General features: G+C 43.0%; 1 protein-coding gene across 1 annotated transcript; it reads left to right on the top strand.

Annotated features, from left to right (window-relative positions):
- The first annotated feature begins 4,947 nt into the window (after positions 1–4,947).
- LOC124117431 (bifunctional D-cysteine desulfhydrase/1-aminocyclopropane-1-carboxylate deaminase, mitochondrial-like) lies at positions 4,948–53,349 on the top strand. The gene is made up of 9 exons (XM_046479331.2): positions 4,948–5,381; positions 33,726–33,839; positions 45,226–45,384; positions 47,053–47,189; positions 47,931–48,030; positions 48,618–48,718; positions 50,528–50,691; positions 51,821–51,961; positions 52,374–53,349. The coding sequence occupies exons 1-9, from the start codon at positions 4,995–4,997 to the stop codon at positions 52,493–52,495; spliced, it is 1,425 nt and encodes a 474-aa protein (XP_046335287.1). The 5' UTR covers positions 4,948–4,994; the 3' UTR covers positions 52,496–53,349.
- Positions 53,350–56,046: the final 2,697 nt, after the last annotated feature.

The following is a 56,046-nucleotide window of genomic DNA, read 5'->3' as shown; positions in this document are numbered from 1 at the left end:
TGGATTGTCTGGTCCAGACTCGATTGTTAACAAACCGCCGTCATAAAGATGGAATATTGCTGAGTGCGGCGTTAAACATCAAACAAACAAACAACTTTATTGTCTCAAAAATCACAGAGAATATCACAGAGAAACCTGTTAGGATATTCCCAAAACAATAAAACAATTAGGGGATATGCAACGAAAGCACGAAATATTAACTTGCCTCTGGATCTTGAATTCATTTGGCACAATGATTACCCCTATGTAACGTATGGTTTGGGGATTTGAAAATAAAAGTCTTAGTGACGACAACTGAGACTGTGTTCTTGAAATGACAAACGCTGATGGACCACTTCCACAGTCCTCTGGAAACCCCTGGGAATTCCCTCGCACGAATGAATACTAATCATTTAGACCCTGGAACTCAGTGTTTTAGCATACACTGAGAAACGTCAAACTGCATGATCGTTCACGAATATCCTCGCTACGACTCATCCTAGTGAGCAAATTGTAGACATGCTCATCCGCTGTCATAGTAGCCACTCGATCCGTGTCTCGACCCACAATTTGTCTACATCAATCTATGTACAATTTGACGCATCTTTATAATCACCTTTCAATGAGTGAGTGAGTGGGTTGAAACGCATCGGCATTATTTCAGCCATAAAGCGACGAGACCAAGTTAATATGTTTACCATTTATGCAAAGTTATATTTAAAAACATATTTGAGCATTACAATATCATGTATTCATTTTTAAAACACGGACTATAGGCCACCAGTAACGAAAGCTAGGCCACCTCGGCTTCCTGCGTGATACCCAAGCAGGATTTACGTCATCACTTTAGCTTCTGGTGGTTGTGAATAATACTAGCCAATGTTAAAAAACATGCTCAGCAATGAGTTGGCTTAAAAACACTGGTTGATGATAGTTACATCGATTATGATAGGATTACGATAATCGGGCAAGTGTTTCAGGAGCTGATAGTGGATGTTGTCTGCTCCCGCTGCAGTGTCATGAGATTGTCCTTGAGCAGTATATCATTCATGGAGCGAAAATGTTTCGTTATTGTCCTCACCATTATCAGAGTTAAAATTGACTTTTTTCTTTTCCTGCTGTTTTTTAAACCGCTGGAATTGAAGGTTATAAGTTTGTTGGCAGTTTCAGATTTGGTGTTTAATAATGTATTCCCATCTTTGAGATGGTAAACTCCAGATTTAGATCCTTTGCCATTAAGCTTTTGAATCATGCTCCACACCTTGGACATGGGTGTGCGGGAACTGATTTTGGATACATAGTTCCTCCATGATTGACGTTTATTCTGTTTAAAAGTACGTCTAGCTTTGGCGCCCGTGATTTTAACGTTATTCAAGTTGTGGACAGTGGAATTTCTCAGCTTTCCTATTTTTTCTGGCTTGTTTACAATTATTATAAACCATGGTTTACGTATATGAGGGTTTGCAGAGGACTTAGGAATGCTTTCGTCTCCAATAGCATTTAAAATATCTGAAAAAAGTCCTGAAACTGTCGGGTTTTAGTTTTTCAGAACAGAGTGTTTGGAATAAAAACCAATTGGCCTTTGTTAAGTTCCACCTTGTTGACGGTGGTTCGTCAGACGGATTAATAGTTGTAAGTATTGTTGGAAATGGTCACTTCCACAAAGGTCATCATGGACCAACCATTCGAATTCAATTAAAATAACTGAATCTGTCAGTGAAAGATCTAGGGCAGATTATGTGCCAGTGGCAGGATGCAGATATTTGTTATTACCATCATTGAAGATGCATAAATCATTGTTTGAGATAAAATCTTCAAGGACCTTTCCCTTATTATTTGTATCAGTTCTCCCCAAAAGGGGATTATGGCCGTTTAAATCGCTCATGGTGATACAGGGCTTCGGAGCTGATCGTACAAAGTCTGAAGATCTGATTGACGGATAGTTGAGGAAGGTGGAAGAAACAGTGAACACAGTGTAAACACCATGTTCAAAGTAGCACGGACAGCAACAGCTTGAAGAGAAGTGTTGAGTCGAACAGGGCTATGGATTATGCTCTGCTTCACCAGGATAGAAGAACCTCCTGTAGCTTTATCACCAGGAGGGGAAAACGAGTGGTAAGAACTGTACTGACGGATATCAAATAGATCTGTGTGTTTTAGATATGTTTCTTGGAGACTAAAAGCTGACGGTTTAAAATCTTGGATTAAAAGTTGTATTTCATTAACATTCTTCTTAAGACCGCTGCAATTCCATTGTATAATGTGTATTGGATTCATGGTGGTGCTTCCACAGGTGAATTATCACGCGAACGTGAGGAAGACTCTGTAGTACTCCTATCGGTTTCATGTGGAGATGGAGTTACCGCCATGTCCAGAGGAACAAAGGAGTTATGGGCCTCTACTTGGACCTCTAAGGGAGAGGTGACCTTTGGTGTTTACAGCTGTTCTTTTTGCTGCTTCTTTTTCCCAAAAAATCTTTCCTTGTTTGTAAGTGTGACAATTTCTGGTTCTGGTTCTGGTTCTGGTGTTTAGAAGTCTGAGACTCAACAATTTTTACAGTTTTGCGTTTGGGAGGAGTCACAGACGAGGGTGTCACAGCTGGTTTATGGAGTGAAGGAGGAGGAAGTGGCTGAACAGACTTGACCCATGTGAGATCAGTCTGGCAGTCGATAGAGGAAGTAGTGACAGGAGGACGAGAGACAGCAGCAGAGTAGGTGAAAGTAGAAGTGGTTGTGGTAAGATCCACAACCCTCTTCTTAGCTTCGTGGTACGAGAGATTTTGTTCAGTTTTGATTTTTATCATTTGTGATTCGCGTTTCCACACAGGGCAGGATTTTGAAGAAGCCATATGGTTTTCACCGCAGTTTGCGACTCAACATTGTTGACGGTTTTTGGTTTTGGGGTTGTCACAGCTGGTTTTCCGAGTGAAGCAGTTGGAATTGGCTGCACAGACTTGACCCATGTCAGGTCAGTCTGGCAGTCGATAGAGGCAGTGGTGACTGGAGGACGAGAGACAGCAGCAGAGCAAGATATAGAAGAAGTGGTTGCAGTAGAACCCTTTTCTTAGCTTCATAGTAGGAGAGGTTTTGTTCGGTCTTGATTTTCATTATCTGTAATTCATGTTGCCAGACAGGGCAGGATTTGGAAGATGCCATATGGTTCCCATCACAGTTTGAACACTTCACATCCTTCCTGCAGTCAGTGGCCTCGTGTTTGTCACCACAGCGGTTACAGACAGCAGAGGCACGGCAGGACTTGGATCCATGTCCAAACGCTTGGCAGGTGTAGCACCGGAACGGATTGAGGATATACACCTCCACTTCGATGTTACAATAACCAGCTTTGGTTATTGTAACCACACAACCCTTCTTTAAAGTAAACCGTCTGACAGCTGTGACCGACTGTTGTTCAAGTTCCTTGGCTATATCGTCTTCGGACATGCCGGACGGGCAATGAGCTCTGTCACGGACAATGCCCTTACACAAGTTCAGTGTCTTGTGCACTGAGACAACAACCTTGATATTGACAGACTCTTTTAATTTGAAACCTATGATACCTTTGGAGATCGCAAATGGATTCAATTTCATTGGTTGTTTGTCTAAAGCTTCTATAACCAAGAAACGTGGCCAATAGTCGGATCGATTGGCTGTTCTCTCGTTAGATGAGGTATTGTCAGTATTTATGTATCGTCTTTTTGAACCAGGGTGTTGGGAAGCCATGTCGAAAGGAAAGTAATTCTGCACCCCTTTTCCCCTCCGACCATGGAGTGTCAACAAGATCAGTCTTATGCTGCAGCGGATCTCCAAGCTGCAAAGACCGGGGATAAAGGGGTGGTATACTGCAGCACATTTGACACGAAGAGCTATAGCATTCTACCAAATTAAAGGTCAGGCTGGATCGGCCCATGGTAATCAGTTGGAGACGTACAGAATTCGGAGGTCAGCATCACCAGATTGGCCCATGAGCCACCGCCTTCTGGGCATAGGACTTTCAGCAAGTTTTTTATAGATTAAAATATTAACTGTAAACCATAACCAGTCATATGAAGGGGGCACGGGTGGCCCAGTCGTCCAAGGCGCCGCGATTCGCTGTGCATAGTTGCGTCCTTTGGACACGCCAGAAACCTATGATTGTGGGTTCGAATCCCGGTTCGCCCCAATTATGTTTCTAGGTTTGTCAGCACCATACCCGTGCTCGTGGGTTTCACCGAAGTGGTAAACGTCTGTGACCTGCATCACTCCTGGCTTTCCTCCCACATTAAGCTAGCACGCCGTGATATGACTGGAATAATGTCAAAAGCGGCGTTAAACCCAACTCACTCACTCGCTCCAGTCATATGAGGTGACGCGAAATGGGGTTGAGCGTCGCGTTCAAGATTATTGCACTTATTATAGTGTCGCGCATGCGTGTGTGCGTGCGTGCGTGCACGTGTGTTTGCGTCTGTGTGTCTGTGTCTGTGTCTCCAGCTGCCTGTACTGTACTGTACTGTCTGGTCTAGAACCGCTTTTATAGTGCTAGCCGACTGCGATACCATATCGCAGTTTAACATTCTGACACAGTATACTGACGCCGAGCCGACCAGTCCTTGTTTAAACCCCTCAACGCCGAGTGCCAGGCAGGGTAACAACAAGTATCTTTTAACGCCTTTTGGTGTGACGCGGCCGGAGATCGAACACCGACCTTCCGCGCTCCGGACAAATACTCTAGACCACGGAGGCGGTCTTCAATCAAATGCACACGTGTCCGCCTCACAGGACAACAGAGAACAAGATCTTGTTCACGCGTATGTTATTACAGGCATGGCGAGGACTGTCGTATTATGTTCAAGGTTGAAGTTTGAGCGATCCATTCCAGGTACTTCACCCATTGTTCCTTGGGAAGCTCAGGTTATAAACCCCGGCTGACAGAGCTGCCATAACCCCTGATGAATTAGTTTGATCATGAATGTTCTACTGGGAGTGGCTGAAACCCATCACCAACAAGTACAAATGTACCAGTGAACGGGAGTGCTGTTCATGAACACACGGACGACCTTTCGTACAAATATTATATTTTGCATCATGACATCACAAAACTGTGTGGTTGTCTCACGACATATATACGTGGCTAACTATGACGACTATTGCCCCACTCATACCAGTCAACCATGTTGCATGTTTCAATGCTCGCCAGTCCCGACGCACCTCGTCCTCAGCTGTAGACCAACCAGTCGTCCAACCATAACGCGAGCAGACGACAAGCGTCCGCTTCATTCAGCTGAAGGCGAATCGCGCGCGCCTGCTTGCATGGTCCTCATTGCAAAACGAGCCTACAGTTTATTCCCAATGGCTAAATATCTCGTGGATTACCAGGCACCTGCATGGGCACAGAAGCTAAAAAATGTCCCAAAACATAAAGTGGAGGTAAGTGAAGAATTTCTGTCCTTTTGATAGAATCTAGTGTGAGAAAATTTTCTCTAAGATATGCGAGACTGTGTGGGATGATCGATCGATATTAAAAGCCAGCCTTCAACCGAGCCCTGCTACTAAACAGTGCAGACATCGCCTCGTGTGTTCTATCAATACCACAGCGTCTTCAGATGATAATCAAACAAGCCATATTCTTTGATAATCTTCCATCTTGACAGAATGTATCTAAATGGTTTTATTCAGTATTATCGCAGACAGCTCAGTTTTACAGAGATATCTCGGCTGGGATTCAAGGGCCTAGGTGGTCACACCCACCTTTTTCTTTTCGTAGGACTTGACCAAATCTTGTTTGTTTGTCTGTTTAACGCCACATTCAGCAATATCCCAGCTATATGACGGCAGTCTGTAAACAATCGAGTCTGGACCAGACAATCCAATAATAGATATCATGACCATCGGTCCACGCAATTTGGACACGATGACATGCATCAACCAAGTTAGCGAGCCTGACCACCCGATCCCGTTAGTCGCCTCTCTCTGCGGAAGACCACTTCTAACCCGGATCTTCACGGGTCAGTTAATTAAATGGTCTTTCGATGTCCATCAGACGGATTATGGGTCACGGTGCCCTGGTGGAGATGACCGTTCGCTCAGGCTATCAGCCACTGGTTTATCGGCATAGTTCAGACCCTTTAACAAAGAGGATGTCACTACAGTAAAGCAACGCTCTTAATCACCTATCATAACAAAGTTGCACAAAGCGAAAAAGGTCAATATGTCCGACAATCTAATATTGAAATATCTGTTCTTGACCATGATGGAAATCAGGTAACCTCGGTACTCTGGGCACCCACTTAGGGAGACCTTTCTCATTACAAAACTGGTGTGGCATATGTATATACTCTTCAAAAAAATGAAACGCAAAGCAAGATTTGTGTGAGGTGGGAAAATACATTCATACGAAGAACCGTACAAGGTAATGAGCCAAAATGTTGTGGAGAGAACCCTTGATGATTGTTGTCATCTCAGATATCGGTACATGGGAAAAGTCTAAAGTGAATGTCATCTACCATCAATAACGCGTATGTCCCCCGTTTGAAGCGATAGCGGCCTGACATCTCCTGCCCATGGAAGAGACGAATATGCGAATCACATCCCAGGGAATGGAAGTCAACTCGGTCTGCAACGCAAAAGCCAACTGCATCAACGTCTGGGATTGTGGTTGACGTCGGCGTAGCCGTCTATCCAATTCATCCCACAGGTGCTCTATCGGGTTCAAATCCGGGTATCTGGAGGGCCAGGGAAGAACATCAACGTTGTTGTTGTGTAGACAGGCTCTTGTGATCCAAGTTGTCCTGCTGGAATACACCATTGCCGTTGGCTGCAATTGGGAGGACGTGTGGTAGGAGAATTTCGTGAATGTATCATTGAGCCGTATGATTGCCTTGGATATGGACCAAACCTATCCTGCCATGATGAGAGATATCCGCCCACATCATAACGCTACCCTCGCCAAACCTGTCCACTTCCTGTACGCAGTTTCCGGTGAAACGTTCTCCCCGACGTCTGTAGACCCGTGCTCTTCCATCCCCTCGACGGAGGAGAAATCTTGATTCGGCAGTTCAGGCCATACCCTGTGTTGACGACACCAATGCAGTCGTTGTTGACGATGTTGTCGACTCAATATGACGCGTCGAACAGGACGTCTTGCTCGTAGACCTGCTGCTCTTAAACGGTTTCGTACGGTCTGATCGGAGATTCTGCGCAGTCCAGGTATTTGGGAAGCGGTTGAGGTGGCTGTGATCGTCCTTTCACGTAGATGGCGCGGTCGGATGTAGCGATCTTGGGCGGGGGTGGTTACTCTTGGTCGTCCCGACCTTGGCCGATCACGTGTTAACTCATGTTGTTGAAACCGATCCCATAGCCTTGTGATGGTGCTGAGTGCTACATTGAAAACCCTGGCTACAGCTAATCGGGACCCCACTGCCTGCAAGCGACCTTTGACGTTGTTTCGTTGCACTTCTGTTAATTTTGGCATGTTGTTGAACAGTCACTGTTCGATTAACGCAGATGCCTGGCATTTATAAACCCTGCACTTTAATGCCGTTCATAGTGCTTCTGCACGTGCAGTCCGTGCAGCTCCATGGCCTTGTGCTAATGCACTGGGTGCGTTTATTTCCGAATCGTACGTGTTTCCCGACTAATGTGTTGCATGTCCTAGTTTCGGTCATCTGGATCCGATAAATCACTATATACACTATAACACATTAAACCTCTTCATTTTGCACCTCTTGGTCCGCTAATTTTGCTTTTATGGCCAAAAACAACCGTTTTTCGTTTCCTTATTTTTGAAGAGTATATTATGGTATTATGCAAATAAAACGTGTTTGGTATTAATATTAATTAAAAAAAGAAATAATGATGTGTGTCAAGAGAATGTATTAATTTATGACTGCAACCCGACACAGCTATCGTAAACGATTCAAGCGGAAATAACAACTTAACATTTTCCGGCGTGCACATGTACACAGACACCGGTACACATGTACACAGACACCGGTACACAGTCCACGCATAGCCACTGGAATGTTTGCCAGACGACTAAGCTCTCATAGATATATTGTCGTGTCGTGTCGTGTCGTGTCGTGTCGTGTAATGTTTAGTAATATTAATATATGCTTAATATATATTGTGTAAAGGGCTAAATACCTGTGAAAATTATGTGAATGGACAAGTGAAAATCGGTAGCAATACCAGCATATTGGTCATATTACCCTTTATAGAAAAGTTTCTAGCAATCTAAGGTCATGCAAGATATTCCGGTAAAACGTGGTCATGCTACAAAAACATTATTACATAATGACTAAAATGCAGTCGTGCGCGTGTGTGTCTGTGCGTGCGTGCGTGCGTGTGCGTGTGTGTGTGTGAGCCTCTGTGTGAGCAATCTAAGGTCATGCAAGATATTCCGGTAAAACGTGGTCATGCTACAAAAACATTATTACATAATGACTAAAATGCAGTCGTGCGCGTGTGTGTCTGTGCGTGCGCGCATGCGTGTGCGTGTGTGTGTGAGCCTCTGGGTGGGGTGGGGGGTGGGGTGGGTTGCAGTACTTTTCGCTCGTCACATTCCCCACATGGGTAGTGTGTGAAGTCCAACTCTGGGATATTACCGGAATATTGCTGACGACGCAGCGTTAACATCCGATGGCTACCTGTGTACGTTAAATGTTTCTTTATTTTCATTGCATATAAACTGTTTGCGGAAGTATCAAACCATTCTAGACTTGCCCATTTTAATTGTACCACTTGCTAAGGGAACAACAATTAATATATTCAGCACTTGTAGGACAGAATGTAACAAATTCGCCTGTAGCTCGCCATATGTAAAGTCCCGTTAATCAGGATGGCACTGTTCCCATGGATACCATCTGGGATATTCGATATCTACTCAGCGCACTCAATGAAGCGTCACCAATATGGATATGTATAGAGTACTCAAGCCGCCTTGTTCAAAACAAGAAATGACAATAAACAAAGCCCTAGTCGTCGAAGTCCGCATGATGGTCAACTGTTTGACGTTATTAATGGGACCACTCTGCGAACAAGGTTCAATAATACAGGAGCTGGTGACTACTGAGCACATTATCACACATTTAATTATGGCGTTCATGGCCTTAGGAACATAATACCCGAACACAACCAATTGTCATCTGACGTCGAGGCATGGGCACATTGTTTCTGACCTCAATAACAGAAGTGAGTGGGTATGGTTTTACGTCGCGTTTAGCAATATTCCAACGATATCCCGGGGGACACCAGAAAAGGGCTTCACATATTCTACCCATGTGGGGAATCGAACCCGGGCTTTTGGCGTGACGAGCGGACACTCTAACCACTAGGCTACCCCACCGCCCCTTAATGACCAGGAGCAGACAACTATTGACACGGGAAACAATGTGTCGATTTCTGATTATTGCAAATCGAGCAAGATATAAAGTAAACTACGGTTATAACGAACACGCTTATAACGATCTGACGGATATAACGAACTACTTTTTTGGTCCCGACTATTTGCTGTAGTTATGCTGTATATATGCTTATAACGAACTACGGTTAAAACGAACTAAAAGTAGTAGTCCCTTTGAGTTCGTTATAACCGTAGTTTACTGTATTGCTTTTAGTGGTTGGCAGTCAACGTCAGGTGGCAACACGTTTTGACGTCACTCAGAGTTATATTTCATAACTGTGGCAGCCGCACAAACAAATATTTTCATGGTTACCGCTACCATAGTGGAAACATCTTCAATAGGTTTCTTCAAAACTTCATTTATCTTAATACCTAATGTTTCAATATGTTTCAAAAGTGAACCGAAGTACGCTTTGCCTGTTACATATATTCAGCAACCATTTGGCGTCTCCGCTCTAACCGTATCCTCCCCAAACCCCAAATCCCATAGCCTTTCAGCTTATAACAACAAAGGTCACAGTTGAGCGCTCAGATCCCCTGTAGTACCTTCTTGATGAAATGGGTTAACCCACAAAGAACAACGTCATGTGGAGATAATCATCATGACCAAAACAATACACATTGTATTTATCATTCGATCACGCACAAGTATCAGCACGCACAAACACAGGCGTCCAGTAAGGTCTGATGTCATGTGAGATATACCACCAGGGCGGTGTTTGAGTTGTTTGCGGACCCGTGAAGATTCCGGGGTAGAATAGGTCTTCAGCAACCCATGCTTGGCGTAAGAGGCGACTAACGGGATCGAGTGGTCAGCTCGCTGACTTGGTTGATGCTTGTCATCGATCCCAGTTGCGTGGATCGATGCTCATGATACCAATCACTAGATTGTCTGGTCCAGACTCGATTATTAACAGACCGCTGTCATATAGCTCGAATATTGCTGAGTGCGGCGTTAAACAACAAACAAACAAAACAAAAAATGTTCGTGTTTTCAATAAAATTTTCATTGAAATACCCTGGTCCAGGTTTCATTTTCCCTGCTATTATGAATCTTTTGAATGGTATTAGCATATGTAAAGTTGTAAACATGCTACATTTCCAAGAGAAAACCTCACAAGAACTTCAATATGCTCTCCTTTGTCAAGGCAAATAATTGCGGTGTCATCACCGGGCGTGGGACACGAATTACTGAAAATCAAATCGGCTCTAACTACCTTCTGCGTTTCAAAGGGTAGAGATTTTATGATTGAAATGCGATTTGCATTTGACAGTGGTGTCTTTTCAATTACACTGGAAATGGTTCGTGCTATGTGAATAGCTGCTAAATTTTATCGTATGGCTAAAATCCACCTACCAGTAAGACGCACATCGAAATACCTGAACTTCATCTACATTCACTGAGAAATTCTCCCCCTCATAGACTAAATACTTTCAACAGTTCGGTGTCTGTTAAAGATCATTGCACAAGTACTTTCGATAGTTCGGTGTCTGTTGAAGATCATTTCACAAGTACTTTCAACAGTTCGGTGTCTGTTGAAGATCATTGCACAAGTACTTTCGACAGTTCGGTGTCTGTTGAAGATCATTGCACAAGTACTTTCGATAGTTCGGTGTCTGTTGAAGATCATTGCACAAGTTCTTTCAACAGTTCGGTGTCTGTTAAAGATCATTGCACAAGTACTTTCGACAGTTCGGTGTCTGTTGAAGATCATTGCACAAGTACTTTCGACAGTTCGGTGTCTGTTGAAGATCATTGCACAAGTACTTTCGATAGTTCGGTGTCTGTTGAAGATCATTGCACAAGTACTTTCAACAGTTCGGTGTCTGTTGAAGATCATTGCACAAGTACTTTCGACAGTTCGGTGTCTGTTTAAGATCATTGCACAAGTACTTTCAACAGTTCGGTGTCTGTTAAAGATCATTGCACAAGTACTTTCGATAGTTAGGTGTCTGTTTAAGATCATTGCACAAGTACTTTCAACAGTTCGGTGTCTGTTAAAGATCATTGCATAAGTACTTTCGACAGTTCCGTGTCTGTTAAATATCATTGCACAAGTACTTTCAATAGTTAGGTGTCTGTTTAAGATCATTGCACAAGTACTTTCAACAGTTCGGTGTCTGTTAAAGATCATTGCACAAGTACTTTCGATAGTTAGGTGTCTGTTTAAGATAATTGCACAAGTACTTTCAACAGTTCGGTGTCTGTTAAAGATCATTGCACAAGTACTTTCGATAGTTAGGTGTCTGTTTAAGATCATTGCACAAGTACTTTCAACAGTTCAGTGTCTGTTGAAGATCATTGCACAAGTACTTTCGACAGTTCGGTGTCTGTTAAAGATCATTGCACAAGTACTTTCGATAGTTAGGTGTCTGTTTAAGATCATTGCACAAGTACTTTCAACAGTTCGGTGTCTGTTAAAGATCATTGCACAAGTACTTTCGACAGTTCCGTGTCTGTTAAATATCATTGCACAAGTACTTTCAATAGTTAGGTGTCTGTTTAAGATCATTGCACAAGTTCTTTCAACAGTTCGGTGTCTGTTAAAGATCATTGCACAAGTACTTTCGATAGTTCGGTGTCTGTTGAAGATCATTTCACAAGTACTTTCAACAGTTCGGTGTCTGTTGAAGATCATTGCACAAGTACTTTCGACAGTTCGGTGTCTGTTGAAGATCATTGCACAAGTACTTTCGATAGTTCGGTGTCTGTTGAAGATCATTGCACAAGTTCTTTCAACAGTTCGGTGTCTGTTAAAGATCATTGCACAAGTACTTTCGACAGTTCGGTGTCTGTTGAAGATCATTGCACAAGTACTTTCGACAGTTCGGTGTCTGTTGAAGATCATTGCACAAGTACTTTCGATAGTTCGGTGTCTGTTGAAGATCATTGCACAAGTACTTTCAACAGTTCGGTGTCTGTTGAAGATCATTGCACAAGTACTTTCGACAGTTCGGTGTCTGTTTAAGATCATTGCACAAGTACTTTCAACAGTTCGGTGTCTGTTAAAGATCATTGCACAAGTACTTTCGATAGTTAGGTGTCTGTTTAAGATCATTGCACAAGTACTTTCAACAGTTCGGTGTCTGTTAAAGATCATTGCATAAGTACTTTCGACAGTTCCGTGTCTGTTAAATATCATTGCACAAGTACTTTCAATAGTTAGGTGTCTGTTTAAGATCATTGCACAAGTACTTTCAACAGTTCGGTGTCTGTTAAAGATCATTGCACAAGTACTTTCGATAGTTAGGTGTCTGTTTAAGATAATTGCACAAGTACTTTCAACAGTTCGGTGTCTGTTAAAGATCATTGCACAAGTACTTTCGATAGTTAGGTGTCTGTTTAAGATCATTGCACAAGTACTTTCAACAGTTCAGTGTCTGTTGAAGATCATTGCACAAGTACTTTCGACAGTTCGGTGTCTGTTAAAGATCATTGCACAAGTACTTTCGATAGTTAGGTGTCTGTTTAAGATCATTGCACAAGTACTTTCAACAGTTCGGTGTCTGTTAAAGATCATTGCACAAGTACTTTCGACAGTTCCGTGTCTGTTAAATATCATTGCACAAGTACTTTCAATAGTTAGGTGTCTGTTTAAGATCATTGCACAAGTACTTTCAACAGTTCGGTGTCTGTTAAAGATCATTGCACAAGTACTTTCGATAGTTAGGTGTCTGTTTAAGATAATTGCACAAGTACTTTCAACAGTTCGGTGTCTGTTAAAGATCATTGCACAAGTACTTTCGATAGTTAGGTGTCTGTTTAAGATCATTGCACAAGTACTTTCAACAGTTCGGTGTCTGTTGAAGATCATTGCACAAGTACTTTCGACAGTTCGGTGTCTGTTAAAGATCATTGCACAAGTACTTTCGATAGTTAGGTGTCTGTTTAAGATCATTGCACAAGTACTTTCAACAGTTCGGTGTCTGTTAAAGATCATTGCACAAGTACTTTCGATAGTTCCGTGTCTGTTAAAGATCATTGCACAAGTACTTTCGATAGTTAGGTGTCTGTTGAAGATCATTGCACAAGTACTTTCAACAGTTCGGTGTCTGTTAAAGATCATTGCACAAGTACTTTCGATAGTTAGGTGTCTGTTTAAGATCATTGCACAAGTACTTTCAACAGTTCGGTGTCTGTTAAAGATCATTGCACAAGTACTTTCGATAGTTAGGTGTCTGTTTAAGATCATTGCACAAGTACTTTCAACAGTTCGGTGTCTGTTAAAGATCATTGCACAAGTACTTTCGATAGTTAGGTGTCTGTTTAAGATCATTGCACAAGTACTTTCAACAGTTCAGTGTCTGTTGAAGATCATTGCACAAGTACTTTCGACAGTTCGGTGTCTGTTAAAGATCATTGCACAAGTACTTTCGATAGTTAGGTGTCTGTTTAAGATCATTGCACAAGTACTTTCAACAGTTCGGTGTCTGTTAAAGATCATTGCACAAGTACTTTCGACAGTTCCGTGTCTGTTAAATATCATTGCACAAGTACTTTCAATAGTTAGGTGTCTGTTTAAGATCATTGCACAAGTACTTTCAACAGTTCGGTGTCTGTTAAAGATCATTGCACAAGTACTTTCGATAGTTAGGTGTCTGTTTAAGATAATTGCACAAGTACTTTCAACAGTTCGGTGTCTGTTAAAGATCATTGCACAAGTACTTTCGATAGTTAGGTGTCTGTTTAAGATCATTGCACAAGTACTTTCAACAGTTCGGTGTCTGTTGAAGATCATTGCACAAGTACTTTCGATAGTTAGGTGTCTGTTGAAGATCATTGCACAAGTACTTTCAATAGTTAGGTGTCTGTTTAAGATCATTGCACAAGTACTTTCAACAGTTCGGTGTCTGTTAAAGATCATTGCACAAGTACTTTCGATAGTTAGGTGTCTGTTTAAGATAATTGCACAAGTACTTTCAACAGTTCGGTGTCTGTTAAAGATCATTGCACAAGTACTTTCGATAGTTAGGTGTCTGTTTAAGATCATTGCACAAGTACTTTCAACAGTTCGGTGTCTGTTGAAGATCATTGCACAAGTACTTTCGACAGTTCGGTGTCTGTTAAAGATCATTGCACAAGTACTTTCGATAGTTAGGTGTCTGTTTAAGATCATTGCACAAGTACTTTCAACAGTTCGGTGTCTGTTAAAGATCATTGCACAAGTACTTTCGATAGTTCCGTGTCTGTTAAAGATCATTGCACAAGTACTTTCGATAGTTAGGTGTCTGTTGAAGATCATTGCACAAGTACTTTCAACAGTTCGGTGTCTGTTAAAGATCATTGCACAAGTACTTTCGATAGTTAGGTGTCTGTTTAAGATCATTGCACAAGTACTTTCAACAGTTCGGTGTCTGTTAAAGATCATTGCACAAGTACTTTCGATAGTTAGGTGTCTGTTTAAGATCATTGCACAAGTACTTTCAACAGTTCGGTGTCTGTTAAAGATCATTGCACAAGTACTTTCGATAGTTAGGTGTCTGTTTAAGATCATTGCACAAGTACTTTCAACAGTTCAGTGTCTGTTGAAGATCATTGCACAAGTACTTTCGACAGTTCGGTGTCTGTTAAAGATCATTGCACAAGTACTTTCGATAGTTAGGTGTCTGTTTAAGATCATTGCACAAGTACTTTCAACAGTTCGGTGTCTGTTAAAGATCATTGCACAAGTACTTTCGACAGTTCCGTGTCTGTTAAATATCATTGCACAAGTACTTTTAATAGTTAGGTGTCTGTTTAAGATCATTGCACAAGTACTTTCAACAGTTCGGTGTCTGTTAAAGATCATTGCACAAGTACTTTCGATAGTTAGGTGTCTGTTTAAGATAATTGCACAAGTACTTTCAACAGTTCGGTGTCTGTTAAAGATCATTGCACAAGTACTTTCGATAGTTAGGTGTCTGTTTAAGATCATTGCACAAGTACTTTCAACAGTTCGGTGTCTGTTGAAGATCATTGCACAAGTACTTTCGACAGTTCGGTGTCTGTTAAAGATCATTGCACAAGTACTTTCGATAGTTAGGTGTCTGTTTAAGATCATTGCACAAGTACTTTCAACAGTTCGGTGTCTGTTAAAGATCATTGCACAAGTACTTTCGATAGTTCCGTGTCTGTTAAAGATCATTGCACAAGTACTTTCGATAGTTAGGTGTCTGTTGAAGATCATTGCACAAGTACTTTCAACAGTTCGGTGTCTGTTAAAGATCATTGCACAAGTACTTTCGATAGTTAGGTGTCTGTTTAAGATCATTGCACAAGTACTTTCAACAGTTCGGTGTCTGTTAAAGATCATTGCACAAGTACTTTCGATAGTTAGGTGTCTGTTTAAGATCATTGCACAAGTACTTTCAACAGTTCGGTGTCTGTTAAAGATCATTGCACAAGTACTTTCGATAGTTAGGTGTCTGTTTAAGATCATTGCACAAGTACTTTCGATAGTTCGGTGTCTGTTAAAGATCATTGCACAAGTACTTTCGATAGTTAGGTGTCTGTTTAAGATAATTGCACAAGTACTTTCAACAGTTCGGTGTCTGTTAAAGATCATTGCACAAGTACTTTCGATAGTTAGGTGTCTGTTTAAGATCATTGCACAAGTACTATCAACAGTTCGGTGTCTGTTAAAGATCATTGCACAAGTACTTTCGACAGTTCGGTGTCTGTTAAAGATCATTGCACAAGTACTTTCGATAGTTAGGTGTCTGTTTAAGATCATTGCACAAGTACTTTCAACAGTTCGGTGTCTGTTAAAGATCATTGCACAAGTACTTTCGATAGTTAGGTGTCTGTTTAAGATCATTGCACAAGTACTTTCAACAGTTCGGTGTCTGTTAAAGATCATTGCACAAGTACTTTCGATAGTTAGGTGTCTGTTTAAGATCATTGCACAAGTACTTTCAACAGTTCGGTGTCTGTTAAAGATCATTGCACAAGTACTTTCGATAGTTAGGTGTCTGTTTAAGAAAATTGCACAAGTACTTTCAACAGTTCGGTGTCTGTTAAAGATCATTGCACAAGTACTTTCGATAGTTAGGTGTCTGTTTAAGATAATTGCACAAGTACTTTCAACAGTTCGGTGTCTGTTAAAGATCATTGCACAAGTACTTTCGACAGTTCGGTGTCTGTTAAAGATCATTGCACAAGTACTTTCGATAGTTAGGTGTCTGTTTAAGATCATTGCACAAGTACTTTCAACAGTTCGGTGTCTGTTAAAGATCATTGCACAAGTACTTTCGACAGTTCGGTGTCTGTTGAAGATCATTGCAAACGTACTTTCAACAGTTCGGTGTCTGTTGAAGATCATTGCACAAGTACTTTGAACAGTTCGGTGTGTGTTGAAGATCATTGCACAAGTACTTTCGATAGTTCGGTGTCTGTTGAAGATCATTTCACAAGTACTTTCAACAGTTCGGTGTCTGTTGAAGATCATTGCACAAGTACTTTCGACAGTTCGGTGTCTGTTGAAGATCATTGCACAAGTACTTTCGATAGTTCGGTGTCTGTTGAAGATCATTGCACAAGTACTTTCAACAGTTCGGTGTCTGTTAAAGATCATTGCACAAGTACTTTCGACAGTTCGGTGTCTGTTGAAGATCATTGCACAAGTACTTTCGACAGTTCGGTGTCTGTTGAAGATCATTGCACAAGTACTTTCGATAGTTCGGTGTCTGTTGAAGATCATTGCACAAGTACTTTCGACAGTTCGGTGTCTGTTTAAGATCATTGCACAAGTACTTTCAACAGTTCGGTGTCTGTTAAAGATCATTGCACAAGTACTTTCGATAGTTAGGTGTCTGTTTAAGATCATTGCACAAGTACTTTCAACAGTTCCGTGTCTGTTAAAGATCATTGCACAAGTACTTTCAATAGTTAGGTGTCTGTTTAAGATCATTGCACAAGTACTTTCAACAGTTCGGTGTCTGTTAAAGATCATTGCACAAGTACTTTCGATAGTTAGGTGTCTGTTTAAGATCATTGCACAAGTACTTTCAACAGTTCGGTGTCTGTTGAAGATCATTGCACAAGTACTTTCGACAGTTCGGTGTCTGTTAAAGATCATTGCACAAGTACTTTCGATAGTTAGGTGTCTGTTGAAGATCATTGCACAAGTACTTTCAACAGTTCGGTGTCTGTTAAAGATCATTGCACAAGTACTTTCGATAGTAAGGTGTCTGTTTAAGATAATTGCACAAGTACTTTCAACAGTTCGGTGTCTGTTGAAGATCATTGCACAAGTACTTTCAACAGTTCGGTGTCTGTTGAAGATCATTGCAAACGTCATTTCAACAGTTCGGTGTCTGTTGAAGATCATTGCAAACGTACTTTCAACAGTTCGGTGTCTGGTGAAGATCATTGCAAACGTACGTTCAACAGTTCGGTGTCTGTTGAAGATCATTGCAAACGTACTTTCAACAGTTCGGTGTCTGTTGAAGATCATTGCAAACGTACTTTCAACAGTTCGGTGTCTGTTGAAGATCATTGCAAACGTACTTTCAACAGTTCGGTGTCTATTTTGACTTTTATAGTCAAGTAGGGAGATGTTGTGAGAATAGAAATGCAGACGAAGCCATAAGTTAATTCTATACCGCTAATTGTTCTATTAATCACTAATCCCTTCACACTGTCGTCAGTTTTGGCTTTTTTAATCTTAAGTAGGGAGAAGAGAAATGCCGAACACTGCTTTTGGCGTTCCCGGGACCAGTGAGAACCCAGACACGGTTCATTGACACAGGATTTGGCGCTCCCGGTACCAGGCAAATAAAACTATTACAAAGAAGTACCGCTCATCAATTTCATTACCGTAATTACACATCCAAGTAAATGACTGTGCAAAATGTACATATTCATATCAAAGTTCAGTCCAGGTAAAGAAGTTCCGAGAAGTTAATGTTTAATTCATGCATTTTAAGTTAAAATGTTGCAAATGTTTAAAATGCTAAAGATGTACATATTCATATGGCGCTGTCTGTCAAGGAAAGTCTCCATGCAATTGAAGGAAGGAAGCTCTCTCAGCAACGTCATGGTGTTGGTATATTTAGTATGGATACATCATCCTCATAGATGGTAGGGATCGGCATCGTTTCTGTCATAGTACAGTTGCTGTCCGCCTCTCACACCCCCTATTAAAGCCACTCTCACTTGTGCATTTGCCATTTTGGTGGTATTATTGTTGTTGTTGCATTAAGTGTTTAAGAGGTCGCCTTCTGCCTAAGCAATTTCGCTGACCTGTCCCTCTTTGGGACTCATGTGTGTGAGTAGGGTACACATGTCTATTGTGAGTTTGGTATTCACATAATTTCTGTTTTTGTATTCGCATAGATATGAATTCTATTTTCTTATATTGATATGATTTCATTTTTATCCTTGGCTGCTCTGTTTATATACGTTCGAGCAGCTGTCCATCTCTCAGAAATAGAGTTAGTTTGGCCTTCGCTATTGCATCTCTTGGCTTTAGGAGATATATGACAGATAGCGGATCTAACTGCAATTCTTGTTTTAACCTAGCCCGGGCTGGGGCATTGTCTTGGCATTCTAGTAACAGGGCCAATGTTTTCAGCCTAATTGCAAGATGAACAAACCTTGTCATAGTGCTTTTTGTGACCGAGTCTGAGGCGTGAGATAGCAATTTCAATTTTCCTTTCATTTGACTACGAGTTTGGCTTTTGTTGGACCTTGGGTTGAATTTTGTATAACCATCTGCCGATCTTACTTGCGTCCCATTGGGCTTGCCATCTTTCTGCAATGGAGGCTTTGATTTTGCTTTTTATCTCTAGTTTACTAAAGGGAATAGGCTGTATATCCGCTTTGTCTAGAGCTAGCTTCGCCAGTGAGTCTGCTTTTTCATTTCCATGAATATCTATGTGAGAGGGGATCCAACACAGCTCCACCTGTTGCCCCTGGTCCGATAGTTTTGTACATTCGTATAGAATATTGTTGACTGTGTTTGGCCTGGAGTTTGAGTTTCTGCCATGGTATTATTGTGAAAGACGAGCCTATATAGCATGCATTTTTACTCAGTGTCATATCGATATTGTTACAATTATTACATTTCTGCATATGAAAGCTTTTCGGTATATTTGATCTCCTGAAACAAGCGCTTTACCTGTAAACACATCCGAATTGTTAGTAGACTCACTGCAACTGTCAACACAGTCAATAACTTAAATAACTCGTTTATATCAAAAAGCGTATTACTTTATATATATTTCGGTATACCTCGTTTATATCATAAAACGGTGCGTATTCACTGTTTCCCCGCACTCACGCAATCCGTCGATTTGGCGCTCGCGGTACCAACAGCAGAATCTCGCGAATAATGAGTTCGGCTTTCCCGGGACTATCTGATCTTCAAAACTGGCGTTCCCGGCCAGTTACCTAGTGTACCACTAACTACCTTTGTTAATCTCTTCTAATCCTTCACATTTTCGACGATTGGGTCCTGGTATTGATGCGCGAAACTCGGCTTATTAATAGTTCGGTACTGAACGTTACAATTTCGCCATTCGACAGTTCTGTCATACTGCAGTAAACTACGTTTATAACGAACACACTTATAACGAACTGACCGATATAACGAACTGATTTTTGAGTCCCGGACATATGTTGAATATGGGCTATGCATGTGTTTATAACGAACTACGGTTATTACGAACTAAAATTACTGGTCCCTATGAGTACGTTATAGTCGTGGCTCGCCGTGTACTGGTATATAACAGATTTTCGACAACCGTTTTGGGAGACAATCCTTTTTTTCATACCCATACCTGCGATATAATGAGGTGTGCAGTAAGATCAACTCGTTAGTCGACCACCACCCCCAACCCTAACCTCCACCCCCTCCCGGGTCAAATTGTTACAACTTATTGACAGAACCTGAAACAGATATATCAAATATATCCAATATAGCCCATGCAAGGCTATAATGTTTTGCAAGTCTGGTTTACTGCAGTATCAAAAATGAAGAGTCTCTGGTCTCCTTTTTAATATATTTTTATTAAGATAATTTAACAACTTTTTTCTGTATGATATCTTCATTTCAGAGACTAGATGTTAGATCTAGGCTCCGTCTTGGATGACATACTGCCAACTGCTCGCCATCCTTCTTCACTCAGTCACACCCAGGCGAGCTCTAAAGGCCGGCCCTCACTGAAACAGCAACGCTCAGCGACGGCGTTGCTGTTTTTTTCATTAGCAACACACACTAACTCAGCAGGCCAGCAGCGCGCGGAGACTAAATGTATTCTGCTTCCTGTCCCGTCGCCATGGAGAAAAAACATGGATCCGGGATGTCCATCTGATTTAACTTCCATGTCCTCTCGGATAGAGGTACACCATCATTAATGCAGTCTTCTCACGCATGTCCCTGCCCATCACGTGGGCTAAGTTCTCAATGGTTCTGCTGTGACCAGCACTCGTGAAACATGCAACATGTATGTCCTGTAAAATTGCTACACATTCAGTTCTATTTAAAGATGTTTCTATTGACCGCTGTTTTGATGGGCCGCCTGTATGTGGGTTAAACGCCGCATGGGGCTGCTTGAATGTGTACCACCTTTTGACGAGCTCTTTACGTGTTTTAATGATACACAAGGTAGATTGACTAATTCAAAATTTTCGAGTCGCGTTTTGCGATTTGAGAGTCGTAACTTGCACGTTTTGATAAATAGTTTGAATAAATCATTATGTGCCGTGTTCTTCGAGACGGTATCAGGAAATAATACTTGAGAAGGAAACACGCTTTTAGCAAGATGTCTGGTCTGGACAGTTGGGAGCCAAGCTAACAGGGGGACCTTTACGTATAGGACTTAATAAGAATATAAATTTGTAATAAAACAGGCATGCAAATTAACTTAAAAACCCCAAAAGTAATTGTATTTAGGCAAGGTGGCCATCTTCGCAGTTATGAAAAGTGGTTTTATCATGGTGAACCTATTGAAACTGTTTCAGGTTATAGATATCTTGGTTTAATGTTTACACCTAAGTTTGTATGGAGTAAGGCACAAACTACTCTAGCATCCCAAGCCACCAAAGCAATTTTAGCCATTAACTCTTTTCAAAGGAAAAATGGTAATATCACAGATCTGTTTAAGGTTTTTGACTTTATGGTCACCCCCATCTTAACTATGGCTCTGAAATTTGGGGTACTTGCTATTGTAAAAAAATCGAATCTGTCCAAATCGCCTCTTGTAAGCATTATTTAAAAGTAAACAAATCAACCTGCTCAAATATGGTTTTAGGGGAATGTGGGAGGTTTCCTTTACAACTCACTTACATGTCTAAAGTAATTAAATATAATCTTCAACCCCACAGATTACCTTCCCAATGCTATTTAATGCTTAAATCTTTAGATGATGTTGGGCGGGTAACTTGGGCGACTAAAGTTAGAAATATTTTATTCCAATTTGGGTTTGGTTTTGTATGGCTCAATCAAGAGGTGGGTGACTCTAAAGCTTTTATTCCCCATTTTAAGCAAAGGCTCAAACATTATTTACAGCAATTCTGGTGTGCTTCTGTAAACTCTTCTCCAAAATGTGATCTTTATAAGCATTTTAAATCCATGTTAAATGTTGAAAGGTACTTGTCATGTCCACTCCCTACCCATTTAAGAATTGTTTTTACTAAATTCAGATGTTCAAATTTTAAAATAGCTTTAGAAACTGGCAGATATAGTAAAACAGACCGTTCACCCAGATTCTGTAACTATTGTAGTAGTAAGGGAGTTAATGTCATTAAGGATGAATTTCATGTACTCTTTAATTGTAATTTATAATTTAAAATACCTTGTTAATCTTCCTATGCCTACTCATTACAGTAATTCTCATGTAATAAATATTCTTAGTAATTATAATGAGCAAATATTATTTCTAGTTTGTAAATTCTTATATTATGCTCACAAAATAGTTAATGATATATTCTGTGCCCTGTAAATGTCATGCTCACATGTTTGTATTTTGGGCCATTGGCCTTTTACTGAATAAACATGTCTGTCTGTCTGTCTAATAAGAATATAATGTGGTAATATTAACTATTTGCATTTTGCATGCAGTTTTATGAACATTGTCTAGTTTTTGATACTATAAGACATTAATTTGTATCCGGTATGTGAGTTGTCAGATTCAGAAATGTTTTGAATTCGATCTGACAGAGATTCATGGTAAATGTATTGAAACAGAATCGCTCTCTGTATTACCCACAAGTGGTCACAGCTCGTCGCTAGGTAACGGAGTCACACAGTGTGCACGTGACATCATGTTTACGGAGCCTCGGTTTGAGCAATTTATCGCTGAACAAAGATCTGTCCATCAATTAAGTGAATTGTATAATCAAATTTGTATATCTTTAGATAATAGAGAAAAATATTGCATGTTTTTTTGCGATGTGTCAAAAGCATTTGATCGTGTCTGGCATAGAGGGCTTATGTACAAATTAGAAATGTATGGTATAAAAGGGAATTTACATGAATGGCTGTCTAGTTACATAAGCAATCGTACTCAATCAGTGTTTGTAAGCGGGACTCTATCCAAGCCAAGGATTTTGAAGGCTGGCGTTCCACAGGGGTCGGTGTTAGGTCCCATTGTATTTGTTAACGACATTGCTGATGAATTAGATTGCATAACAAGACTCTTTGCTGACGATACAGCACTCGGCTTTTCATCACCAGACAATCAACTTGTTGAATCAACGCTAAATTTAAATCTGAGCAAGCTGTGTAACTGGGCAAAACGCTGGTTAATTAAATACAACCCAGATAAAACAGAAGCGGTTATATTTTCCTTAAAAGATGAATCAGACCCTATTACCTTGAACTTTGATGAATGTAAAGTTAAGAATGTTCAAAATCATAAACATTTGGGTATAACGTTTGCATCAAACGGAAAATGGTCCTGTCACGTAGATACCATAATTAAATCAACATCAAAAATGATAAATTCAATGAGAAAATTAAAATTCATATTGAACAGAAATACATTAAATAAAGTATATACAATCTTCATAAGACCCCATTTCGAATATGCGTGTGAAGTGTGGGATGGGTGTAATATAGAATTATCAACTCAGTTAGAAAATCTCCAACTAGAAGCTGCCAGAGTAGTTACTGGGCTCCCAAAGTATACTTCGCACACACATCTGTATTATGAAACAGGATGGGAAACGTTAATAAAACGAAGGAGGAAACGCAAGCTATGTTTGTTCTACAAAATACAAAGTAATATTGCCCCAACTTACCTTAAAGACATTGTACCAACCACTGCAGGTTCAAATATATCATATAATTTAAGAAATTCAGACAATATTGAGATTCCATATACTAGATTAAAACACTCAACGTGTTCTTTTATTCCATCAACTGTAAGGTTATGGAACACTATTCCTGCAGCAGGTAGAAATTGGACATCTACATCCCAATTCAAGACATACATACAAAAAGAGCAAGTCAATGCACCTCCATATTTTTCCTATGGTGTTAGAAAGTTGAATATTTATCATACTCGATTAAGATACATAAAAAGCCAGTTAAATTATGATTTATACAGAATAGAGATAAAATGTGATCCAATATGTCAATGTGGTAATCTATGTGAAAACGCACATCATTATTTATTAAAGTGTCCATTGTACGTCCACCAAAGAAAAACTATGTTAATAATAATTTCGGGACATTTTACAGAACGCCGTGAACAAAAATGTTAAAATAGATTTAAGTTTGATGTTAAACGGAAATGAATGTTTGTCCATTATCGAAAATCAGCACATCTTTAAAGCCGTGCAAATGTTTATAAGTCATACAAAGAGATTTGGGTAACACTTTAATGTACATATACTAGTCTCTCTCTTTTGTACATTTCTTGTTATCTTTACACTCATCTTCTTTTCTGTTTTCCTTGTATATGATTTACTGTACAAGCTTTGTAAATACCATGGAGAGGGAGTCCTAAGTTGGATAACTTGTTCCCAATCCATTTCAATCTGAATATAATATGTTTAAATCAAAGATCTGAGGACATCCCAAGGACATCGTTTGTTCAGTTTTAATTTTTTTTATTGAGAACTTTGTCAACATAATTTTCAAGCGTAGTCTGAACTGGAAGTCGCCAGCTTGAAACGAGTGCCGTAAAGCTCGAGAAAGCTGCTTTCTCATTGGCTGATATCGACTTCTTGTTCGTCATTTCAGTGGTCGGTCAAAGTTCGCGAAAGGTCGTTCTGACGTGACCCGTAATGGGATGTCCTCTGATCTTTGTTTAGCGGCAGCGAGAACTTAGATCTGATTTTACTGAGGTTGCGGTTTGAGAGATATTCTGTCGTTGATACGCGAGGGGTGAGGGCTCGCATGTGTCATCGTATGGCGCCTTGGACTGAACTTTTCCTTAATTTCGCAAACAATTCGCTCGTGCAGTGTGTAAAATACCATTCATGGTGTCCAGGAACGTGCTGCGACCTGACGTTGACAGCCACCCACTTAACGTACCCCAATAGATCTGGCTCGACTTTCAATAATCAGATATCGACACATTGTTCCCCGTGCCAACCATTGTCTGCTCCTGTCATTAAGGAGAGGTGGGTTAGCTTACTGGTTAAAGCGTTTGCTCGTCACGCCGAAGACCCGGGTTTGATTTCCCACATGGGTACAATGTGTGAAGCCATTTTGTGGTGCCGCGACCGTGATGTTTCTGGAATTTTGCGAAAAGCGGCGTAAAACCATATTCACGCACTTGCTATCTGGTGTTTCATTTGTATTGCCCTAACATGCATAACATAGAGACGGCACAAGGGGATGTTTGTCAAGCAATTTAACACTTGTGAATCTCCCATAGTTGTGTGTCACAGCAGTGCACATTGCTGTAGAATTTCTCTGCCAGGCAGCCCCTTTGCCAGTTTGTCCAAGGTTTGTGTTTACGCGTGTTTATGTGTTTACTATCAAGATGTGCCCAAAGATGCGACTTGATTGACATTGCTATATTCTGTCTCCTTCAGTTTCACTGTAAGCAACCCTGGTTGTCGCCATGCTCCATGTACGGTGACCTAACTGTCGTTGTTGGTGACCCATAGCCTCTTGCCAAATTGTGTCGCCATGCTCCATGTACGGTGACCTAACTGTCGTTGTTGGTGACCCATAGCCTCTTGCCATATTGTGTCTCCATGCTCCATGTACGGTGACCTGACTGTCGTTGTTGGTGACTCATAGCCTATTGTCATTTTGTGTCGCCATACTCCATATACGGTGACTCATAGCCTCTTGCCATATTGTGTCGCCATACTCCATGTACGGTGACCTAACTGTCGTTGTTGGTGATCCATAGCCCCTTGCCATATTGTGTCGCCTGGCGCAGTATAAACGTTTTCATGTTCTCAAACTAGTATTTTAAAGTAAAGTTGTTTTAGCAGTTTTAAAACTATCCTTCGACGACAGTTTTTATATGATATAAACACATGGCCGAGTGTGAGTTGTGGTTGCGGCCACAAGGGCGGGATATCACCCTTTTCGCGAACACCTGGTGTCATCAGTGATTGTCAGTGATCCATTCATATAGTGTTCACCCCTCTTTTGTCTTTTACGCTCAATGGAATCTTCTTCGGAGGACAATCGAGAATGTTTATTCCCTGGCGTCGATGTATCGAGTCCGCCATCTTGAAATCACTGTGTGGGAACTGCCATTGTGCGCTTCATTCAACATCACTCGCATCCTTCCGTAAACTTTATAAAAAACCCGAAGTTATTGACACAAATTGGGCCGAAAAATCTTAAGATCTTAGGAGAACATTCCAAGATGGTAAAGGCAAAATGATAAAATTTAGGGCCGACCTCCTCTGCCTTGATGGTCGAGGGGGCACGGGTGGCCCAGTCGTCTAAGGCGCCGCGATTCGCTGTGCAGAGTTGTGTCCCTTGGGCACGCCAGAAACCTATGATTGTGGGTTCGAATCCCGGTTCGCCCCGATTATGTTTCTAGGTTTGTCAGCACCATACCCGTGCTCGTGGGTTTCACCGAAGTGCTAAACGTCTGATACCTGCATCACTTGGGGCTTTCCTCCCACATTAAGCTGACACGCCGTAATATAACTGGAATACTGTTAAAAGCGGCGTTAAACACAACTCACTCACTTGATGGTCGACTTCGGTTCGTCATATGATGAGATGCTGAGGTCAGTTGTGGTAGTCTTAGAGCGCAGGATTGTCGTTGGATTGCACCCCGACAGTATAACGCCCGCCCAAACACAGCTTGAGTGTCAGTGGATAATTTGAGAAACTGGAAATACAGACACAGCCTTGAGTAGTTCAATGTCCTGACTACAACCCCATTAACATCGGTGCGGTGTGCGCTAACGTTCTGTAGCTCAAAGGTTATAACAGCTTCCGCTCTGCTCATTATATACTCTTTAAATTTCTAAAACACTCATTTCGAGTTTTATGTATGAAAACAAAGTAAGACGATTTCCCCGAGGTACGAGTGAGTGAGTGAGTGAGTATGGTTTTACGCCGCTTTTAGCAATATTCGAGCAATATCACGGCGGGGGACACCAGAAATGGGCTTCACACATTGTACCCATGTCGGGAATCGAACCCGGGTCTTCGGCGTGACGAGCGAACGCTTTAACCACTAGGCTACCCGACCTTAAGCTGACACGCCGTGATATAACTGGAATACTGTTAAAAGCGGCGCTAAACCCAACTCACTCACTATGAGACATCAGTTGCAACTGTACGGAGATTTAAGGGGTAGTGATATTGATTAGTGTATTATGTTATATATCACGTCAGTGTCCTGCTTGTCAAGTGCAGTCTGTAAACGGCTGCTTTTGCGCGATACAATGATGGATTCAAACGGAAACTTCAGATACGTAAATGAGAAACGAATGCTACATGTATTACAATGAAAGGAGACATGTGAACGCGCATATATCTGTATGTATCTGTATCTAACTAGTAAGTATGTCTTGTGTACCTCGAGGTCAGGCTGACCATTGGTAACGCAGCACGTTTTGGTTTTACTCGTAATCAAAAACATTGACACACTTAACGAGGTACGTGAAATTAATGGAAAAGTTCAGCCCGAGGTACTATACAATGACACCTTCGTGGCCCCGTAGACTAGTTCAATTGACATCGGGACACAGGGGCTGACATCGGGACACAGGGACTGACATCGGGACACAGGGACTGACATCGGGACACAGAGGCTGACATCGGGACACAGGGGCTGACATCGGGACACAGGGGCTGACATCGGGACACAGGGGCTGACATCGGGACACAGGGGCTGACATCGGGACTGACATCGGGACACAGGGGCTGACATCGGGACTGACATCGGGACACAGGGACTGACATCGGGACTGACATCGGGACACAGGGGCTGACATCGGGACACAGGGGCTGACATCGGGACTGACATCGGGACACAGGGGCTTACATCGGGACACAGGGACTGACATCGGGACACAGGGGCTGACATCGGGACTGACATCGGGACTGACATCGGGACACAGAGGCTGACATCGGGACACAGGGGCTGACATCGGGACACAGGGGCTGACATCGGGACTGACATCGGGACACAGGGGCTGACATCGGGACACAGGGGCTGACATCGGGACACAGGGGCTGACATCGGGACTGACATCGGGACACAGGGGCTGACATCGGGACTGACATCGGGACACAGGGGCTGACATCGGGACACAGGGGCTGACATCGGGACACAGGGGCTGACATCGGGACTGACATCGGGACTGACATCGGGACTGACATCGGGACACAGGGGCTGACATCGGGACACAGGGACTGACATCGGGGCTGACATCGGGACACAGGGACTGACATCGGGACACAGGGGCTGACATCGGGACACAGGGGCTGACATCGGGACACAGGGGCTGACATCGGGACACAGAGGCTGACATCGGGACTGACATCGGGACACAGGTGCTGACATCGGGACACAGGGGCTGACATCGGGACACAGGGGCTGACATCGGGACACAGGGGCTGACATCGGGACACAGAGGCTGACATCGGGACTGACATCGGGACACAGGTGCTGACATCGGGACACAGAGGCTGACATCGGGACTGACATCGGGACACAGGTGCTGACATCGGGACACAGAGGCTGACATCGGGACACAGGGGCTGACATCGGGACTGACATCGGGACACAGGGGCTGACATCGGGACACAGGGGCTGACATCGGGACTGACAACGGCACACAGGGGCTGACATCGGGACTGACATCGGGACACAGGGACTGACATCGGGACTGACATCGGGACACAGGGGCTGACATCGGGACACAGGGGCTGACATCGGGACTGACATCGGGACACAGGGGCTGACATCGGGACTGACATCGGGACACAGGGGCTGGCATCGGGATACAGGGGCTGACATCGGGACACAGGGACTGACATCGGGACACAGGGGCTGGCATCGGGATACAGGGGCTGGCATCGGGACACAGGGGCTGACATCGGGACACAGGGGCTGGCATCGGGACACAGGGGCTGACATCGGGACACAGGGGCTGACATCGGGACACAGGGGCTGACATCGGGACACAGGGGCTGACATCGGGACACAGGGGCTGACATCGGGACACAGGGGCTGACATCGGGACACAGGGACTGACATCGGGACTGACATCGGGACACAGAGGCTGACATCGGGACACAGGGACTGACATCGGGACTGACATCGGGACACAGAGGCTGACATCGGGACTGACATCGGGACACAGAGGCTGACATCGGGACACAGGGGCTGACATCGGGACACAGGGACTGACATCGGGACACAGAGGCTGACATCGGGACTGACATCGGGACACAGGTGCTGACATCGGGACACAGAGGCTGACATCGGGACACAGGGGCTGACATCGGGACACAGGGGCTGACATCGGGACACAGGGGCTGACATCGGGACACAGGGGCTGACATCGGGACTGACATCGGGACACAGGGGCTGACATCGGGACTGACATCGGGACACAGGGGCTGACATCGGGACTGACATCGGGACACAGGGGCTGACATCGGGATACAGGGGCTGACATCGGGACTGACATCGGGACACAGGGGCTGACATCGGGACACAGGGGCTGACATCGGGACACAGGGGCTGACATCGGGACACAGGGGCTGACATCGGGACACAGGGGCTGACATCGGGACACAGGGACTGACATCGGGACACAGGGACTGACATCGGGACTGACATCGGGACACAGGGGCTGACATCGGGACTGACATCGGGACACAGAGGCTGACATCGGGACACAGGGGCTGACATCGGGACACAGGGGCTGACATCGGGACACAGGGGCTGACATCGGGACACAGAGGCTGACATCGGGACTGACATCGGGACACAGGTGCTGACATCGGGACACAGAGGCTGACATCGGGACACAGGGGCTGACATCGGGACACAGGGGCTGACATCGGGACTGACATCGGGACACAGGGGCTGACATCGGGACACAGGGGCTGACATCGGGACACAGGGGCTGACATCGGGACACATGGGCTGACATCGGGACACAGAGGCTGACATCGGGACACAGGGGCTGACATCGGGACACAGGGGCTGACATCGGGACTGACATCGGGACACAGGGGCTGACATCGGGACACAGGGGCTGACATCGGGACTGACATCGGGACACAGGGGCTGACATCGGGACACAGGGGCTGACATCGGGACACAGGGGCTGACATCGGGACTGACATCGGGACACAGAGGCTGACATCGGGACACAGGGGCTGACATCGGGACACAGGGGCTGACATCGGGACACAGGGGCTGACATCGGGACTGACATCGGGACACAGGGGCTGACATCGGGACACAGGGGCTGACATCGGGACACAGGGGCTGACATCGGGACACATGGGCTGACGTCGGGACTGACATCGGGACACAGGGGCTGACATCGGGACACAGAGGCTGACATCGGGACACAGGTACTGACATCGGGACACATGGGCTGACGTCGGGACTGACATCGGGACACAGGGGCTGACATCGGGACACAGGGGCTGACATCGGGACACAGAGGCTGACATCGGGACACAGGGGCTGACATCGGGACACATGGGCTGACGTCGGGACTGACATCGGGACACAGGGGCTGACATCGGGACACAGAGGCTGACATCGGGACACAGGTACTGACATCGGGACACATGGGCTGACGTCGGGACTGACATCGGGACACAGGGGCTGACATCGGGACACAGGGGCTGACATCGGGACACAGGGACTGACGTCGGGACTGACATCGGGACACAGGGGCTGACATCGGGACACAGGGGCTGACATCGGGACACAGGGACTGACATCGGGACACATGGGCTGACGTCGGGACTGACATCGGGACACAGGGGCTGACATCGGGACACAGGGGCTGACATCGGGACTGACATCGGGACACAGGGACTGACATCGGGACACATGGGCTGACGTCGGGACTGACATCGGGACACAGGGACTGACATCGGGACACAGGGGCTGACATCGGGACACAGGGGCTGACGTCGGGACTGACATCGGGACACAGGGGCTGACATCGGGACACAGGGGCTGACATCGGGACACAGGGACTGACATCGGGACACAGGGACTGACATCGGGACACAGGGGCTGACATCGTGACACAGGGACTGACATCGGGACACAGGGGCTGACATCGGGACACAGGGACTGACATCGGGACTGACATCGGGATATACATTACATTACTTGTAATGAGTCACGTCTCAACAGCACAACCAGTTCTCTGTAATGTGTTTGGAAATTCTATTATCATACATAAATCATGAATACAACAGCCACAATACCAGGTCACGACATGGACTCCTGATTGCCCAGTCGATGGCCGAGTAATTGTCTCTCTGCCAGACCCTAGGGAATAAATTAATATCGGAATCCTTCTCAGAGCTTGAGTGATTTGGCAAGTCTAGATTCCCTAAGCTGAAATTAGGCATTCTGGGCTCCTTTTGGATTTATATTTTGTAGACATATATTTATTGAAAAGAGAACATTATTTCTGGGACTTAATGCTAGTCTAGCTGAGTAACATCAATCATTTATGTTCATTTCTATGGAGTTCACAAGTTTATGGAGACTGAGGTAGCTTAGTATGTATATTTAATGAAAGACGTAAGGATATTGAATTGTCAAATCAGCATTGTAATGTTTCTCTTCAGTGAGTGAGTTAGTGATTGAGTATGGTTTTACGCCGCTTTTGGCAATCTTCCAGCAATATCACGGCGGGGGACACCAGAAATGGGCTTCAAACATTGTACCCATGTCGGGAATCGAACCCGGGTCATCGGTGTGACGAGCGAACGCTTTAACCACTAGGCTACCCGACCGCTCCTCTCTTCAGAGAACTGCACAGATTGTGACTCACTTCTAAACTCGGAATTTTATTTGTTGAATATTGAGCTTCTTAAACCTAATTCCATCTTTCAGTCATTCAAAAAGCTTCTTCCAAAATGTGACATGGTGGCTGATGGAGATGAATGTCATCTTCATCATCATCATCATCATCATTATCATCATTAAAGTATTTAGATAATTTGATCCTGCCCCTCATATTGTAATAGAAAATCTGAACAGAATTTCAATCAAACTTAGCCGTAGAAGCGTGACGCCATTGAACGTATTAACCCTACAACGACCCTACTTTGATCGGTTAGGTCTACTAATGCCTACAGTGACAAATGCCTACAGTGACTAATGCCTACAGTGACAAATGCCTACAGTGACTAATGCCTACAGTGACTAATGCCTACAGTGACAAATGCCTAGAGTGACAAATGCCTACAGTGACTAATGCCTACAGTGACTAATGCCTACAGTGACTAATGCCTACAGTGACTAATGCCTACAAAAGTTGTTGTTTTAGTGTACACACTGTTTCACGCACCCCTGCACTCAAGTGGTCTACTCCACTTAGTGTTCACTATTGCCTACACTGTAAACACAGACTAATAAATGCCTTAGAAATGTTACTGGGATTGTGAAAATATTTGACCTTTGTATAAATTTATTTTCCTAGATGGTATCGTACTTTGATAACCGGAGCAGGAAATATGGATTTTCTGTAAAATGAGAGTAGAAGAAAAATGTTTTAAAGTAACTGATGATAAACTTTGAGAAGGAAATTTTCCAGTATAAAATATAGTTATCGAAGACTGGCAAACACAGTCAACAATATTCTATACGAATATACAAAACTATCGGACCAAGGGCAACAGGTGGAGCTGTGTTGGATCATCTCTCACATAGATATTCATGCAAATGAAAAAGCAGACTCATTGGCGAAGCTAGCTCTAGACAAAGCGGATATACAGCCTATTCCCTTTAGTAAACTAGAGATAAAAAGCAAGATCAAAACCTCCATAGCAGAAAGATGGCAAGCCCAATGGGACGCAAGTAAGATCGGCAGATGGCTATACAAAATTCAACCCTAGGTCCAACAAAAGCCAAACTCATACTCAAATGAAAGGAAAATTGAAATTGCTACCTCACGCCTCAGACTCGGTCACAAAAAAGCACTATGACAAGGTTTGTTCATCTTGCAATCAGCCTGAAACCATTGATCACGTGTTACTAGAATGTCAAGACAATGCCCCAGCCCGGGCTAGGTTAAAACAAGAATTGCAGTTAGATCCGCTATCGGTCATAGATCTCCTAAAGCCAAGAGATGCAATAGCGAAGGCCAAACTAACTCTATTTCTGAGAGATGGACAGTTACTCGAACGTATATAAACAGAGCAGCCAAGGATAAAAATGAAATCATATCAATATAAGAAAATAGAAATCATATCAATACAAAAACAGAAATTATGTGAACACCAAACTCACAATAGATAGTGTACCCTACTCACACTCATGAGTCCCAAAGAGGGACAGGTCAGCCGAAATTGCCTAGGCAGAAGGCGACCTCTTAAACACTGAATGCAACAACAACAACAGCAACTGGCATGTTAGAGATCCAGACATGGCAGACCCGAAGAAGGTCTAGTATCATATGTCACAAAAAGGTCATATGATAGCAAGGTCAGCAAGTCCTACTAGATGGCTACAGATACAGACTCAACAACCGTAGGCTAACATGTGTGCACTGGAAATGTGTACAACGTGGGTGCTTAGGGAAATGCACAACAGGGTCAGTTTTAATTACTGGAAGGAAGTACATTTAAAAAACATGAAACTTTTAACACAAAATCATCCAATCACTGCTGCCAAGGGAGGCCATCTGCTCTGAACAGTTATGGTCGAACGACTGATTCTGATTTAGTGTAGTACAATCTGTAAGAGCCCATATTCTACTCCGTCCTTTCAAATATATGTTCTACTGATTTCAGCTTGCGATGGAGAACACCCCTATCCACGAATGGAATCTCCCAGGGATACCCGATGGCTTCAGTCTTCACATCAAGCGACATGACATGACGGGAAGTTCATTGTCTGGCAACAAGGTAAGACAGGATGTGAGGCGTTACACGCTTCCGCTACTAAATGCAGACTGTTTCACAATGGTAAACAGTGGTATATCACACGTGGTCCCTGACGTCCCTAAGAAGACGACTGTTCATCTTCCAGCGCCTCACATGCAGCCTGGGTTGTATACCCCTCAGGGAGCTGAGAATGAAAGTGGCACTGATCCATCGCCCGGGGTAATAATGGAGCGCTCTGAGTATGCTTTAGGGTGTTGAAATGGCGCGTTACAACTATGCACATTCGGACATTCTCGTGATTCTCGAAGACTGTCTTGCTTGACAACGGTATAAGGATCTATACCGAAACGTCGCTTTTTACAGTATTAAAGAAGTTGTTATCCATAAAATTGTGTCTATCTTGTCATCCGCCAACTTCTAAGTAATGCCTATCAAACAAGTTTTCACAGAACATTATTATATATATTACCAAGACATTCTGGAGTACAGGGCATTTTGGAATACAATAAGTCAATCAGAAAATAGATCGGAAACCCTGCCCCTTAGAATCTTAGTATCTAACGCCTTTTATGGATTTTAGATGGTTCTGACAGTTCTGATGCGCAGCCGCATGTACACGCAATGTATCGCATATCGAGAGGGAAAAGTCTCACGGGATCGTGATAAAATAAGTATCGATTGCACCTGTTTAGATTATGTCTTATATAATGTGATTATGCACTGTTTTAATATGTAACCGATTAAGATCCATCGCGGGGGCGCCAATCGCGCTTCTTGGTAAGTCCGATTCGGCAACCTGCCATTCGTCATTACTCGGATCTTTCCGTTATACTAAGAAAGGCATTCGGTTCGACTTAGCGCTATATAGAACCTCGGCCACTACTGGCAGGAATCCATATTGGAACAAGCTTCAGTCGACCCTATCTGTACCAAGCGTGACGTCACTTTTCCTGTCAGCGAGTTCTCAGCGATTCCATATGTTGCTAGTCACGCTAAGGACACGGGGAATGAGTTAACAGCAATGTCGGGAGTCGAACCTGAGTCTTCGGTGTGAAGGGCCAAGATGGTATAGCATGGTCTCGAACAAAACTGACGACAAACGGAGTGAAAACTGTGTCAGTTGGGTAACTGAATGTCGCCCTGTTAAATACCAACATGACAACCACTTATGGTATTCTGCGCTGGTTTCTAAAGGTCAATGTAATCTCGTGCACAACACGAATACTGGTGTTTACTTAAATCCTGCGCAGAGTTGCGTCCCTTGATCGTGAGTTCGCAACAGTCATCACCATACACGTGCTCGTGGGGTTCACCAAAGAGCATTACTTCCAGCTTTCCTCCAACATCAACCTGATTCGCTGGAATATCGTTTAAAGCTGCGTTAAACCCAACACAGTCACTCTAAATACACATATGCAATAATGAATATATGCATCGTTATACATGCATATACAAATTATCTCTTAGCTTCACAAACCAACGAAATATGTATGTTGAATTGTGCGAAAACAGCTCGGTTGTGTTCTCGCGTTCATAACCATACAATAAGTAAACAGCGGGTTTAACGCCATCAGTATTTCCTTTCACGTGAAATGTGTCAATGAGGGTATTCAGGTTCGGGAGGATTTCCCAGACTCATTGCTTGTCACAGCAGCATACCGAGATGGAGTTTGGGACATTCAATGGATTCATCCCCCTTGGGTACGCCCCTTGACCTGGGCTCGGGGAGTTTCAATGATTCAGTCCCCATTGAGCACACCTGTACTACCTAGGAGGCTAATGGGGGGGCAATGGGAAATATATTTTTGAGACAAACTTTTAACTTCCCGTCGAGTCTAATGCCTAATACCTATGGAAAGTAACCCTTAAACCTTTTAAAACTTTTATTTGACCTTTGAATGGGATAACTTTATTTCGACCACTGACACGAAAATGACGGTTGAGGTAGGGGCGTCATTATTTCCAAGCGTTAGTTCTAGATTCCTATTATCAGTTGTAAGTGAGTATGGTTTTACGCCGCTTATAGCAATATTCCAGCAATATCACCGCATCACACATTGTACCCATGTTGGGAATTGAACCCGCGTCTTTGGCGTCATCATCCAACGCTTAAACCACAAGGCTACCCCAGCCAGTAGTCGCGCAAGATGGGTCTCCATCACAATCATGTACAGTGTCCGGTACAGTCGACGATGTGCGCAGGTTGACCTTCACCTTCTACATCTCGGGATCGAAACAAAATGTTCTGATGATTTATCTCTTGTTTCACTGTCGTCATTGGTTTCACATTAGAAAAGCACATACTAGGTCAGCATTCCCAAACCGTCAAAGATCCGTCTAAGATCCTTCAAAGATCCATTGTCGCAGATCGTCACAGATGGCGCCCAATTAACACCGTGGCATGTTTGCGACGGGTACACAGTTGATTCACTAGAACCCTGTAACCCGATGCATCGCCATTCTTCAAGCGTTACGACAAACATCTAGATAGATGATTTAAATCTACTCTCCCCGATCCGATATTCATAAATAGTGCCTTGCGTAAAATGTAGACATTGGAGACCATCTTCTGTTATGCAGGGTATTATATCTCCTTTCTATTATGATATTTGCCCTGCACCCGATCGCCACCATAGCTCAGTTTTGAGCCAGAGTTAAATTAAAAAATGTTAAAAATATCCATCCAATCAAATTACTCACACGAGCGAGTGAAATTATTTGCTAGATTAGTAATAACAGAAGATGGAGACGGTGACGTCGTTAAAGGAAAAACGGGTGATGGGATAACTGATTTGGTTCGTGAAAATTTACAAAAACAATTATTCACTGGCCATTCTGGATATACTGAACAAATATGTGTTGTCACAAAACATTTTCTGTTTCCCCCTATCAGACAGAAATAATTGTTTGTTTGAAACAGTGATTGAAATATAATCTGTCTCAAACAAACATCCCCCCAATATTAAATATTCGGTCCCTAAAGTTGACTGCTTTGCTATCAGTGCTAAAGTTTTGCGTCAATTTTTTTTTCAAAATATCTAATACAATTATTGTAACTGTTTCCTTCAGTAATTTCATTTTTTTCGAAAATTATTTTCCTGTGATATTACATGTTTTAATTCCTCGAACCAAATAAGGGCATACATTAACACCCACGTCGACTTACAAACTAGCGTTTCGGCAAGTTCATATAATGGCATACAAGAACTCGTCACCTTTCCAGCTAGCGTTTCAGCAAGTTCATATAATGGCATACAAGAACACGTCGGCTTACAGACTAGCGTTTCAGCAAGTTCATATAATGGCATACAAGAACTCGTCACCTTTCCAGCTAGCGTTTCAACAAGTTCATATAATGGCATACGTGAACACGTCGGCTTTCCAACTAGCGTTTCAGCAAGTGCAAAGTGACCTTGCCAGCAGAGAAGGTGCCCTTGGCTCGTCCTACCATGCGGCATATTGCGCCTCTCAAGCGTTATCGATTTGTGTTTAGAATGGATTCCATGTCGTAGAATAATGTCTCCTTAATATTCTCTGAGGCATTCCCCTCCGCTGAACTCTCGGCGTCTGCAGTATCAGCAGTCTCGGCGTCCGAAACATCATTGCCGGCTGGGGCAGATGACGGGCGAGCATAATGACTGGGAGAGATAATTATGTTATTAATCATACGGCCGTTGTTGTGTTGGAAGTAAGGCCACACTTAATTACTCTATTTGATATATTCAAGTGTGTGTAGATGTTTAACCTAGATCTGGTGTTGATATTTGACAAATAGCTGAAATATGTTTCTAGAAATGTTACTCAACGGAGATAAACAAATTATGAAATGTTCTAAGTTCTGTAGGGATGCATTTTACAGCTGAATGTTCAAATCCTTTGAATTTTCAAGCAGCGTTGAGGGTTGAGCAGTCAACAAGACGTGCAGGGGAGATAGAAAATTTAGTACTTAGACGCCTGAACTACGACTTGCCACAAGATAGCGAACTGTCCGTTATTAAACAATAATACCTTCATTACAATTATTTAAATGTCATCCCTTTCTTGGTTCATTTGGGGGCACGGGTGGCCCAGTCGTCTAAGGCGCCGCGATTCGCTGTGCAGAGTTGCGTCCCTTGGGCACGCCAGAAACCTATGATTGTGGGTTCGAATCCCGGTTCGCCCCGATTATGTTTCTAGGTTTGTCAGCACCATACTCGTGCTTGTGGGTTTCACCGAAGTGGTAAACGTCTGAGACCTGCATCACTTCGGGCTTTCCTCCCACATTAAGCTGGCACGCCGTGATATAACTGGAATACTGTTAAAAGCGGCGTTAAACCCAACTCACTCACTCACTCTTTGTTCATTTGCTTGAAGTTAGCTGTGTTCATCACAACGGTGGACGGTGTTTCAGTTATATCCTCATAGCCCGGGAGGCCCAGCCGTCTAAAGCGCCACCATTCGCTGTGCAGATCTATGATCGTGGGTTCGAATCCCGGTTCGCCCAGATTATGTTTCTAGGTTTGTCAGGACCATACCATACTCGTTGGTTTCACCGGAGTGGTAAACGTCTGAGACCTGCATCACTTCGGGCTTTCCTCCCACATTCAGCTGACACGCCGCGATATAACTGGAATACTTTTCAAAGCTGCGTTAAACCCAACTCACTCTTCGCTCACACTTTTGGAGATGGAGTGTTGCTTATGTTATCAATCACTGGTTTGCCTGTATCGGATCCTGTTATCGTAAATGCAGCAGTGGTGAAGCTGGAATAGTCCTGTCGACGGCGTAAAACAACACCCCTTCGTTTAGATCGAGGCGGTGATCCAGACAAACACATTATCAAATCGCAGCGGCCTAGAGGTCTTTCTGCACGCCTGGTGCGACAGAAGCTGTGGCAGCGTCGTTGTGTCGGTGTAACAAGTAGCCCTGTTTCATTACTCGTATCAGTCAATCATCAGACAGGGACAACGCAGCGTTGCTTAGCAACCTATTTAAACAGAAAACGTTTAACTGCTTGAATGGATTTCACTAATGTCACCACAATGATGGAGTTGTAAGACAAATATTGTTCTCATTAAGCCAAAATTTCGATTCCGAACTTCCGAATTTGTCTTGCTACTTCCAGAATTTCTTGTGTATTTGATCGTGTACAGGTCACAACATGCAACATTGATGGCTCATTGAAACCCGGTGAGTGTCTGTCTTTCAGCTCGACTTAATTTAAATTGTTATCTGTTCACCTTAACTGGTGGTGTTTCAGACGATGGACAACACAACTTAACAATTCCTAGATTATCCCCCTTTCCGAACGAATGTCAGATTGTCATTTTGCTCTTTTGACAATTATGAAATATAATAATAATTTATTATCCCGAAGTAAATTTGGGTTTCATCAGCACAAGATCTAAGCTTATTGGTAAAGACAAATACAAATAAGTAAGAACATCACAAACAATAATCTATCACAAACTTATTTTAAAATTTGGAACTAGCTCCGGGGCCTGTTTGTTCTCAACGTCGGCAATCGCAGTCTGCGGCCATAAGTAAGAAGTTGATACTCCGAATGTAAAACATGCAAGATATGGCTTCATATTATATTTGCTTTATTAATGCAGGCTTCTGACATAGAATATTCACAAACATTCGCAAATATGAAAACAGATTATCTCCTAAATATTACCCATACCTCACTCATTAACTCAGCTGTTGAAATTAATGTCTTCGTTAACATAAAGTTCACATCAATTTTGAAAAGACGCACGAAATTTATTGTAGCGACATACCACTCAAATGAACTTAAGGACCACTGGTTCTTTCTTATGACTTTTTCCTTGCTAAATATTTCATGGCTATAGTAATATGAATGAATCGGGTGGTCTTTAACTTCTTTTGAGTAGCATATTAACATAGATACAATCTAATGCTGCACGACCAGGGCCCACTTGCACAAAGCGATATTAGCGCTAAGACTATCGTAAGTCTATGTTGAAGTATGGGAGTTACGATCATCTTAGCGCTAAGACTATCGTAAGTCTATGTTGAAGTGTGGGAGTTACGATCATCTTAGCGCTAAGATCGCTTTGTGCAAGTGGACCCTGGTTTGTGAGATATGATCTATGCATGTATGAGAACAGGATGTGTTTTGTGGTAGGACATGCAATAAAACATCACAACCAAACAAATCTGTTGTACGAGGCCACCTGCATGAAATTTTTTTTTAATTGTACTTGCAAAATGCTGAGGAGGTCGCCATGCCCTGGTGCACAACTCGACACGTTTTTGTTTACTGTTAACTGTCATCTCTGTTGCAGTGCAAATACTTCTTCTAAACCAAAGCTTATAAACCCCTTATGTGTGGTGACATAGCTTTGAGCCCGAGGGGACTTTTCAGTCAATACACTCTTCAAAAAAAGAAACGCACAGGTAGATATTTAGTAAATTTATTGTACCTAATAAAGTCGATATATACTGAACCAAATTAAAAACTTCACAATCCTAAAATTTTAACATTTTGACCAGTTATCATTGTGGGCCCTTATTGTGTATTTAAACAGTAATGGCTACGTATTGTCTTCAGATAACACCCGTTTTGTGCAGGTGAATCGATCAAAATCATGTGCACAGCACTATAGTGGCAAAAGTGGTTTTCCACGTGCAACTGGTCACGTGGCCATAATACCGCACGTGTTTTCAGCCATACTTGTTAGCTGTCATTAACAAAAAAAGAAAAACACAAGAAAACAAAAGTCTTTACAGCCATTTGTCATGCCACGCCTTTCAAATGTGCAACGTGAACGTGCCATCGGCATGTTGCAGACGGGAACGTCCGTAGCTAAAGTCGCAAGGACGATGGGTTGTAGTCGACGGACTTTTTATGATATACAGACGCGTCTACAGCAAACGGGTACCACCGCTGATCGCCCTCGGCCAGGTCGACCACGTGTGACGTCACATGCAGAGGATCGTCAGATTGTCTTACGTCACCTCCGTAACCGATTTTTGACGGCTACATCAACCAGAAATGAACTGTTTAGGGGTAGACTGAGTGCACAAACTGTTCGAAACCGTCTGAGAACCGCTCACCTTCAAGCACGACGGCCATACTGCGGGTCGATTCTGACTCAATTACACAGACATCAACGTCAATTGTGGGCACAGCGACACTTACGATGGACTTCGAATTGGAATCAAGTCGTCTTCAGTGATGAATCCTGATTTAATCTTCGATTTGCTGATGGTAGGGCGAGGGTGTGGAGGCGCCGTCATGAACGTTACGCCCAGTGTTGTGTACAGGAAATTGACAGATTTCGAGGCGGAATTTAAGTGTCATGGTGTGGGGTGCTTTCTGTGGCAATGCACGTTCCAGGCTTCTTGTCATCCGTGTTAACCTCAACGCTGCTGCTTACCGCGACCAGGTACTGGCACCAGAACTTCTGCCTTTTATGGCAGCACAGTCATGAACCCGGTTTGATCTTCCAACACGACAATGCCAGACCCAACAGCAATTTTGACAAGGAATTTCCTTCAGAATGCGGGAGTCAACGTCATGGACTGGCCGTCAAGGTCTCCCGACCTCAATCCCATGGAACACGTCTGGGATGCTCTTGGCAGAAGTCTGCGCACTCTCCAGAACCGCTTAGCCCTCATGGCGCCTGGCCGTCATCTGGCTTTGTAAACTGCTCAGTGCCGCGCTGTGATGATGTCGCGGTTTCAAAAACGTATTCATTGTATAACAAGTGTTACAACGTTCTTATTTCTTCACACAGTGTAACCACATTGTATAGCATTCAACTAGAGTTGATTGTCTCCCCAACGGTATCTAAATTCAGAAAATCCAAAAGATATCATATGCACCGCCTAGCCAACGTTTTAAGAGCCGGTATTCTATGTTTGCTGTGTATTTTTACATTAACTGGACTGAAGCCCTGGAATGTGGAAAGTAAAGTCTAGCAAGCGCCCTTGTTTGAAATCTAGATCACCAATAATTCATGTCATTGGATAGTACATATCCTAACGGTGATATACACATGACATGTATGTCAAAGTAAACATTCATTGAGTATTGTCCGCGAGTTTAATTTACCGATAAAAAATCCCGTTGAAATTGTCAGTGTTTTCGAAATTGATTAAAGTGGTCGTGATTAGTTCATAGGCAGACTGTTTCAAAGATTCTGTAACAATACGAAGGACAGTTCGGATTATATATCTTGAATAAACACCGGTTACGTCAGTGCTTTTTCATCAGTCACTATGATAAAAACAACTTCGGGGTGATTGACATCGGACAGTTTCAAAGGACAAAATATAAAAGATTCCTAAACAGCTCAAACAATCCTCTCAAATTGACATCGCTCATTATCGGACATCGTTATTAATTCTTAATAATTAACAAGATTATAGTAACGTACACGTAGATTTAATCACGTTGGTTTTCATTGGCAGCACATCAATTCAACAAACCTATTTTCGATCACTCGATATATGGGGGCCATGTCATACAAGCATCGATTCGTTGTGTTGTGATGCGTTGTTAATGGTTAAAACCAAGTTTAATAAAATCTTGAAGCGTGATATAAGTGGATAATTTTAATGCTTAAATTTGAAAGCTCAAAAAGTGTGGAGTAGGCTATATTTAATACAAGGAAACTATAGGCTAACCTTTCGCAGGTGAAAGAAGGAAATATTTTTGTATCATTTCAATTATAAGTAATATCTAGATTAATTAAAAAAGAAAATCACGAAAATATGAACTGTTGTTTCAAAAACATTTCTTTCATATTATTTTTTTGTAAATGCGACTTTAGAATTGTATTTACAGGTTGAAGTTGTACCATTAGAGGCCTAGTTGTCGAGCTATAATCGGGATCTAATAAGAGTTATTCAAACAGTGTGTCCAGAACAATATCCATGTCAAGAATATGCTTATGGCATATACAATCACTGACCGGGAGTGTAGGTGTATAAGTCTGGAAGTTAATTTAAGGTACCGACGTTTACTACAATATCTGAAAAACTATCGGACCTACTCCAGTCAAAGTTGGTATGAGATTATTAAACAGTTATACATAACTGGATATTACATTTAAAGACAATCGGTGCATGAATAAAAAATCTGTCTATTTAGCTATCACTATATTTCATCAACAACCAGACCTGTTCGTCACGGGTGGAACGAGCATTCATTGTAACAGCCATCTGCATAATGCTACCCCTGCGTCACAGGGCCATATGACACAGTTGAACCAATCAACTCAACTCGAAAGGTTGCACGGGAATATGCAGATATTGTAGTAAACGCCGGTACCTTAAATTTACTTCCAGACTAGGTGAGGGTAAGCTGTTGACAGTTCATCAGAAGGTAGTTGATTGTACTCCTAGCATCTTGTTTAAGCAGCTGGGGTGATGAAGATGGGTTAATCGCCTGGGGCATAGTATCAGGCGTTAGAGCGCAATGAGGACGGGCTTCACACATTGTACAATTGTGGGGAATCGAACACGAGTGACCACTGTGACCACTAGGCTACCCCACCGCCCCCCGTTTCTTAGAACCCATCAAGGAGGAGTTTAAGTAGAGTGACAATGTCACTAAGTCATCAACAAAGTTAAGACAGATAGTTCGGCTGTCAAGGTAACGTTAACCCTTTTTATGGATATCCAAGATACAATAGGATCGAAACTAGGTAGGCTGTGCCCTGTATAGCCCGGACGCCGAATAGGGAGACAGGTGCTCCCTCAGGCTCAGCTTAAACTCCTCTGATAAGGTTCAAACTGTTGGTAAACTTCCGAGGCAGGCAATATCAACAATGCCCAGAGTGTTCCGGTGGAATGCCCGGGACCTGATGAATGCATTTCAATTGTAATACCTTGGTTTTACAATTAACGTTTCTATAAACTTGCCTCTTGATGTGAACACATGGATTAAAGTCACATGACGTGAATCGAACCTGCAACCTCACATATCGTGTTAGGGTTTTGTAACCCATTTTCTTACCACTGAGCTATCGGGGCAGATGATGAAAAGGTGTTCATTTTATCATGTCCTGACTCCAGCTAGTCCATGCTGCACGTGTGTTTTTTTCTTCTCGCACGCTTTGAGCTAATTCATGTAATACCGCGATACACTGTAATGTTTTCTTATTTTCTGGTATTTCTTGCAGGTAGGCGGCTCATAAGCTGGATAAAACACGCCTGCTCGGTTTTAGTTGAAAATGTAAAACCTTGAGCTCGAGACCAGCCCTCGTTTTCGGCCCGAGGGCTTTTCTCGAGCTCAAAGTTTTACATTTTCAACCAAACCTGAGGAGACGTGTTTTATCCTGTACATTGACAAACGCAGCGCTACGATCGTCTTCCGGAACAGACGCTGGTATCCACGCGGGCAAAACTCGTTCAGCCGTAAACCGAGCACGCAGCCTGCCCTCTTGTGTTTATATCTCCCGAGGCTCGTCTTTCACTATATTACCGACCGTTGAACATCTTAGCCCTTTGTTGACGTAAAAGAGTGCACACATTGAAAAATAGACAAAAGAATAAATTTGCTATGAAACGAATTCAACCGTTTTAGTGAGCTGTTAAAAATACTGCCTGCGTATTTTCAAACAATTTATACAAATGTAAATACTCCAGGTGCATGTTAATAGTGGCTCTGTTATACGTCTTCATTTCTAGTCTCCACCCGAAGGCTTGAAGCAAGACGGCATGTGTCCTTGACCTTGGGATTCAGCCACCACAATAGGCGGAGTTTACTGAACGTGGGGAATTTAATGTACGAGTTGAACTGACAATATTATTTTACACCCTTATTTGCACGGACTAGCTTTACTGTACCGGGGGGAAATACAAGACTTGTACAGACCCACTGTCGCTTTATTGTATCAAGGAGATATATACTTCTACAGACTCGTCTTAGTATACTAACGGACAAAAAAAACTGTGCTTCATATCAAGTTTTGTAAATGTTCTGTTAGTGAACATAACAAAATAATATATGATCATTCGTCTGACCAATGTTTTATTGGTTAAACAAAATATTTCCTATGAGCACTTAATAGCTAAACAATCAGTGTGTGTTGTTCACAGCTATAAAACACGTGTGTGAGTATCATGCGCCCAACAAACACGCAAACATCCAAATTGTGCGCTATGCATGAAATTGTACAGCACGACCTTAAGTCGAGGTGTCTTCGTGAATATGTACTGAAAGATGCATTATTTAAATTCAGAATAAACGTATTTTTATTGAACTTTATATGAAGAATAGTAACTTTTCCCCTTTAGTATATGTCCATGTGGCATCCATGATATCACAGTGTTTCTGACGTCATCTCGGGTATGACATCACATGGTATAAGAGTGTACATTTCTACCACTCCTCCAAACAACGGTAAATGACCTATTTTTGAAAGAACTTTTGTCTATTGTTTCATTTCAGGTAGGGAAGCTAGAATTCCTCCTTGCAGATGCGATCTCAAAGGGATGCAAGCACGTGATCACGTGTGGTGGGGCACCATCCAATCACTGTCGAGCTTTGGCTTTGGCGTGCAGACAGCTTGGACTTATTCCTCATCTATTTTTAACTTCCGGTGCAAAGGTCAGTTTAGTAATTTGTTTTTGATCCTTATGATCAAATTCATTAAGGAGATAAACATACTGTGTTTTCAGTGTAAAATGCGGTTACCTGTAGATTTAACCGGTCATTAAAATCAGGTCTTAGTGCCAGCTGCCGCCACACAAAGATCTGAGGACATCCCATTACAGGTCACGTCAGAACATCCTTTCATTTACGTTGAGTGACCAATGAAATGACAGGAATCAAACAGGAAGTCGACATTAGCTAATCAGAAAGCACCTTTCTCGTGCTTTACGGCATTAGTTTCCAAATGGCGTCTTCCATTCAAATCTACGTTTTGAAAAATATATTTTGACAATGTTGACTATTCAACATTTGAAAACTGAACAAAAGAAAATTCTGGAATGTCTAATAGATGGCTGAGTTTGTGTGTTTGTTTGTTTGTTTGTTGTTTAACGCCGCACTCCAATATTCCAGCTTTATGACAACGATCTGTAAATAATCGAGTCTGGACCAGGCAATCGTGGTTGTATTGCAGTAGGTCAGGGCTATGGAAAGTATCTTCCGTTTCAAATGTCTAGCATGTCATGTACAAATCTAGCATTCGGAATCAGTCGAAAAGCCCGTAACATCGTTCGGAATGCCCCGTGTTAACCTTTACTTGGTTGCATGATTACAAAACACATTTGGACTTTCGCTTTCGTGATCTCGCGAGGAACGCTCTGATTGGTCGAATGAAAGGTCGTTCTGGCGTGACCTGTAATAGATTGTCCTCAGATCTTTGTGTAGCAGTAGCGAGCACTAAGATTTGATTTTGATTAAATTGGTGTACTACTACCGCCACATTGGCTATTTTCTGGGCAGACAACTCCCCCACAGCCACGTGCCTGTCGCTGAAGCCGACAACACGTAGGAGCGGTTGTTTACAATGTGCGCCCAGGTTGATCGCGCATCCCGATGGTGTGGGTGGCTGCCCATGCCATTGACCAAGCGACTTGTAGGTATCCGGATAGGAATATAAATTCTGTGTAGCCCACGCTAGTCGAAAGACTTGACTAAATGGAACGGGTACCTGTTCGGTGACGTGGTTGATGCACGTCGTCGTAACCCGATCGCGTGGATCGATGCTCATGGTGTCAACCACTGGAATGTCTGGTCCAGGTTCGATTATGTACAGACCGCCGTCATGTAGCTGGAATATTGCTGAGTGCGGCGTTAACAAAGAAAGAAAGAAAGCAGTATCCCGCGTCTCATCCACAATGTCATGCTTCACTGACCAACCGGACGTTCTCGACTGCTGGCCATGGCAATAAACTGTGAATATTAAGAAAGATCCACCCTTCTCGGTCAGTGTTTCTAATTTGTATGTCGGGGCGGTCGGGTAGCCTAGTAGTTAAAGCGTTCGCTCGTCACGCTGAAGACCCGGGTTCGATCGGGTACAATGTGTGAAGCCCATTTCTGGTGTCCCCGTCGTGATATTACTGAAATATTGCCAAAAGCGGCGTAAAACCATACTCACTCACTCACGCACTAATTTGTATGTCAGACTCGTGTTTCCGGTCACTGGCTTGTGTGGACCAGTCTCGTTTATGAAAATGTTGCTCTAATAAAGCGTCACTGACTGCGGCGTTAGACAACATACACTCACTCCGAAATGCATTGTAACGAATCATCTGATTGGTTTTACAGACATCGGACGATGTCGGTTGCCGTGGTAACATCCTGCTGGACCGCCTGTCTGGAGCTGACATCTACATGATGCCGCTAGACTCGGATGATGAGAGGGACGTCCATCCTAAAATGGAGTCCTTGGCTAAAAAGATTATGTTAGTTGCATTTACCCGAACTCACTACCCTATAGTACATGCCCGATTATCAGAATGTATTCTTTCTCTATTCTGTTGTGATAAAAACCCTAGACTCTTTCGCCACAAGCAATGCCCGGTTCGATTGAAGCGACGCTAAAAATAGCCATCCAATCAAATTACACCATAGTTTTTCGATTGAAACAAGCGGCGCTATTTCGAGCCTGGTCCCTTGGGTGTGATGCGCGTGCACCGTAGCGCAATAGCATCCAAGCAAGGGAACCAGTCTGGAGATATCACCCGTCACCTTGTTGTTTACTGAAAACACAAGGACTTCGACCCCGACCGAGTTCGCTCTTAAATAAAAACGAAAAATAACTTTCCATATTCAATAGAAATCTCTGGCCAAAGCAGAGTCGATTGAACGATTCCGACAATATCATGAGCATGTATGAATCACTATCAAATAGTGATGATAACAGGTGTTCGCGAAAAGGTGAGCATATCCTGCCCAAACCGGTGGCACCCGTCACAAACACATGCAAAGGCAAGTCAAATGTTCATCTAAAAAACATGGGAACATATGACACAAATCAAAAAAGGGAATTGCATCGGACATCATTTTTGTCACCGATGCATCAAATTTGGAAATTTGGAAATATCCTCCACATACTTAAGAAATACTCTCATCAATTTCTCACTTCGAAATAAAGGGGAAGGGGGGTCGCAATGATTCCTAATGCCTGATGCTGTTGGTTGTAGGGATGATACAGGCGAGAAATCCTACCTCATCCCAAAGGGCGGGTCCAATCTGATGGGCGTGTTTGGTACCATGGCGATATTTGACGAGCTCTCCAGACAGGTGAGACGAGTACATGTTATTAGCAAAAACATAATAATTATAAGATAGTGTGTCTTTGACCCCAGCTGATTTTCAGATACAGGTAACATTCGTCTCGTGTCCGTCAAGGAACTGTTAGATAATTCCCTTGGCCATTTTTTATTCATCTACACAAATGTCCAAAACTTGTAAATGCTCAAAAGGAAGAAAGACTTGTTGTCAGTCCAATTGGTGAGTGAGTGAGCGAGTGATTGAGTTGGGTTTTACGCCGCTTTTAAAATGATTCCAGTTATATCACGGCGTGTCAGCTTAATGTGGAAGGAAAGCCCGAAGTGATGCAGGTCTTAGACATTTACCACTTCGGTGAAACCCACGAGCACGGGTATGGTGCTGACAAACCTAGAAACATAATCGGGGCGAACCGGGATTCGAACCCACAATCATAGGTTTCTGGCGTGCCCAAGGGACGCAACTCTGCACAGCTTATCGGTTGACCAATGAAAACCAATTATGTTCCGAAGTAATGGTATAAGCTTTCTTAATACCTCTCCTCCTTCTCCCCGTTATAAGAACGGTTAACATTATCCGTATTCCTGTGTTATGTCGAGGGCGCCCTGGAGAGATTTGACGACCTCTTCCTGACCTGCGGCAGCGGCGGGACGACCACGGGACTGTGTATTGCCAACCACTTGGCGGGGTCCCCTTTGAGGTGAGTGAGTGAGTGAGTGCTAAGATAACGTTTTAGCCGTTGAGTATTTACTCACATTGATAGATTGATAGATTTCCGTGGATATCAAATAAGAAAATAAACCGTGTGTGATTTCAGTTTAGAGGTATCGAATGTACATTCGATACTTGTAAACTTCATTGGCAAAATGTACAGTTATCGAACCGACGTTACCCTTTAACATGTCGCATAAACTCACAACAGCGATACACCTGTATAATGAACAATCGGCGAGGAGCGCCGTTGTTTGCATGCACTGCAGTGGAGTCTGTGTACGTGTGGGACCTGCATTTGAACAGTAAATAACGATGTAGGAAGAGATACTGATACGCAGGTTGAAAAGCTCCATTAGGAGATAAACCTACTGTGTTTTGAAATTTGATGCAGTCCCACTGTAGAGTAGACGCCTCTTATTGTAATTTGGCGCCGAGCGCTTTAGCCATTGACGCCGCGTTTCTTTGAGACCTGAGCCCCGTTCCACAAAGCGATCTCAGTGCTAAGCTGGTCCTAACTCCCATACTTTATCATAGGCTTACGATCAACGTAGCACTAAGATCGCTTTGTTGAACGGGGCCCTGGCTTGTATTTGAGACCCCGCGTAAAAGAGGAAATATAGATGCGTTTTACAGTTCATATAGGAGTGATCGATCGGCAGACATGTTTTTATTAATCGATGTGTAGGCTATCGATGTATTCATCTGCACGTTTTTTGTGTGAAAAGGCAAAAAAGAAGCCTTTTTTAACCAATCAGAATCAAGCATTCATCAATGTCATGGTAGAATGTGTCATTACGCAGTGTGTTCTTACAAGAGCAACCAAAATAAGTTAGTGAAAGGTGATTTATTTTTTGAAGTTTACGCATGCCCAGCTCATCTGGGGCTCTGCTGCTGAGTGAGTGAGGGGGTACAGAGGGAGAGGGGATGGAAGGAGTTATCTCCCAGCAATATCACCACCTGGGACACCAGAAATAGGATTCACTTGTTTTACCCACGAGGGGAATCGAACCCGGGTCTAGCTGTATTCACCTAGCTGTATTCACCTAGCTGTATAGGCTATGCCAACCGTAAAAGGCGACTATGCTTGTCGTAAGAGGCGACTAACGGGATCGGGTGGTCAGGCTAGCTGACTTGGTTGATGCATGTCATCGATCCCAATTGCGTGGATCGATGCTCATGATAATAATCACTGGATTGTCTGGTCCAGACTCGATTATTTACAGACCGCCGTCATATAGCTGGAATATTGCTGACTGCCGCGTTAAACAACAAACCAACCAACCAACCAACCAACCAACCCTTGAGGTACGTACCGTAAAGGTTGTAACATAAGACTATATTTACGCCCCTGCCTAACTGTAGAATAAACGCCATTTATTTTCTATAAAGCTCTTTTCATATATTTAAAGAATTCATCAGTGAGGTAGTCTAGTGGTTTAATCGTTCGCCTTCACGCTGAATATACCCGCGCCGATTCCCCTCCGGTGCATTTTGTGAATAGCCCATACTTGATGAACCCCGTCGGGATATTTCTAAACCAGCGCCAAAGCTCCGACACTCAATCAATATATATAGAGAGTTCAAGGTAACTATAATTGCATTTGTATGCTCTGAATGAATTTCTTTGTCCCGATGTGAGCCGATTACATTGATTTGTTCTGAATGAATTGGAGTGTTCTTTGATTTATGTTTATTATTATTATTATTTTTTTATTTTTTTATTATTATTATTATTATTATACAAAACACGCTTTATACAATTCACATGTCAAAACGTGGAGGTTTCTGCGTGTAGGATTCATGGCGTAATGGTCCACAGCACCCCCGCGGACGCCCATCGCCACGTGAACGGCACGCTGCGTGAACTGGGGGTCGAGGACGCCAGGTCGGAGGACATCGTTGACGTCATTGACACCTACCAGGGCAAGGGCTACTCCATCTCCAAACAGGAGGAATTAGGTATGAGTGAGTGAGTGAGTGAGTTTGGTTCAACGCCGCTTTGAAGAATATAAACAAATCAGTTATGTAAAGTTATGTAAGCTTTATCGAAAGCCCGAAATGACGCAGGTCTTTACCTCTTTGGTGAAAGCCACGGGCAAGGGTATAGTGTTGGCAGCATGAGCGGAAGTGGTTGGAGAGAAACTTATGTCTCCTATCGCAGCGACTAGAGATCTAATTATCGTTTGTTTGTTTGTTGTTTAACGCCGCACTCAGCAATATCCCAGCCATATGACTGCGCTCTGTAAATAATCGAGTCTGGATCAGACAATCCAGTGATTGACATCATGAGAATCAATCGACGAAATTGGGATACGATGACATGCATCAACCAAGTCAGCCTGACCACCCGATCGCGTTATTCGCCTCTTACGACAAGCATAGTCGCCTTTTACGGCAAGCATGAGTTTCTGAAGACCTATTCTATCCCGGATTTTCACGGGTCCCACGCAATTTGGATGCGATGACATGCATGAACCAAGTCAGCGAGCCTGACTGCCTCATCCCGTTAGTCGCCTTTTACGGCAAGCATGGGTTTCTGAAGACCTATTCTACCCCGGATCTTCACGGGTCATATAATTATTGAGAACGAGGCAGTGATGATCACTTTTTAGAAAAAAGGTATCCATGACTAAATCAACACGTGCTATATGCCATGGTTGTCTTTGATGTCAATAATGGTCATTTCCTCTTAAAATTTGGACAGGGTAATTCAGAAAGTATATACTGAGGCCAAGTTCTGATTGGGGAAGGTTGAAGGTCAAGGACACTTTTTACACCCCGAGGGCCTTAATGGGCTACTCCCAGGGTCTTTTGTCAGTTCGGGATTATCTTTGAAATTGACCCGTGGGGATATCGGAATAGTTCCCCCCAGCAACGTATCCTGATAGTGAGAGGCGAGTACATGGATCGGGTGGTCAGGCTCGTTGACTTGGCTGATTGCATGTCATCGGACACCTCGACGGTGTTGGGAGTTTCTCAATATATCAATCACCTGTTTGTCTGGTCCATACTCGATTCGTGACAAGCCGTCGTCATTCAGCAGGAAAACTTACTGATATTTGATCACGGATGTTCGTCTCTCTGTCAGATTTCATTGTGGAGGTGAGCAGTACAACAGGGGTGCTGGTCGACCCCACCTACACGGGCAAGGCGGCCTGGGGGCTTGTGCAGGAGATGAAAAACAACCCCGGCCGCTTCAAGGGACGCAGGGTCCTCTTTCTACACACAGGTGAGTTTGGGGGTGTAGGGAAGGGGAGGTGCTGGTCGACCCCACCTACACGGGGGGCAAGGCAGCCTGAATGGTGTGTTTGTTTGGAGGGGGGGGGGGGGGGAGGGGGGGATCAGGAGTTAAAAAAAAACCTATCGCTTCAAGGTACGCAGGGTCCTCTTCGTACACACAGGTGTGTAGGGTTAGGGGTTTGGGGGCTCAGATGTGGTGAGTTCTTTGAATAATAACCTCCATCATAATAAGGGGCGGTGGGGTAGCCTAGAGGTTAACGCATTCGCTCGTCACATTGAAGACCCAGGTTCGATTCCCGACATGGGTACAATGTGTGAGGCCCATTTGTGGTGTCCCCCGCCCTGATATTGCTGGAATAAAGCTAGAAGCATACTCACTCACTCTCATCATAATGTTTCAGGCGGGATGTTTGGGCTGTTTGACGGCCGAATGGACGACATGTTAATGCAACATGGAGCGTTGACAAACAACGTCAGAATGTGCTCGAAACAAACCAACGGGGCGCAGAATGGATCACACTGATCGCCATGGAGAAGCAGAGAGATAGTTCGACTTCATACAGGTCACATTACGGTCGCGATGGAGAGTGCTAACGGGTTAGGTAGTTCTTCACGCTGATTATTAGTTCCATCCGACTGACGTCGCCGCTACCAGTGATAGACATGCTAGAATATAGCTGAGCTCTTCACCATGCGAAGCTGAATGAGAAGTTATTAGTATCCGGAAGCGCTCGTAAAATATCTAACTCACCATTGCAGAAGGTTGAAAGGGAATTCTCTTTTTTCGTGTGTTTTTTTATTCACAACAAACATAATTTTCAAATAAGTTTATTTTTAATTTTTTATGTATGAGGGTGTTTATCGGATATGTGGATGCCAATATTTCAATGTTAAAATTTAATATTCGTCTTTTTGTCTTGCAAAGAATGACAAATCTATAAACTATTTAGTCCTAAGCTTATGAGTACGCATGGTCATTCATTCATAACAAACTGAGTGGTATGCCGGATACCCGGAGTGGTCGGGAGGGGTTTGGCAGCCTCATCTATGCAATGCCGGGAACTGACCACATCAGCAACCATCGGTATAGAAAATACATGCCAGTATATATTTTCTCTAATACAGGCGCCAACATCGATTCCTTGTTTAAAGACTCTAAGCCAACTCTGATAAAATGGTTTTAAGTGATATTCCTGCCTGTACTACAGTTGACCTGGTGCAAAATGTTATCACTGTGTATGTATAGCTGTCTATCATTTGGATTCTGTTATACCCAAAACGTTGTCTAGAAATATACCAGTATATAGAGGTTATCACGCGAGTGTGTTTGGGGATGGTAAATATCCTCCATTAGGAATAAACATTGTATTTAGCGAGCCTTGGCGAGCTAAATACATAGTGTTTATTCCTGATACAGGATATTTACCATCCCTAAACACACAAGCGTGATAACCTCTTTATCATATAATGTCATTCTTCAATTCTGTGCTTGAAAATCGCTTCCCCTCACTCACAAACATTACCTAAACATTGCAAGTTTTCCTGGAATGCGCGCATTAATATTTATTACGTCACAGGGTTAAGTGATGTGTCAGTCGGACAGTGACAGTAGCCAATATAGTTCTAAGTGAAATCTGTGTCTTATAAAGTGTCGAAGCAACATTTACGCAAAACAACAATTGCTTTTACTTGCCTTTCGCGGCAATCCATCGGTCTGTCCGCTAGAGTAACTGCCCTTTGTCAAAGGGAAGCTACTCTAACCCTAGTCTATGAGACGTCACGGCCACGTTCCGACGTTGTTGACAGTTGCCTGACACTGATTTTCAGTATATTAGACAGTTCTTTTGATAATTGTAGAAATTATCCCTGTAGTTTATCCAGATTCACGATAGTTAATTATGACTCGATCGCCGAATGACAGTGCGACGCCATGTTTGTTTATAAACACTGAAAGTAGTCCCTACTTGACCTTTGATATTTGCATCTCTATCCGCATATGACCGCAACGGATATCGTTTTTATCCGTTGTCTTTATCCTGCCGAGAAACCTACCCATTGTATGATAAATCTAAATATATGGACAGTATGCATGTGGCCTTTGAATGCCCAGTTACATTTTCTCGAGGCAAGGGAGTTAACTGTCTGTAAAACTGGGCTTTTATAGTGAGTTAACTCCCTTGCCTCGGGAAGATGACCGAGTTAGAATCTCGTCAACACTGCGGGCTGATTAGAGTGTTGTAACATTCCACAATCTGCAATAACGTATTTTTTATTGGTTCATTCACCCAGTTCAAAACATACCGCTGCTTATTGGCAGCTAGATTTGTTTATGTAGCAGTAGGGCGTGATGTCTAGTTTTTTTCTGAATCCATTTTCTTTAAAACGGGAAGGGTTTGTGTTTTTTAGTTTTAGAAGCAATGGCATGCCAGGTGTTGTTTTTCTCTCCGTTGTGTTACTTTTAATTTGAAAAGAGATAAACTGATATATCTGCGCATGCGCAGATTTCATTGGATCTCAAACTATGGAAGACACGGTGGGGGTGGAGTGGAATTATGAGGCTGTGAATTCTGGGAAGTCGTTGGTTTAGAGGGCACCTGTTCAGAATGCTAAATACTATTTTGATTAATCTGACCGATGGAAAGCATCTGAGACCAACGTGCATTCATCCTCGTTTATCCAGTGTATTATTTTTGTTATTTCATGTTAAATATCCTCAGCCTATTCGTTGTTATAGCTTTGTTTTCAGTTCGATTCCAAAGACAGGACACAGAACGTTTCTGTGGTAACTTACTGATACGCGAGATGGAGAGAGGACATCCTCGGTCACCCAGGGCATTATATATACATTCTGCTGCGATAAATAGCTTCGTTTCGAAAGTGGCGTCACGGTCACCCTGTCCCCTATCCAGCTTAGCATGAACCTCACGTCGCCCACGTGAGTTACTTGATTGGGTGGCTATCTTTAGCGTCGTGCAATCGTGCTCACAATGAAGCTGTGGAAGGTTTTATGGGTCCAAGGTATTTATTCCAACATGTAGATATAACACCCTTGACAACCGAGGATGCCATTCGTCACATTGATCTAGATAAATGTCTACAACCCAGAAGTCTTGAATATTGTACTTATATCTTTACTTTTTACCTCCCTTGTTGTGGAGTTTGTTTGCACATATATACTTTTTCATCCTGTTATTCCAAAACGTATTACATGTTTTTCATCTTTACCCTCAATACTCCAGCATGACAAACATTTCACTTGTTGAATCAAACACACACAGTACTTGATGTGTCTCAGTGTAGAATTGTTGTAACACCGCGTATGGTGCATATCTACCCAATTAGCCTATCAGGGACTGCTGAATATTGCAAGCATTGCGGAATGTCCATGGTTAGTTGTTAAACCTGTTACTTTCTATGCATATTTACTCCTAGGAAAACTCATACATTACACCATCCTACGATCACGTGTCACTTTACCAGGAGTTTTGACAAACGAATATGACTGGTCAATAAGAGGTTTCAAATAACACGAACATGTCTTTAGCAATGAATTTATAAGTCTGTATCAGCTTAAGTCAGTGCCTGCCATTCACATACAGAAATACGGATAATCTTCGTTACGACTCTCTTACTGCTTAGTTCGTTAAAGCGGACGGCGGCACAGCATTAGAAATTGGCACTAGTCCTATAGTCCTTGACAAATTGCCCAATAGTTAAGGAATCATAAGCACATGTAGAAATTTGCCATTTTAAGGGTTTTGCTATATGTTATATCATTCAAAGGACTAGTGCAATAAAAATGTTAGTTTCTATTGCTGCAGCACCAAGATCCAGTAAAACTAGGAATCTTCTACAGTAAACGTACCGAGTCCGCCATTTTGGTTTTGACCGATGGCCCAGAACACCCGGATCGCATATGTTCTCGTACGGAAAACAAACTCTTTTTTTTGTTGGAAAAGTTTGTCCTGATTGTTTATTCGGGGTGGGGTAGAAGCATTAAGACCCATATCCTCGGATTATCAGCTAATAAATCAACAGTTGCGTTTGTGAAATGTCGCTAACACCTCGGAGGTA

This window comes from Haliotis rufescens, unplaced genomic scaffold, assembly GCF_023055435.1.
Source record: "Haliotis rufescens isolate VD_foot unplaced genomic scaffold, xgHalRufe1.0.p SCAF_123, whole genome shotgun sequence".
Taxonomy (NCBI): Eukaryota; Metazoa; Mollusca; class Gastropoda; order Lepetellida; family Haliotidae; genus Haliotis; species Haliotis rufescens.
This window is presented reverse-complemented; position numbering and strand designations above follow the sequence as displayed.

Excerpts from the sequence above, each read along its gene's own strand:
- LOC124117431 (XM_046479331.2), top strand. The coding sequence starts at position 4,995 with ATGAACACACGGACGACCTTTCGTACAAATATTATATTTTGCATCATG. Across the intron at positions 47,190-47,930 it reads TCCTTGGCTAAAAAGATTAT|GGATGATACAGGCGAGAAAT; the intron begins GTTAGTTGCATT and ends TGTTGGTTGTAG. Across the intron at positions 51,962-52,373 it reads GGTCCTCTTTCTACACACAG|GCGGGATGTTTGGGCTGTTT; the intron begins GTGAGTTTGGGG and ends ATAATGTTTCAG.